The sequence below is a fragment of the Syngnathoides biaculeatus genome, chromosome 3 (genome assembly GCF_019802595.1).
Source record: "Syngnathoides biaculeatus isolate LvHL_M chromosome 3, ASM1980259v1, whole genome shotgun sequence".
Lineage (NCBI taxonomy): Eukaryota > Metazoa > Chordata > Actinopteri > Syngnathiformes > Syngnathidae > Syngnathoides > Syngnathoides biaculeatus.
This window is the reverse complement of record NC_084642.1, coordinates 19,084,738-19,156,826: the sequence shown is the minus strand read 5'-3', so window position 1 is coordinate 19,156,826 and position 72,089 is coordinate 19,084,738. Positions and strand designations below refer to the sequence as shown.

The following is a 72,089-nucleotide window of genomic DNA, read 5'->3' as shown; positions in this document are numbered from 1 at the left end:
ATTGGTTTGACGTGAGTCTACAAGATCGCCATGACTAAGGAATGACACGGGTGGTTTTTAAGGAAGTCTGAAAAAATTAAGGTAAGAAAAAGATTCCGATTGTTTTGGGGAAACCAATAGGAACAGATACAGGGTTTATGCAATGTGAATTTTGAGAAAAAAAAAAATTGATCTCTAATTCGCCGTATCATGATGATTGATGACTAATTGTGTGTTGCGATGGTGCCATTGCTAGTCTCTTTTACTTAATGATTTTCACTAAAATCTGATCAAGAAAGAAAATATTTGTGTGCATGTGTGTTTTTAGATGGCAAAAAAATGCCCTGAAGAGGATTATGGATGGGAATTCAAGTGATATGGAGCAGCTAGGCCACAGGGGTCGCGAACCTTTTCGACTGAGAGAGCCATAAATGCCAAATATTTTAAAACCTAATTTCAAAAGAGCCATGCAATATTTAAAAAAAAACTAAATACAAGTGTATTTGCGCATTTACTGTATGTAGAACCAACACTTTTAGAGTACAATAACGTCTCAGAATTCTTTTAAAAAACATTGTTATGATGTTGCTAACTAATGATGACGAAAGAACTTCTTCCCATTAATGCGACTTCAGATGGTTCCTGGTTTTGCTAATGGCTTGATAGTCTGTTTCAAACATGGTCAGATTAAGCTTCACGCAGGCGTTGAGCTTTCCATCCGTTAATTGGAAACGTAATTCAATTTGATTTTCCATCATGTTGGTACGATGGCGAACAGTTCTTGCCGGCAAAGGCTTGTCTTTTATTCGTTTGACTATCTTGTTTTTTTTGCAAAGTTGGCAAAATGTTGATTGGCAACGTCAAGTACGAATGCTTTGGCATACCCCCCATCTGGGAATTTAAACACACAGCAGAAACCTCCCTCTCCACAAAGGCTGTCCGTTCTTGTTGAAAGCTTTGATACCTCACTAGGACAAACCTCTGTACGACAGAAATCACATGTACAGTGTGTCGTTATGAGGGCTCCGCGAGCCATATGCAACCACCAAAAGAGCCAGGTATGGCTCACAAGCCACAGGTTCCCGACCCCTGAGTTAGGGGAAGATGATAAGGATGAGGGGCAATGGACCCTGACTGCAAGGATTGGGGTGAACCAGAAAGTGGTGATGATGGTGATGAAGGCCCAGAAGTTCCAGATGAGGACGCAATAAAACCAAAGGAGAAAACCCCAAAGCAATTTGGCAAGGGGAAATGTAAACAGGAAGTTTACAGGAAGATTGTGGAATGTGTTGTGGAAGACTGAAGAGAGGCTTGTTAGGAAACCATACAAGTATTTCAAAGATTTTGGCACTGAGGAAATGGATGAGAAAAAAAGGGGAGAGGGTCGTTGGATTTCAGCGTAAACCAGGAAGACATCATCGTGAGATGGTATGACAACAAAGGTGTAAAGCTGCTCTCTTCTTTTTGTGGGCCATGTGAAGCGTTGGGATCGGAAACCCAAAATCCCAAAGCCAATCCCCACCATGGATACCAGACCAGGCATCGTTGACACATACAGTACAACATCCATCCATCCATTTTCTGTGCCACTTATCCTCACGAGGGTCACGGGGAGTGTTGGAGCCTATCCCAGCTATCAGCGGGCAGAAGGCGGGGTACACGCTCAACTGGTTGCCAGCCAATCGCAGGGCACATAAGAGACAAACAGCCGCACTCACAATCACGCCTAGGGGCAATTTAGAGTGTCTGATTAATGTCACATGTTTTGAGAATGTGGAAGGAAACCGGGGTGCCCAGAGAAAACCTACGAAGGCACGGGGAGAACAGGCAAACTCCACACAGCCACCGTACTATAGTTTAAAAAAAAAAAGATTCTGTTATTGATAATCTTGTCCACTGAGTCTTTACTCCAAATCCACGTGCACGCGCCAAAGCGTTTTTATGAAATCAGCGTTTATCTTTAAGATAGTGTTTTATAAGACTGAGGATAACATTTTGTAGTTGAAACTTTTACTGTACGCAGTTATTCCCATTTTTTTTGTTTTTCACGGCAGGGCTTGTTCCATATTGTGTTTGAAATATCCCCAAAGTTCAGCAAGTTCTTGCTGTGCATGTGCGACACCCCTCTACTGCTGTCTGGAATCGTAACTAACACTTGTGTGCCAAGGAAAGAGGGACAATGAATCTCATTGTAGCAAACTTTCCTCTCCTTGCATTTGGTTTCATGTGCACACATCTTAAAGAATAAGGAAGAAGAGAAACCCTTTGGTTGTCGCCCTAGACGGAAAATCGACTTTATAAGTAAAGTGAAATGTGCTATATGCAACATCACATATGATGTCATAATCCAATGAGGGTGCCTTGCTCAAGGACTCCCTCGAGCTCCTTATCTGGGGTCTTTCCAGACCACAATCCATATCCTTAAAGGACTGACCACCCTCATGACCGTGTGAACCCAAACCATATCAGAGGGTGGCCCCATGCTGATTGTAAAAGTGTGCTTTGCTGCCATCTTGTGGCGACTTAGTGCCAAGCAGCAATTTTAAAGTGAGGGGAGGAGCTTGAGTTTTACAGGCCAGAGCGCCGTCTAATGGAAAAGTGGTGGTTTGCCACCATCTTGTTGCATCTATGGGCAATTTTAAAACTTTTATCGAGGGTTAGGGTCAGTTACTCACCCAGTTAGAGTACCGCGCTACTTGGGTGCTAATTTTCACACTCCACCCAGTCAGCAAAGATATGTCTAACGTCTAACGATCATCGGTCAAAAAAAGTTTTCCTAGCTTCATCGCGCGTCTCATCAAAGTCGCTTGGCTGACGAATACTGTATTGTGTGAGTAAGCGCTTTTCAGTTTTAGGAGGAATTGAGTGCAGATATTACTGTTATTGATGTTCATTTATTGTTATTCACTGCATTTTTCTCCTGTTCTTACTGGAGATCTGTGTAAATAGTGTTTCATCTGAATCGTCCTCCAATACAAACAAAAAATTAGGTGGTTATTTAAAAAGTCAGCATTCTTTTTCCCAGTGGATAGTAAAATATCCAGTTTTAATAGTCCAGACCTCGTGTTGTGGTCATTTTTGATAAGATGACAGCACACTGCCAATGACGAAACGCTGTTCAAGCAACATTAGAGGAATGGAATGTTTGATGGCAGGCCGACAACAGTGAAATGTATTTTTTACTTAGTGGGCAGGTTTAATCAGAAACCCAAGCATTTGTACACAAGCATGCAGTACGTATAAAAAAGTCAATTTTCCATGCTATTTCCACTTTCGGTGTGGTTGGTAATGTGAAAATCCCCAGCGTATTTACACGCTCTAAAGCTGCCTTCCAAATGTGTGAGCACAGCTGCTCAGCACTCGTTGCTTTCATGTAGCAGCTTTAGCGGCTTATCTATAGCCGGGCCCACCGCGGTGCGTCCGGCTCCGGGCAACAAGATTGCCCTCCCCCTGCCGCCACAAAGATGGTGAAATATGGAGATTCTTGATGCAAGACCAAACCATTTCACAGGTTTTTTTTTTTTTTTTTTTTTTTTTAAAGCCTTGATACATTTGTTAGCCTGCAAATAAATGAGATAGGCTGTACAACTTCCACTTTAGTGCCAGATTTCTGTGCATTTTCTGGCATAATGTTTCAAGTGACTGGAGAGTATTTAGAGCAATCAAATTGCTGACATTTTTCAATTTCATAGGTCTTGCATGAGTCCAGCTCAATGCCAAGTGCACACAACCCCCCCCCTCCCTCCTCAAAAAGAGTAAAAACATTGTTGAAATGGAAGATAGAAAATGCAAGTCCAGTACTGTGCGTATGGGTGGGGCAAATTTTTATTTTTTATTTTTTGGGACACTGTTCACTCAAACAGTTGCACATTATTCATTTTCCAAGCCGCTTATGCCATGCTACGAATACAGACGATGACAAAGCGACTCCTAGATAGCAACTATGTCTACCGGCGTGTGCTAATGCTAGCTTAACGTTGTATCATTAGCGAGAAATGCTATTTTGCGATATGAGTTAGAGTGTGCTATGGACTGTCGCCGACTGCAACACATAACTGCAGCTGTACAGCATTAATGCTAACAGTTTGAAGCTATATTTGGGGGTAATGTACCTTCTTCTTTTCCTTTCGACGTGTTCCACTAGGGGTCGCCATAGCGTGTCATCTTTTTCCATCTGAGCCTATCTCGTGCATCTTCCTCTCTAACATCCACTGTCCTCATTGACCTTTTCTTTGGTCTTCCTGTTGCTTGTTTGCCTGGCAGCTCCATCCTCAGCACCCTTCTACCAATATCCTCACTCTCTCTCCTCTGAACATGTCCAAACCATCTAAGTCTGCTTTCTCTAACCTTGTCTCCAAAATATCCAACTTTGGCTGTCCCGCTAATGAGGTAATTTCTAATCCTATCCAATCCATTCACTCCAAGCGAGCACCTCAGCATCTTCATTTCTGCTACCTCCAGTTCTGCTTCCTGTTGTTTCTTCAGTGCCACCGTCTCTAAGCCGTACATCATGGCCGGCCTCACCACTATTTTATAGACTTTGCCCTTTATCCTAGCGGAGACTCTTCTGTCACATAGAACATCAGACACCTTCCGCTAACTGTTCCACCCCAGTTGGACCCGTTTGGAGACTTATAATGAAAATTAAATCTGAGGCATTAGATGAGGCCAGAGAGAAATAATTTTTTAAAAGATCCTTACAATATTTTTTTTACTGTCAGGACATGTAGATTGTTTCAAGATTCCACCCATCCATCCATTTTCTGAGCCCCTTATTCTCACAAGGGTCCTGGGAGTGCTGGAGCCTATCCCAACTTTCACCAGGCAGGAGGCGGGGTACAGAGAAACAAACAACCATTCGCACTCACAATCACACCTAATGGCAATCTTGAGTCTTCAATTAATGCATGTTTTTTGGATGTGAGAGGAGACTGAAGTGCCCGGAGAAAACCCACACAAGGCATGGCGAGAACACGCAAACCTCACACAGGCAGGGCTGGAATTTGAACCCCAGTCCTCAGAACAGTGAGATAGACACTCAAGCAAGTCGCACTATCGTGCCGCCTGTTTTATATATGATAAAAACTAACTGCTTTCAGATAAATCTGTTCCTTCTCTGGCTCTACGTGAAACCAGTTCTTGCCTGCTCTAAGCCTGAATGTTATCTGTATGTCTGAAGTGCGTGTGTATGAATGTGTATGTGTGTATTCATGCATTAACAATCAAAAGTTAGTGTGTGTCCTGCATGCAAGAGCATAGAAATAGAGCTCATGCTCGTCATTCATTCAATTAGTTCGATATCTTTGTCTCGTCAGTTACAATGAAGAAAGTAAGTATTTGAACACCCTGCTATATTGCAAGTTCTCCCACTTAGAAATCATGGAGGGGTCTGAAATTTTCATCGTTGGTGCATGTCTACTGTGAGAGAGATGATCTAAAAAGAAAAATCCAGAAATCACAATGTATGATTTTTTTAACGATTTATAACATGGCAGAGACCAAAGTGCTGTCCAAAGACACCAGAGACAAAATTGTACAACTCTATACACAGCTTGAAAGGGCTACAGAGAAATTGCCAAGCAGCTTGGTGAAAAAAGGTCCACTATTGGAGCAATCAGTAGAAAATGGAAGAAGCTAAACAAGATGGTCAATCTCAGTCGGAGTGGAGCCCCATGCAAGATATCACCTCGTGGGGTCTCAATGATCCTTAGAAAGGTGATTAATCAGTCCAGGATTACACGACAGGACTTGGTCAATGACCTGAAAAGAGCTGGGACCACCGTTTCCAACGTGACTGTTGTTAATACACTAAGACGTTATGGTTTGAAGTCATGCATGGCACGGAAGGTTCCCTTGCTTAAACCAGCACATGTCAAGGCCCGTCTTCAGTTCGTCAATGACCATTTTTTATGATAAAGAGGAGTCATGGGAGAAAGGTTTTGTGGTCAGATGAGACCAAAGTGGAACTTTTTGGACATAATTCCACTAACCATGTTTGGAGGAAGATGAATGATGAGTTCCATCCCAAGAACACCATCCCTATTGTGAAGCATGGGGGTGTTTTTGTGCACATGGGACAGGACGACTGCTATGTGTCAAGGAGAGGATGACTGTGACCACGTACTATGAGATTTTGGGGAACAGCCTCTTTCCCTCAGTCAGAGAATTCAAGACGGGTTATGGCTGGGTCTTTCTACATGACAATGACCCCAAGCACACAACCAGGAAAACCAAGGAGTGGCTCCGTAAGAAGCATATCAAGGTTCTGGCGTGGCCTAACCAGTCTCCAGACCTAAACCCAATAGAAAATCTTTGGAGTGAGCTGAAACTCCGTGTTTCTCAGCAAGACTCCAGAAACCTGTCTGATCTAGAGAAGATCTGTGTGGAGGAGTGGGCCAAAATCCCTCCTGCAGTGTGTGCAAACCTGGTGGACAACTACAGGAAAGGTTTGACCTCTGTAATTGCAAACAAAGGCTACTGTACCAAATATTAACATAAGTTTTCTCAGGTGTTCAAATACTTATTTGCAGCTATCACACAAATAAATCGTTAAGACAAAAATCATACATTGTGATTTCTGGATTTTTCTTTTTAGATCATCTCTCTCACAGTGGACACACACCTACGATGAAAATTTCAGACCCTTCATGATTTCCAAGTGGGAGAACTTGCAATATAGCAGGGTGTTCAAATACTTATTTTTTTCACTGTACTCTACCCGGTCAGTATTCCACTTTGTTGGCTAGCTAGTTGACCAGTTGCCGGGGTCGTTAGTCAGAAGTGCTGCTGTTCATTTAAAACTGTGTCCATGTTCATGAGAGTACGTCTCACTCGTTTTCAGCTTTGAAGTGTGAATTGAACTCAGCGGGGTGCAAAATTCACTCCAAAAAAAGCACACAGTCAAGATGCTAAAGTGTTTGCAGCACAGGAGCAATGCTAATGTACATCTGTTCCACTCAATCTATGGCCTTTGAACACTTTTTTTTTTTTTTTCCACGCCGGATAATAAGCGGAGCCTTCTTCTTCCCCCCAATCCTCCCAACTTCAAAGCCGATGTGCCACGGATAATGCAAATGATGGCAGTACGCCGCTTACTCAAGAGCAAGAAACCAAAGCACAGTGTAAGGGGGAGGAATTAATGCTAATTGGCAGCGGCCTGCCTTTTATGTGTGCTGAGATGGGGCAAGAAATAAAAACACTGAACATTGTTGTCGGGTGTGTTCAATTAGGATACTAGAGTTTATGGGGTTAAAACAAATGTTGAGCCCCACACACGCATGCTTTTTTTTTTTTTTTATTTTTTCATTTGACTCATTTTTGTCATATTAAAGGAGACATTCACTTTATTTGCACGTTGAGCTCCTAGGTCCCTTTCATATTATCACAATCAGGGTTAGTGAAAGGTGAGGAAGGCACAGCAAGGCATGGCAAGTGAGGGGAAGCAGGGACGCATGGCAGGTGTAGAGGAACCCCAAAAATCTTTACTTCTAAAAATAAACTTAAAGTAACAACTAAAAATACTCCGAGTAACAAAGTGTGACGGAAACCTCATCTTGAAGCTTGCTATGACTTTCAAAAACGAAATGAGCAACAAGCAACCCGTGACAGAGACAATGGACGAACAAGAACTCAAAGAAAAGAGGGAGATAAAAACACAGAACTTGATGAGACAACAAAAGATACCTGGACAAGACACGAGTGTTTGGAGGGAGCTGATTGGCCAGCACAAGGGAGGGTGCAAACGCTGACAAAATCAGCACACAGGATGTGGAACTCGGGAAAAACAAAATCAACCAAACGCAACCAAAACTGAAATATGACACATGGGGTAAAATTGGCTCATTTTTTGGGGCTGATATATCTCATCCAGGTTGCCACCCTCCATTTTGCCCCACATATTGCTGGGCCACCGGTGAGTCCGGCTTTCATTAGATTGACAGTATGTGAAAACGCTGCAGTTATGCTTAGCCTTTGGTTTGATTTGCTCCCACAGCCCCCTCGTCAAAGTGGTTTTTTAACATCGGAACATCTCACAAGCTAGCTAATCTAGTCTATCAGGTCAGGAAAAACACGTGTTGGTTACCGGTCCTCGAGAGAACACATTCATTCAAGGCTTCCTCAAGGTATGTTCACGTGGTTTCAATACAATACAGCTCACAAACAGACAACGAAACATTACTTAGGCTAGGAAGCCAGTGCTAGCTAATGGTTATACGTAAACATGTCAGCGTTCTGTCGAATCATGATCTAAATCTTCTGTAAACATTAGTTTGAGCGCATAAATAAAACCTGACAACAGTAAGCATGGATGCAATGTGGCAACTCAACTATTGCTTGACGTCCAGGTGCGCTCTTGGAAAGTTGAAAGTCTCTTTCAAATGAATGAAAAAGCTGAACTTAAATTAGCTCGCAAACAAAAATGCCGTGAGCCATCATCTTTGGGCTTTCCTAGCGTGTAGCGGAGCCTTGACGTGGATTTAAAAATACAGTGGGGGGAAAACAGAGCACTATTTCACTGAACAATGAAAATAAATATTGGCAAAATAACTGCCTAAATAATTATTTTCCCTGGTTAATGGGACTGCTGGTCCTGAACCTTTGCACACAGCATCTGCAAATCAGGGCTGTCGGAAGTCACTTTTATCTTTATGCAGGACTGTAAGCTGCCGTCTGTGAGGAGTGAGTGGTGTTTGATTTTAACATAGTACATGGTGGAGATTAGCTGTGCGCATGCATATGTGCATCCAGGACTCCAAATGCATTTCTTCGTTTTCGGTGTCGGGGATGGCATTCCATGTTTCAAACACGCATATTTTGAGCGATGAAAAATAATACTGTATGCATCCATGGATTTTCTGAGCTGCATATCATCGCAAGAGGCGTAGGATGCTGGAGCCTATCCCAACACCCTAACCACTTGCTCCACCATCACAGTTTTGAGGACTGGGGTTCAAACACTGGCCCTGCCTGTGTGGAATTTACATGTCCTCCCCGTCCCTCCGTGGGTCTTCTCCAGGCATTTCAGTTTCCTTCCAAATCTCAAAAAAATCTCTAAATTGCCCATAGGTGTGATTGTGAGTGTGACTGTTGTCTGTCTCCATGTGCCCTGTGTACAAGCCGATGTTAAAGAGCTCGAGCAAATGCCAAAGGAATAATTACCACCTGAGACGTGCAAAAAAACTCGTACTGTAGATTAGGGGTGTCAAACTATTTTATTTATTGTGGACATCAAAATTTTTCCTTGGAGTGGGGGGTTATGACTGTGAAACGTGTCACCTCGTGTTATGACCAAAAGAACAAGGTCCTGGATACAAGCGGCCGAAGTGAGTTTCCTCTGCAGGGTGATTCTTCTCTCCCTTAGAGATGGGGTGATAAGCGTGATCATTCGGGAGGAGCTCAGAGTCCAGCCGCTGGTCCTCGCCATTGAGAGAAACCAGATGATGTGGCTTGGGCATCTGTTTAGGATGCCTCCTGGGCACCTCCCTGATGAGGTGTTCCTGAACATGTCCCACCGGACCTCGGGGACGACCCAGGACATGCTAAATAGATAATGTCTCTCACCTGGCCTGGGAACGCCTTGGGATCCCTTTGCATGACCTGCGGGAAGTGCCTGGGGAGTTGGAAGTCTGGGGTTCCCTTCTGAGGCTCCTGCCCCTGCGACCCGACCTCGCATAAGTGGAGGAAAATGGATTGATGGATATATATACGGGTTATGCAAAAAAAAAGAAGTGATGCCATTAATGGTGAGCAGGACTGTACGTGAGAGAAAATAATTCCGTCATCTATATGACAGCATTTTGGGAGAAAGTGTGAGCGTTTCACGAGAATGTGAGCGAAAAAAAATTCTGTGTGAGACCATTTCAGTAGTGCATGTGAGGACGCACCCCCCCCCCCACACACACGTGCATGTCTGGGGGAAAAAAAAAATTCCATTGTGTTTATGAGAGTGCTTCATTATTCTGTACGAGGTAATCCTGAATTATGTTCCTGGTGGCCCCTCACGTCACGACAAGATCCTCCTTTCCTTGACTCTCTCTCTCTTTTTCGGCAAGACATCAAAGCTGGCGTCGGCGACGCTTTGATGTGGACGTGTGCTGTTGAAGGGATGTCACGCTGCAAGGTGCCCCTGGAGCACAGGGGCCACACTTGAAAGCGGGGCCCGGTCAGTTGCTGAATGTCCGACAAGTAACGGGCCTCAACGCCGTGAAGGTCAGCGGGGTCGCTGGGCCTGATGTTGGAAGAAAGAGCCCGGAGTGGCACTTTGATGATTGCAGTAGTAGTGTAGTAAATGTGTTGGGAGATCATGTGAGTCTTCATCTTATAAAGCAGCCCAAGTACTGTGTTTTATTGTGACTACCATATATGAAAATTGATCACCAAAGAACAGGAAATCAAGTTATGATGGCAAAAACTGTGGAGATACATCTAGAGCTCATGCATGTGACGTCATAGCTTGCGCAGCGCCATATTTCAGGTCAAACCTCGCTGCTCTGCAGTGCAGGAGCCATTAAACCGGCGCAGATTTTTCAAATTGCCCGAGACCTGTTGTGCTGTTGGTTGTCACAAGAGACGAGACAGTTCTTCAAAGACATCATTCTATAGAATACCAGCTGAAAAGACGATTAAAGATTGATGAGTTGCCGGTCAAACAAAGCTGCTCGGCAGTCGCTGAACCGGGGCACATTTTTCCCAATGGCCAAGACCTATTGTGCTGTTGGTTGTCACATTAGACGAGACACTTATTCAAAGAGATCATTCAATGGAATACCAGCTCAAAAGATGAGAAAAAATCGATGGATTTCGGCAATTTAACGGGATGGATGGTGCCCAACGAAATACACATGCCTGTGTAGGGATCATTTAATTTCAGGTAGGAATTATTCTTGTCAATCTCAAATAACCAACAACTATTTATAATGCCAAGTTGACTCATTTGAGAACAACGCATATTTAAAAAAAAAAAAAAAGTCTGTCACAGGTTTACGGAGGTAAACGTGTGGCCTCAATACGCTTCCGTGTACGGAGGAGCCGACTCCCTGTCTTTTTTGTCTCTCCAATCATAGTTAATGAATGTGAGTTTGTGTAAAACCAGGGGTCATTTATTTAAATATTGGTATTTGTATTGAAAAAATCTGAGTGGCTCCATCACTACGTGCGATGTATTCTTGATCGATCCAGCAATGAAGTATTTGTATGTGTCCAGACTTTTCTACACTTTCCAACTTTCCCGTGTAAATCTCGACGACTTACTCACCAGATCCATGTGTAGATCCAGTTGTCTAAGACAAGCGGAGACGAATTAACAAGTCTAATTTCTTATCGGCGAAAACATCGACTTCGGCATTAAATATGGGTCCTCTGTGCCAAGTGTCTCTCATTTTTCCATGTACCTTCATTTATTATTACCTTCTAAATGTTAACGGTATCGGACAAAACTCTGGGTGTCGTGTTATAACACGTATTGGTGTTTCGTCTCAACGGAATTAACTTACAACAATGCTTTGTTTGACCGGCAATATGGCGATGTCACCTGATTGTATGACGTAGATGTATGAGCTCTATTGAAAAAGAAATGTGACCTTTTTTTTTTTAAAGCAACTAAGTTTGATGATAACCGTAGAATAAATTTGTAAAAACGTGTGATTGTGAGTACTCTTATTTTTAACTTATTCAATTTCGTGACTGTTAAAAATGTATATAAAACACTGTAATTTGTATTGTAATACTTAAAAATACTGTATAGTATTGGTGTACACAGAGATACATGACATTTATTCTCACTGAGCTGTAAGGGACAAATCTGCCATTATTGACGAGTAATGCAATTGCTTCACCAAGTGGCCGGAAAACTGAATTGCACTTAACGGAACTTTAGGCCAGTGCTGCACTTACTTCACAGCACACTCAAAAAGAACTGGAATCCACCCATTAGGCAATAGCTTGTCCGGTTTTTGGTTTGGCAACATGTGGGCTAAGCCTAAAAATGCATTTAAACTAATATTTTAGTCAACTACTATAAGCGTGATAGGTCTTATAACATTTAAGTATGTAAGTGCAATTAAATTATTTGACAATCATTTGTAGTACTGTTCGATTTGTGTGTGTATTTTGTACTTCAATATATAGAAACTACATCGACACCATTCAACTGACTGTCAATGTCAAAAAATTTTCAATCAATCAATGTACATCATTGTGTCTTATTACAATTCATGCTCAAATGAATGCATCAAAATCCATTCAAGACCCCCAAATTATTAGGCATACTCGCTTTGCAGTATCAGGCAGGTCACTCTGCTTTTTGGAAGGAGCCCTGGTGCGTCTGCGCTGTCCTGCCTCTGTACATGTTTGAAACTCTGTTACTGGTGTGAAATGTGACCATGTTTTTGGGGAAAACACAATTCAGGAGATCCTCGTGCACTTTAGATGAACTATCACAGGATCTTTTGAAGAAAAAAAAAAATTACAATGGACTTAAGTGCTTTGCAGCTTCAGTCTACTTCCCACCAGGGGGTGGCCGGAAGCCATGGCCACTCTTATGAAATTGTTGGCCAACCCAATGTGAATGGTTGCTTTGTCTGCATGTGCCCTGCGATTGCATGAAGACCAGTTCAGGGGGTGTGGATTGATGGTAGCTGAAGGATAAGAATATGATCCGTGTATTTGTGTATTACACTGTTAAAAGTGCTTCCTGAAGTATTTCCGGAATGCAGAGGACCGTTTGGCCAGAGAGGATCCAGATAGAGGAAGTGGATTTGTGTATGTGTGTGTGTGTGTGTCTGCCACTGTTGGGTGACAGTGTCTGTTTGTGTTATTGCATCTATGTGAGTGCGTGTGTGTGCATATTTGCAGAGTCAGGTATCGTGCATTAGACCTTTGGAACAGTTTCACTTGGAATGAGGAAGAAGATTTTGAAAACAGGCAAGAGGCTTTTTGAAGATGAAGCCGCAATGTGAGCATCAAGCTCAGACCTTCCACCATGACATCTTGCCGAGTACTTGGTGATATCCGTTGGACCGTGCCGTGTATTCCTGGAAGGTGATCATGGCCCAGGACCTGGTCCTGAAGCAACGCAGCGAGATCCTCTACAGTCTATGCGCCAATGGGTCGGCTGAGCCTCTGGAGAGGGTCTTAGATGTCCTACTAGCCCATGGGGATCTTTCGTGGGAGGATTACCATAATGTGCGAGTGCAAGGGAGGCCCCTTTATGCCAACGCCAGGCATCTCCTGGACCTGGTCTATGCCAAGGGGGAAGCCACGTGCCAGGCTTTCACTGAGGCTGTCCAGAAAATTCAACCCGAATCTTGCGAGCCTGAAGTGTCAGGGCCTGTCACCAGGGCGCTTGTGACGCGAAGACCCAGCCTGGTGGGCGAGCTCCAAGGTTGCGTTGACGGAGCTCTTGACGCTCTGCTGGAATCAGGATGCTTCACCCAGGAGGACTGTAGAAACGTACGCTTGCCCGTACACACACCCTCACAGCAGGTACCACACCTCTCACACTGTTAAATGCATGTCTGTCCACATTAGTTCCAGTACACACACTAAGACAATCCAACCGTGTTTGTGCCTATTCTGTCCCTTCCCGACCAAGCGCGTCAAACGCCAGACAATCTTCAGTCTTAGATTATCATCCTAGAAAGTAGTCTTTCAATCTGATGTGTGTGAAGATTGGATTTGTCCTAATTTGAGGGTCCCAAATAAATTGGGCTGACACTTTTAAAGCTACAATCCACTATTGTTAGTGACTACCCCTGCTGGAATTCAGAATCACACGGCTTCGATACGCGTCTCCCCATCTCCCAACCCCTCATAGGTGAATATACACCAACGTAGTGTCTAACAAAGCTGTTGAAACACGTGAGGTAGATAAAAGTGTCGGGAGAAGCTGTTCAGAAAAGCTGTGAATAGTTCAATATCCAGCGTACATACTACATACATCCTCTAACCATTGTGGCGTTACAGTTCCTGGAAACATACACATACATTTCAAGGTTCCCCCTAAACCATTCAAATAACGGATGAAAATAAACTGTTTTACAACAGTGCTTAACTATTTTTATAATGGATAACAAAGTAACGCCTGTAGCTAAAATTTATGCAGATACTTATACGTATGTTGTGCCTATCACTGGCCGTTCAACCCACTTCTTCCAACTGTTAATCTGTTTTTTCATGGTTTCATAAATGTGATTGACTACATCTTACGATTTGTACAGCATCAAATATGCGTACACCGTTCCAATTGCTCAATGTGTGGCGAAGCCCGAGAGGTCGCTTCGCAAACATTAAAGTGCCACTGACACCAAAATATACATTTTAAAATCGGTATTGTTATCAAAACTACATATAATATGAATCACTTTGATGATAATACGAGTCGGAAAAAGTGAGCCGGGAGCCTTTTATTAAAGTGCAAATTTGTGAAAGTAAGACTCAACGTCCCAGTGGTGGCCATATTGTCTGTCATGTCATGTGCCGTCCGTCGCCAGCATTGAAAACACGCTGTGCCGAATGTAATGGCAGATGAACGAGAGCGATTTTTGGATTTTTCTGACGCCCCTTCTAAGACTGAAGCTCTTTTCGAGAAAAGAAAATATCTCAGAAGCGAGTGAAGTGACTGGGGGCATTTCACTATATCGTTTCGAGCCATATTTAAATCATATGCGGATCACTTCTAACTAACAGCAGACAGCCAGAAGAGGAGGACGAGGAACCCGATGACTTGAAAGTGACTTGGCCATAATTGTTCGATTTCCTAACCCTTTTACAAGTCTTGTGTATGTAGCGTACTCCTGAGGACCCATGACGGGTGAAATAATTACATCAGGGTTGCCCAGACACCAGTGGCCGGTGGGGGAGAGCTCCTTTCTCCTCGCCGTCAGCGGTGCGACAGCCCGGGCCAGCCAGCCTCCCAGCCCGACCCGCGGCGGCCGGCGTGCATCGAGACATTGAGCACCCGGAACATTCACTGGAAATAACATTCGCGTCTTTGGAAGATTGACTATGGTGACTATACGTCATTTGGCTAGTTCGCTCGTGTTACACGCGACTAAACTGTCTTTGTACTTCTATTTTGTTATTGTTTTGTGTTGTATTGTATTGTGTGTGATTAAATTGTCTTAACGCAATACAAGTGCTTTGTTATATTTTGCCGGTTTGGCCAAGGGGATTTATTCTAAATTCACTTGTGACATGTGTTATAAACTGTGAGACAAATTCGCCCCCCCTCAAAAAATTTTTTTTTAAATAGCTCTATACACACATACCTGTCATTTGGAACACAAAAAGCTCTGTTTCACGATGCATCAGGTCTTTTGGAAACATGTGAAGAGTGAAACCATCCTCCTGAATGTTTGAGCAAAATCCAGCAATACAACGAGCCGGCATTTTGGCTAACATGATGAAAAAAACAGCTAATTTCTTGCGGCAAAACAGATATAAACACTCAAACCCACCACTGTTGGTGTCTGCAAAAAACGTCACTTCCTGGTTCTTCTTCAACACAAAACCCTCCAGAAACTTTTCATGGCGTGCGTTGAAAAAAATCAAACAAACGAACAAAAGGATGAGTCAATTCTGGATGATTATTTTTTTGGTACACAACATACTAAATTTGATGTTTTAAGTGTCAGTGGCACTTGAAGACTTTTTTTTTTTTTTTTTTGCTAGTTGTCCACTCTGTTCCTCTCTTTCTGTCTCGATCATGCTTTTTGTGTCACATTTCCGGACCTCAAGTGTATGTCACCTGCGATCGATGTCCGGAGGGAGAGTAAGGAGGTTACACAAAACTGCAGAGAGAAACTGCAGTGGTGAATTGGAAGCACCATTACGTCGCTCAAACCAAAAGTCAAGTTGACAAAAGTTCTTGCCAACCATATCGGTGGGTTACGCACTAGTTAACTTACAGACATTAAAAGAAATAAAAACAGACCTTCTGCATCGTGACCACATGAACAACCACACAGTCGGTGGCAGGGAACTGTTCCTTGAAAACAGGTAGATGCTGTCCGTTTGCACCAATTTTTATAATAATTTATATAACCAATTAACCGTTGTTTCCATTTATGCAGCAATTACTGTATGATTAGTTTATGCTAGAGAAACGCAGAATAATATTTTAGTGAGCTTTTACAACCACGCTGCGTGCATATTGCTCAGCAAAAGGTTTCATTTTTGTGTCACTATTTCTGGTTATGTCATTTGCGGTGCGGCATTAACTAAGCAGGTGCGAAAATGTATATGGTTGACAGTAAATTAACAACAACAAAAATCTAATATTGAAAAATACAATAACATTTTAGAGGGGTTGACAGGTTTAATCAGCATTGTGCCATCTCCTCTAGTTATGGATTGGGTAAATATTTCTTTATTTTAAAGAAAAAAATACTTGTGGATTCCAGGTTTGAATAATAACATGGTCATTGCTTACGACTAAAACTCTTCAAGTGTTTGGGGAGCTCCAACTTCTCAGGAGTTATGTCGTCGAGAATGGTGGCATGACACAGAACATAGAAAATCAAAGAAGCACACATTACGAAAGCAACCGTGGATAAAACTAAAATGTCTTAACTGATGTTTTATGTATAAAACTGGGTTCCTCAGACGGCAAGAAGTATTTTCCAAAGGAAGTCATTTTTTGGGGAGGGGCATCAGCATTTTACAAGCAGCAACAGGAAAACTCGGGAAACATCGGCATCAGTCTTCATTTGTGGTCTGTAGCAGATTACATCATATATATATATATATATATATATATATATATATATATTGAGAGTGGAAAATCTTTGTGTACCAGGCATTTGTCAATTTCCAAATAGATGTACACTAGTTCTAGTTTCATTTTGTTACTGTGTGTGTGTGTGTGTGTGGTGTGTGTGTGTGTGTGTGTCACAACAAGTTGAATTTCCCGCTACCGTGTACTAAACAATCGTTTGTCTCACTCAGGCCAGACGCTTGCTGGATCACGTGAGCTCAAAAGGCGAGTCCGCGGCTAATGTGGTCCTATGCTACATTGAGGAAAAGCAGCAGTCTGGGTATAACCTGACAACAGAGAAGACCACACCCAAAGGTTTCTTATTATTTAATGTATATTAGTATTTTGTAATTCCCCTGTTAGTCAGACATGAGTCAGTGTACAGTGATTTCACACACACCTTTCAATTCATCTGAGAGACCTTCTACATATTTCCATTTGTGCTGCTGTTTTGGTTAACGGAATAGTTCAAATGAGCTCAACAACTTATGCACACATTTTAGAATACTACTAAACCATATTTTAATTAGTTTACTACATTGGTTCAGATTCCAGAATGTCATGAGTCGGAGAGACTGGTTGCATACTGTACTTTCACACGTGCTGTTGTTTTAGTTAACAACAAAAAGATGTAATGGTCTCAGCAGTTAATATCTTGATTTCAATGTGTGACCAATATTTTCTTATGATCTGTGATGAATTACATTACTACTTGTTGCTTCCTTTTGTAGGCACTTATTTGGGGTAGGGTTCATATGTGGGGAGGCCCTTATTTGTGCATAACCAGCTTAGATTCTTTTGAGAGTCTATAAACGGACCAGAAAAATGTCTAGTAAGTTTGACAGAATACAGAGAACTGTTTTTAAAAAGCCTGCTCAATTTAAATGAAATAAATAACTAAAACCCATACAATCTCTAAAAACGTGAAAAATAAGGCTAGCACTCAAGCACCTGGACTGTGTGGGGTTGTACGCTGAAGGGTTTTGTAAACATTGGGGGTGGCTCGTAATCATCCAGGGTCTTTGGCTACATATGGTGCCCACTCCGACGGCCATAGAAGCGTGATTTGCTTTGATGGTTGCTGGTGTTTTGGTCCGTAACAAAGTTCAAATGGACTCACCATCCAATGTATATTATTAAACAATATCTTAACATGGTTGCAACATTGATAAGACTCGATACTGTAATTGAGCAACTGCTTATGGTGGTACTGTTGTGCTGAAAAACATTTCAAATGGGCTCAGCAGTTCCGTCACCACATTGATTGTTGTGTGCCCTCTTTATCGTAGAGCTCCTCACGTACCAAAAGAAGTTGCGCAGTTCTGTGTCGGCACAGTCGAGCTTCCTCAGCACCTACGGAGGAACTGACCACATGTCGCTGGATGACATCTATACTGAAGGCCAGCTAGAGCTAGGGTATGATTGCAAGGATCAAGGAGATTTGGGCCTGGAGGATATCGTTGGTACGGCGGGCACTGTGAACGAGGAGGCAGACACGATCCTGGTGTTTGGGAATGCAGGTAGCGGTAAGACTACCTTACTCCAGAGGCTGCACCTTCTCTGGGCTAGACAGGCCGTCCTACCCGAATTCCTCCTCCTATTCCCTTTCAGCTGTCGCAAGCTTAATTCAGAACTCGAGGAGCTGTCAGTCCAAGAGCTGCTCTTCCGCCACTGTTGCTGGCCCGACCGTCAGCGGGATGAGATCTTCAGCTTCATTCTGGACAACCCACACCTTGTGGTCATCACGTTCGACGGCCTTGACGAGCTCAAGCAGAGCTTCTCGGACGACTCCAGGCTGTGCTGCCCCACGCAGTCAGCCCCTGTTCACATAATACTATTTAACCTTCTCCAGGGATCCCTCCTAAAGGGGGTGCGAAAGGTGGTCACCAGTCGGCCGGAGGCTGTGGGTCCAACGTTGAGAAAGCATCTCCGCAAAGAACTCTTCCTCAAAGGGTTCTCCCCTAAAGGCATTCATTTTTTCATCAAGAAACAACACCACGACTTGTCGGTGGCCTCTAAAGTCTTGGCGTCCATTCAGGCCAACACAACTTTATTAGGACTTTGCCACAGTCCTGTTCTGTGCTGGATTGTCTCACAGTGTCACAAGGAGCTGCTGGGCTGTGGAGACGGGACACCGCAGACCATAACGGATGTATACCTTATGATCCTGCAGCACTTTTTGCAGCGGCAAAGCCCCCAGAAATGTTCCGTGGGGGCCGGTTGGTTTCAGAAGCACCTGGTAGGGGTCTTGAATCTGGGCCAGCTCGCTTTTCAGGGTGTAGAAACTTCCTGTTATGTCTTTGGTGAGGCCGAACTGGAGACCTGCTGTGTTACAGACAAGGACATCTGCACAGGCTTCCTCACCCAAAGCAAGGGCATGTCATCCTACCAGAGTCTTCGGTATGAATTCCTTCACGTGACCATGCAGTGTTTCTTTGCTGCACTTTACATCGTTTTGTCCAACAACACGGACTGCTCCACTGTAGTGAAGCTCTTTGAGCTGAAGGAGGGAGACTTCAGCAGCACCTGCTTTGGGTCCTGCTTGCCTGTGGGCCACCATCAGGAACTGGCCGAAACCCCCAATCTACAAACCACAGCCACTTTTGTCTCTGGTCTCCTTTCCCAGAGACACCGACAACACTGGCTGCAGTGTGCCCCACTATCCACTGTGGAAAGGAAAGCTAGACAAGTGGTCCGGTGCCTCCACAAAGGCATGCAGAAGCACTTTAAGTCCATCCCCCAGCCAGTGGAGGGTGAAAAAAAGAGCATGCATGCCATGCCTGGCTTTGTCTGGCTCATCAAATGCATCTATGAGATGCGGGAGAGCAACATGGCCAAGGCGGCACTGAGAAAATTGAAGGTGGACCACCTGAAGTTGACCTACTGCAACATCGGTCCTGTAGAGTGCACAGCTCTGGCCTACGTGCTCCAGCACCTGAGAAATCCTGTTGGAATCCAGTTGGACAACAACTCTGTGGGGGACGTGGGCGTGGAGCAGCTTCTTCCCTGTTTGCATATTTGCAAGTCCCTGTAGTGAGTATAAAAAACATCCACCAACCTCATGAGCTTATTACGCAAATAATGTATTTCCACCCTTTTAACAGCCTCAGAAATAATAACATCACCGATGAAGGGATTCGCAAACTGATCGCAAAGGGAATCCAGTGTGACACCTTCCAGAAAATTGCGTAAGCCTTCTCATAATGACGCTACAATGGTCCCTTGAAGGCCGACCTTGCAATATTACCACGACAATAAGTCGTTGCCATTATTGTCCTCATAAGTGCTTTTTCTTTGTACAGACACAAAATAATGATTAAAAATAAAGTCAATGCAGATGTTTGGGGGAGGCATAAAATCATCACAATTTACCAATACCAATCTGATACCTGCCTACTAGAGGCTTCGAAATGCAGTCATAGTGGTTCTTTTAACCAAATTGGCCATTTGTTCACATTGTGTGTTTTATCGTTTTTTTCGTGTATCCTATTGTGATAAACCACCCAAGTTTGTGTTGATGGGTGAGTTATTATATTTTCATGAATGGATTCTCACACTTTTTTTTTTTAAATTGTGAATATTTGAAATCATTTTTAAACTTTGACACCATATTCCACACACATTAGATGGCAGAGGGCGAAACATATTGGCAATTTAGTATCACCTATCTGTTTAGTACACATGGTCCTTTGGCATTTAGAAATAGCCACCCTATTTTGCCTCAATTGGTGATGTTGGGTAATTTTCAAGAATTAGGATTATTATTTTTTTAAATAACTTTTCAGAGAGTGGAGGGTGCACGAGATAGGCTTAGATGGAAAAAGATGACACGCTGTAGCGACCCCTAACGGGACAAGTCGAAAGAAAAAGAAGATATTGAGTTTTGGAGTGGTGAGATTAAATGACAGTACATTACCATAATATGCCCCAAAACCCACCAATTTAAGCAAGCACATGCATCCTGGTGGTTGCCACTCATATACAAAAAACAGAATCTGCCGACCCCTTTCAGAGCATCACAATTTTAAAGTTCCACTGTATTTATAATATACCATTTTTTTCTTTGTTTTGAATAGAGATCTCTAAACTACTGTGTCTCTTTTCAGACTCTTCAACAACAAGCTAACGGACGCTTGTATACAACATATTTCTCATCTCCTGAAGACAAAGCAGAATTTTCTCTGTTTGAGGTTGGCGCACTGTTTAGAACCATCCCAGAATTGTGGAACTATATGGAAGTAAATATGTGCCACCAGGATGTGAATCTGGAATGCCAGAGAAAACAGGATTTGAATTTGAAATCTAAAGCGATCACATTTTCAAAAGTTGTATTTCAGTGTAACTTTTCAATGTTAACAATTCAACTGGCTACAATTCGCTGTCTGAAATTCACCGTCTGTGCCACCAAGCATGGTTACGTCAGGTAAGAACTGAACACCCCGCCAATCACAGTTACGCTTTCTTAGTGACATGACGTCACATACTACGAAACCGTAACTAGATTGGGTGGTTGTTTGGTTTGAATTGTAGCCGGTTGAATTTCAGACAGCGAATTGTAGCCTGTTGAATTGTTAACATTGAAAAATTACACTGAAATACAACTATTGAAAAGGTGATCACTTTAGATTTCAAATTCAAGTCCTGTTTTCTGTGGCATTTCAAATTCAAATCCTGGTGGCACATATTTACCTCCAGAGAACCATAATATAGATCATTTTCAATCATGTGATTGGGATTTGTTTGTTCATAATGTTGGAGGTGCAGATTGAGAGGATACGAGGTAAAATAAACTAAACAAGAGCTGGGCGACCAGACCAATTTGCATTTGTTTCCATTTTTTAAAAATTCCTCTTCAGTTAATAAGTATGTAAAAAAATTCCCAATTCCTTAGACGTGGTAAGATGAGGGCTCAAGAAAGAAAACTGGATGCAGTGGCAAAGACATGACACTGACAAAATGGCCATCATGAACAATTACAATCCGCTTTTTTGTCATACACGTCTGTATGACCTGACAGTAGAATATTACTTAATGGTCTTTAGAAAAATCCGCTCTCTCAGCCCCCTGTTATGGCTCAGATTTAATTATTTCAAATCATTTATCGCCGTAACATGAAGAGCCTGTCAGAGACACAGACAGAATGCGTGAGTGACTAGTGTCAGTCTCACATATTGTGAAGAAAATAAGTATTTGAACATCCTGCTATATTGCAAGTTCTCCCACTTAGAAATCATGGAGGGGTCTGAAATTTTCATCATAGGTGCATGTCCACTGTGAGAGAGATAGTTTAAAGAAAAACCCAGAAATCACAATGTATGATTTAAAAAAAAAAAAAAAAAACATTTATGTGATAAAGCTGCAAATAAGTATTTGAACACCTGAGAAAAACAGTGTTAATATTTGGTACAGTAGCCTTTGTTTGCAATTACAGAGGTCAAACGTTTCCTGTAGTTGCTCACCAGGTTTGCACACACTGAAGGAGGGATTTTGGCCCACTCCTCCAGATCTTCTCTAGATCAGACAGGTTTCTGGGCTGTCCCTGAGAAACACGGAGTTTCAGCTCACTCCAAAGATTTTCTATTGGGTTTAGGTCTGGAGACTGGCTAGGCCACACCAGAACCTTGATACATACATTGTGATTACTGGATTTTTCTTTTTAAATGATCTCTCTCACAGTGGACATGCACCAACGATGAAAATTTCAGACCCCTCCATGATTTCTAAGTGGGAGAACTTGCAATATAGCGCGTGTTCAAATACTCATTTTATTCACTGTATATATTGTTGGTGCAGCTGGACAGTGTTGGCCTCACAGTTCTGAGTATTCATATCCCAGCCCCGCCTACTGTGGAGTTTGTATGTTCTCCCCGTGCCTGTGTGGGTTTTCTCCGGGTACTGCGGTTTTCTCCAGCATCCCAAAAACATGCAACATGAATTGGACACTGAATTGCCCTTAGGTATGATTATGAGTGTGACCTTTGTCTGTCTCAATGTGCCTCACCATTGGGTCGCAACCAGTTCACGGTATATCCCTCTTTCCCAATGACAGCTGGCATAGGAGGGGAGGGATTTTGGCCCACTCCTCCACACACATCTTTTCTAGATCAGACAGGTTTCTGGGCTGTTGCTGAGGAAAACTGAGTTTCAGCTTATCCAAAGATTTTCTATTGGGTTGAGGTCTGGAGACTGGCGAGGCCACATCAGATCCTTGATATGCTTCTTAGGGAGCCACTCCTTGATTTTGCTGGCTGTGTGCTTCGGGTCATTGTCATGTTGAAAGACCCAGCCACGACCCATCTTCAATGCTCTGACTGAGGGAAAGAGGTTGTTCTCCAAAATCTACAATACATGGCCACGGTCATCCTGTCCTTGATACAGTGCAGTCGTCCCGTCCCATGTGCGGAAAAACACAAATTTCAGACCACTCCATGATTTCTAAGTGGGAGAACTTGCAATATGGCAAGATGTTCAAATACTTATTTTTTTCACTGTATGAAGAGAAGACTATTTACAACAGCCCACTGACTGGTTTAACTGATGTGCCTTTGTGGCAGCCATGTTGGCAAGGGTGACATTCAATCCCTGCTAGCAGTTTGAAAACTGCAAACTCGACCTTAGTACTGAACTAAAATGTAAATGTTAAAAATGTCTATGTGCAATACATACATACAGTAGCTATATCATTACATTTTCTAATGTTGCTAAGTCTTAAAGCTTACCTTGTTGTATTTAGAACAAACACACATTTATGCACTGGGTATGTGACAATAGTGAGGTTAGCTCTGCTGATCTATGAAAGCCACCATCTTGGTCTTTTCCTTGATAAGTCTTCAGTCATCCCAGGGTTCAAAATTCCCTCCTGCCAAACGCCATTGAGTAATTTATTTTTGGACATTGGCTGGCAAATGTATCTATTAAAACACTCCAAAAGCACTATAGACCTAACCAATGTGTCAACCCTCAGCCTGACAGTTTTGATCCTGTCTAGAAGTGCATCATGTGTGGTCTACTTCTTTCCAGAATTGGCAACAACAATATCACATCAGTAGGAGCCAAAGAACTGGCTAATGGGCTGGAGTGCAACCATTCGTTGACGCATTTAGGGTATGTACTGTAAGTTATGAAACACACATCCCTCTATCCATTTTCTGTACATCTTATCCGCACTAGATACTCTATGTTATATGCTGAATTATTCTCTGATAAATATTATTTAAAAAGATGTATCTGTGCAATCTCAAATTTGTTCAGGCTTTGGGGCAATCAGATTGGTGATTCAGGAGCGGAGGCCATTGCTGGTGCCCTGGAAGGCAGTAAAACGCTTGAATGGCTGAGGTAGTATTTTCCGTTGTCAGGTAAAATGCATTGCAAAAAGAATGTCATGCTCACTACTACTGCGCACTAATTGCCAACTGTGTTGGTTTGATAGTCCATACAATAGAAGGCCATTTGCTGGTTTATGTTTGAATACATAAAATGAATACAACTCAAACTTAAATACCGTCTAGGATCGTAGTGCAGGATCAAAAGGCAAATTGTGTTCTTTTGTCTCTCCATTACAATGTCTTGTCATTAAACTCCACAATATTCATATATTGAGATTGCATTTAAATTTGCCTTATTTGCTCCCTGAAAGTTTGCCATATTTTTTACTTAAACATATATAGTGGGTGGCACAGTGGAGCAGCTGTAAAGTGTTGGCCTCAGAGTTCTGAGGTCAATCAAGGTTCAATCCCAGCCTCACCTGTGTGGACTTTGCATGTTCTCCCCGTGCCTGCGTGGGTTTTCTCCGGGCACTCCGGTTTCCTCCCACACCCCAAAAGCATGCAACGATTGGACACTCAAAATTGCCCGAAGGTGTTCATTGTTAGTACGACTGGTTGTCTGTTTCTGTGTGCCGTGCGATTGGCTGGCAACCAGTTTAGGGTGTACCCTGCCTCATGCTCGTTGACAGCTGGGATAGGCTCCAGCACTCCTGTGACCCTCGTGAGGATAAGCGACTAAGAAAATGGATGGATTTAACAGCAAATTGTCGAAAATGTGAAGTGCTGTGAATACTTTCCAGATCAACTGTACCGTACTGTAATAATAGGAGGCCACCTTCATGAAATATATTGTGGTCATCGGCAATCGAAGCCAATGCAACTAATATTTTTTTTTTTCTTTAAATTACAGCTTGGTGGGCAACGGGGTGGGCAGTGCTGGAGCTCATGCCCTGGCCAAAATGCTCAAGAGCGCCACATCGTTGGAGGAGTTATGGTAAGTTTAGCTTTCTTGTGCAAGTGCTCCACCCTTTAACTCATACTTCTTCCTCTTCTATTCTGTACAAGGTTGACTGATAACTGCATCACCCTGGAGGGAGTGGAGTCTTTGGTTCAAGCCCTGGAATGTAACACACATGTCAAGTCAATATGGTGAGCAGTATGGTGTGTTTGGACACTGTTTAGACACTAAAATGGAATTAGAATAATATTAATTAATTCGACTTATATAGTACTTTTCAAGGGACTCATAGATGGTTTACAATTGCATGAATTATTCATTAACTTCATAATTCTTTGTTGGTGAATCAGGCTACTTGTGTCGTCATGGCTGCACTGGGTAGCTCATCCCAAATCATACACGTTGGGTTCATTGAAATGATCCTTTGGTGTGAATGTTGGTATGAAAAGTCGTCTACATGTGCCCTGTGATTGGCTCGCGACGGCTCCACTGTGTATCTTGTCTTTTACCCAAAGTCAGCTGGGACGAGGGCCAGCACACCAGCGGTCATACTGAGGATAAGCGGTATTCAAAATGTATGGATGGCTGCTTTGAGTGTTTTATTTTATTATTCACAACAAAAAAATTCACCAATTATTCAAAACTATCAATAAAGCATGGTAAATGTATATGACTGTTTGTGAGCAATATTTTACATGTTATTATTCATACTAAATCCATTAACCAATTATTTAATTATTTAGATACATAAAAACTAACCTGTAGTTAAGCAATTTTAGGAAAAGGGCAACACTGATTAATTAAATATAACAGCACTTAAAGCGTGTAGATGCTCAGTGGGCTGGATTTAAGAATGGACCGGGCCACACGTGGCCCACCAGCCACACTTTGCCCACCCCTGTCCAATAGTACACAGGTGTGCAACTCAAGGCCCTGGGACCAGATCCAGCCCCCACATGATTTTATGTGGCCCGCGAAGGCAAATCATAGTTTGTCTACTTCCATGATTCTTGTTTAAAATTTGTACCAAAATTTCAATTTCTCATACATCATTTATGATAAAATTGAGATTTAAGTACTTTTGTGGTACCAAACATGAACTATGGTTAAAAACCTGGCATTACTCTTGATTTCCGATCACACAACTACAACGTAAGTTTGGTGTGTAAGTATGATGAGGCGATTAAAGATTTTTGTTTTCAGTCATAATGGTCCTTGAGGAAACAATTTGGCCCGTGACAAAAATTATTTTGACACTTCTGCTGGAGTCAACATGTCTGACTTGCATTGATGATGCATCATGTTTTGCAGGTTGAGGAACAATCACTTGAGCTCCGAGGAGGTGGAGGAGATGACACGACGTGAATCAAGACTCATCTTCTGATGTTTTTTTTGAAAAAAACATTTTTTAAAATGGCAATAAATGTGACAACTTTGCTTGGCCAGTCTTCACATGTTTCTGCATGTGCTGTAAATGGAAGACAGACTACTTCGTTATTTATTAACATAAAATGTGTTGTTTTTCTTTTGCAAGTGTTAAGTGGTGATGTGATTACATAGCACATCTTATCATATACTGTAATTGTCAATATCAACACGATCACTTTTACGTCCAACAGTAAAGACTGACAAATTTTCATCATGTATCGGACTCTTGTAGAAAACAAATCTGAAAATACAACACTGTATACCATTTTTACTCAACTCCAGAGTGCCAGATGTTTTCTTTTAATATGTATTGCATAGTCTTTATGGAAAAAAAAGGGGGCGGGGGTGAGGCATTTGGGGTGTGGTGTTCTGTTCAAAAGGAAAATAAGAATCAGTATTCAAGACATTCAAATATGAGGCCCATTATCATTTATAGCAAAGGTCACCATTTCTGTGCTTTTTTTTCTCTCTGAAATAAGACATTTTCCATGTTCGAATAAAATTTGATCATCCAACCTTCCTTCCTTTTTCACATAAAAAAAATAAGTCAATTAATAAAGACTATTTTCAACTGGGAAAATGATGGGCTAAAAAAACACTTTTTTTACTCAAGCAAAATATAAATTGTTCCATATGTGGCCTTTTATTCAGAATCTACAGCATTTCTATACTTCAGCAGGTATCCATCCAACCATTTTCTGAGCTGCTTATCTTTACAAGGTACATTATCATTATTATAAATTGTTCTTTCAGTTTTGTTTTCTGTGCCAGCTCAGCCCGCCTTGAAGCTACGATGCACCCTAACTACAGTTCAACCCTGATGGGAAATTCCCACCGACTCTTATCGGAAGAATGTCAGCCAATCAGCATCCCTAGAAAAACATTTTCCGCCAATTAGCAAGCTGCGCCTTGATGACGTCACATCACGTTTCATGAAGTCTTCTAATGTAAATATTATAACTCATACGCAGCAACGTAAATGCATTTTGAAATATATATCTTCCCAAATGCCATTCTTCTGCCGTAGTTCGCAACGGTCCCTCGTCGACGTGCTCGCTGTCCAGTTTACCTCACTTTAGCCTGATTACAGTGCATAGCCGGTTAGGGAGCTGCTAGCACATTAGCATTAGCGTCCCGTTTTGGTAAGCAGAGGTGACAACGGTGGCGATCAGGCTTAATTTGGGAGACCTCGCGCTGAATTGAAATATGGACATTGTGACGTGACCCGCCACCTTACAACCTCTCAACTAACTCCGATTGAAAGGTAAGACATGCCATGTTGTGGGCGTTTTCTGTGGCAAGAGTGAGCCGCGGTCGGTGATCGCAGGGTGCCTGGCTGGCTGGGCTAACAGGCTAACGTTGCGAAGCGCGGGGGGCCTGTCTGTCATATCGGCTAACTAACTAGCTCGCATTTCCATAACGTGTGATCATGTCATGAAGCTTTTATGTCACATTTACGGGCTTTGTCGTGTAAAAAGTCTCGAGTCCTTCGTCACCACTCAAGGCGGATATGGTGTGTTGTGAGGGGAAGTCCACGCGACTCACCCTGCGCGGTGTTTATTTTGATTAAAAAAAAAAATCTCATTTAAATGCTCCTATCCAAGGTATTTAACCGAATCTCCATCATTTTGGTTTTGATTTACTCAACCGCAGAGAGCACTAGGCGTCCTAAAGGGGTAAGGCACTCAATGGGGGAACCTTTTTATTTTATTTTTTTTTTTTTTTACCTTCGGTTTACCGTTATTTTGCTCCCCCCACGAATACATAAAATATATGTAATGACACTTACTTGGAGTGGACATTCGCAATTCTTAAGGGTTAGCTACCAAATCCTGCGACTTGATTATATCCCAAATCAGTACAATATCAAACTCCTCTTACCACATAAAATGATTTACTGCCGGTCCGACGTTCAGCCTTTTTGGCAGTGCCACTATGAGGTAAGTTGCGCTGGCCCTGTCAGAACTTGAACTAGTCCCGTATATTGATGACAAAATACGTTAAAATTTAGTGATTACTACGTATTTACTGTCTTGACATTGTATTGTTTCAGCCCCTTAAAAAAATTGTATGTACAATTGCCTTAATGGTGATGTCTCTGCACAGACTACTAAAATCAAGGTAATCGCACAAATGAATAATAATGCTTCAAAGAAGAAATCAATTGCATAATTATTAACATTTTTACTTAGCATTGACATTTCAAGAATGCTTTATCTTGTCTTGATTTTGTACATACAATGTATACTTTGCAGTGTTTTATGCTGCTGATTGTGAAATCTGGCAATCACTTCTGATAGGATTTCTATTAATTCCACCCATCCCGTCTATTATCTGTACCACTTACCCTCACTAGGATTGTGGGTGTGCTGTAGCCCCTGCCAGCTATCTTCGGTTCAGGTACACCCTGAACCAGTCACCATCCAATCACAGGGCCCACATAAGCAAACAACCATTCACACGCATATTCACGCTTGGGGAAAATTTACATTCTACAATCAACCTACGATGTATGTTTTTGGGATGTGGAGGAAACCGGAGTACGAGCCATGAGGAGAATATGCAAACTTCACACAGGTGTTGCCAGGATTTGAACCCCAGTCCTCAGAAATGTGAGGCAAATGCGCTACCCAATTACCATCATGCCGCTCACTGTGAATTTTTCAATTTGTTTGTGGTCACTGCTATCGGCTATATGATAAGACAAGTTTGTTTGGGTTTCCTATGCACCCCTTTGTGGTGCGAAGGGAGAGGGGATGCTATACTATGGCTGTGATTATGGGAAAAAAAATCATTTTGTTCTCAAAATCATGATTGACAGGATTATTCCCTTATTTCAAAAACGTATTTTATTCAACAAACCAAAACGTTCCCATAAATGTTGGACACTTTGCAAAGTGCACTTATATATATATGTATATATCCTTACTTTGATAAATAAGTCTGTTGGCATATACTCAATACTAGCTAAATTGAAATGTTCAAAATAATTGTGGAAATATTTAGTTTTTTAAGAACTTTGAACAGTTTTTAATATCATGCAGCCAGTGGCGAGGTTCCTAGAATCAGTAAGCTGTGCAGTACCTGTTGTATTGTTTAGAAAGAAATAGGTAACAAAACCAATTTGTGTGTTTTTTTTTTTTTCAAATTAGAAAGTTTTTTATGTTATAAACACCACAGGAAAATCTTGGTTGAACTATTTCTGTTATTTAAAATATTAATTTTATATACAGTTCAAACTATTTTTATTTATGCAAATGTGTTTTAACAATTCATACACTGTTAATATAAAACATTATCCAATTGACACAAGGGTTTGGTTTGTGATTAGCATTCCAGATAACTTAAACCATGCATGAGTACTGAGGATCAGATATACATTTTTTGAACAATTCATTATTGTTTAGCCATGATTCCAAAGACAATTATAGACGTGCAGTTAAAGCCAGAAGTTTAGATACTCTGTGCAAAGACATCTTATTTTTGTCTCACAAAATCAGACGATCCCGCGACCCTTGTGAGGATAAGAGGCTAAGAAAATGGATAGATGGATAAATCAGTTAGGTTAGTCAGGATCACCCAAATTATTTTTGTTAATTGCCACAATAATGAGAGAGAATTTCTTAAAGAATTTCATGTAATTTTCTTCTAGGTCAAAAGTTTCCAGACGTTTTCTTAGGATCAAGTAGCATTTCCTTTGAACTGTATGACTAGGGTCAAATGTTTTGGGTAACCTTTCACAAGCTTCTGACAGTACTCTGGTGGAATTCTGGCCCATTCCTCCTAACAGAACTGGTGTAATTGAGTCAGGTTTTTCAGTTGCCTTGCTCGCACAAGCCTTTTCTCATCTGCCCACATTTTTGATGGGATTAGGAGCACTGCTTTGCGATGGCCACTCCAAGACATTGACTTTGTTACCCTCAAGCCACTTTTTAACCATTTTGGAAGTATGCTTAGGGTCACTGACCATTTTGAAGACCCACTTGCACCCAAGTTTTAGCCTAAGCATACTTCCAAAATAGTGAAGAAACGTGGCTTGAGTGTAAAAAAAAAAAAAAATTAAGTCTTGGCGCGGCCATCTCATCGCCCTGATCTGAATCCCATTGAAAATTAGTGTGCTGATCTGAAAGGGCCTGGGCAAGCAAGGAAGCGACAAACCTGACTACACCAGTTTTGTCAGGAGGAATGGGCCAGGATTCCAGCAGAGTACTGTCAGAAGCCTGTGTAAGATTACCCAAAACGTTTGACCAAAGTCATGCAGTTCAAAGGAAATGCTACTCAATGCTAAGAAATTCTATGTAAACTTATGACCTAAAAAAAAAATTGTAGCGTGCCCTTCCCTATTCGTGGTTCACCATTTGCGTCCCCACATATTTGCGGATTTTGGTCTCCCATTTTTTTTTTTTTTTTTTACCGTATTTTCACGTTCGTAAAGGTCTTATATTTGCTTCACATTAGACATGGCAACTTACAATGTGGTGTACTTGATGTGCACATCAAGTTCCAACAATTGCAAATGTTGTTATGTGACTTGTCCAACAAAGTACACTTGAACACACTGGTTACACTGTTAGCATGCATGCCAGCAATTGTTTTAGCATGTATAAATTCCCATATAATGGTGCTCACAAAGTAGTAAGGAACAATGGCATTTCTTATCTGTGAACGTAAAAAGCTTAAATTGCCCCACACACTGCCTGTGTAGGGAGGTCATTACTGATGATGTTGTACAGACTCAAGATGTCACATCGGAACTAAAATTATCACACCACAGCAAACAGAGTAGCATAGCTAGCAAATAAAACAAAAAAAAGAATGGCTAAATAGTTGGGCCAAAACATGCACTTTAAACTAGGTTACCTCCTGCGAGCATGCTTTGCAGGACTCTTTGTCTGGGAATTGCCAATGTGTAGGGTTACAGATGTGAAAACGCAATTGTTCCTCACTGCCTTGTGAGCGTCATCATAAGGTACCTTACAAACATGCTAAAACACGTGCTGGCATGCATGCTGATAGTGTAACAAGTGTATACTTGTTAAATACTGCATCCATTCTTTGCAGATTTTTTTTTATTCATGGGCGTGCAAAGAACGTAACCCCCGTGAATAACGGGGAAACACTTTTCTAATAAATCCTTTCTATTATTTTTAACAAATTTAACAAAATTCAATAATTTTAGTGATCCTGATCCAGGAGAAGGACTGTTTTTTGTTCTGGCTGTGGAACAGTGGACCAGCGCTACACCAATGGGTGGGTCCTCGGGGTTGCATGGGAATTCACCCAACCAGTTAATCAAGCCGTTGTCCTCAAGGGTACCTTAGGAGTATGGGTTACCAAACTCCTCTGATACGGGCTGTTTTGTTCCAGTACAACCAGTGTCAAGAGTTTTGGCTGCTTTGTTGGCAGTAAGTGGCCAGGCTGCCCTTTGTCACCAATTCTGCTCGTAACGTTTATAGACAGAATTTCTAGGTGCAGCCAAGGTGTATTGGGGGTCTGGTTTGGGCGGCTCAGTCTTGCATCTCTGCTCTTTGCAGATTATGTGGTTCTGTTGGCTTCACCAAGCCATGATCTCCGACTCTCACTGGAGCGGTTCATAGCTGAGTGTGAAGTGGCTGGCATGAGAATCAGCACCTCCAAATCTTAGACAATGGTCCTTGGTCGGAAAAGATTGGACTGCCTTCTATAGGTCAGGAATGAGATCCTTCCCCAAGTGGAGGAGTCCAAGTATTTCGGTATCTTGTTCATAAGTAAGGGAAGAATGAAATGGGACCTCGTCATAGTGTAGGTTTTAAGCCGAGCGGTGATGCTATCAGTTTATGTTTCCACCCTCACCTATGGTCATGAGCTGTGGGTCGTTACCAAAAGAAGCTCTTGGATGTAAGAGGCCGAAATGAGTTTCCTCAGCAGGGTGTCTGGGCTCTCCCTTAAGGTCTCCAATGCCATTATTGCTGTGCGGCCCTTTATGGGTCACTTGACTTGCACCCCACAAAAATTATTGCGCGTGGAATGCTGGTCATATGCTAAGAATAGGTACTGCATTCCTCTCAGTTCCACATAAAACCTATGCTGCTGTCGTAATCAATTTTGCAGCATAATTAAATGTATCATCTAGTCATCTTGATCACTTTGTTCTATCAGACAATATGCCATGGTCGCAACTGTTGTATTATTTCTTGTTCCATACAGGAAAGTAAGAACGGCTACCGGAAATGGGCCAAAAAATTCTCAAGATACAGTGAAGAAAATAAGTACATACATAAGTACATGAAAATTTCAGACCCCTCCGTGATTTCTGAGTGGGAGAACTTGTAATATAGCAAGTTGTTCAAATACTTATTTTCTTCACTGTACTCCACCTGGTGGTGTCCTAACCAATACCAGCCCTAGTGACACACTCGAGTTGGAGGACAACTGCAGTACGTTTTCAAAATTGCTTGTGGGTTTCACTCAAGTACAAAGGCAAACTCAGCATGAGATAGCCACTGTGACATCTTTAGCGATAGGGTGACACTCTTTGGTCTTTGGGGACGGGGCTGAGTCAAACCATTGTTCATTTGCATTGAGAAGATGAGTGCATAGGTATCTGATTAGGATGCCTCCCTGGTATGCTGTTCTGGCCAAATTCCATCAGGAGGACACTCCAGGGACAACCCAGGACATGCTTGAGAGTCTCCTGGCTGGGCTGGGAATGTCTCTTATCCGTCAGGAAGAGCTGGATGAAATGGCTGGGGAGGGGGACGTATGGCATGCATGGTGGAGTCAAAAGATGTTGACATTAAAGGGTGTTTGATAAAGGGTAGGATGGTTAGCGGACACCTGGTTTCTATTCCAGACAAAGCCGTTACTTAAGCTTTACATTGTTTTCTGTGTTCCAGACTCCAGTTTCTGTGATGCTGCCCATGTTGCCTACAATGCAGTCATGAGCTCGGCCCTGTGGAGCCAGGAGAAGCCCAGTGGGGGCTTCAGGGAGGACTGGCGCTTCTACATGGTGGTGAAGGAGTGCACGGTGGAGAAGCCTCCCCAGAAGACCCTTTGGATCCCACGTGGCAGCCTGGGCCAAGCGTGCCAGGAGCGCAACAGCCTGGGGCGCACGCTTTCTCCATGCAAGGGCAAGAAGAGCCTCCACATTCTTGACCAGACTGTGGTGGTGAGCCTGGACGAGCGCAACATCCTGGAGGTTGACGAGAAGCTAGCCGAGCTCCTCTTTCCCATCACCAACTGTGAGGAACGTTACACCCTATTGTGCAACAAGTCCCGGCTAGAGCGCGTGCGCGACATTGACTGCGGTTCCAAGGTGCGTGTCCAACTGCGCTCTGGGGATGAGCCTCTGCCTGGCGTAGTGCGCTTCAAGGGCTCACTGATGCCTGACAGAGGCCTCTCTGGAATCCTGTTTGGTGTGGAGTTACTGGTAAGAACCACTTAATCTATTTTCAGCTTTTTTTCCTTTTTTTAAATTCAGTGTTCTGCTTTTACAAAGACTGAAAAGCTTACTTCTATTTGAAACATGTTGCATTGGACAATGTTAGAATGTAATTAAAATTAATTTCAAATATGAGCTTTGTAGATGCCACTCTGGAAAAAATAGGTGCTACGAGGTAGTTTAGGTTTTTTCTTTACACAAGTGGAGTAGGGTTGGTCAATTTTGAATTAGAGTGATTCAGATCCCGATTCCTTATTTCAATACTAGTTCTAAATGATTCTTAAGTCTGATCAATTTAGGCCAATACGGTTTGAATGGTGTCCAAATTATGAATCTCTATGTCCTTAGCAGCCTGCAGCATAGACTATTAATGTTTGACTTGGGATTCTTTATAAATGTCCCCTGCAATTGACTGACAACCAGTTCAGGGTGTAACCCGCCTCCTGCCCAATGATAGCTGGGATAGGTTCCAGCACCCTTGTGAGGATAAGAGGCTCAGAAAATGGATGTACAGAATCGGTTCTTTATAACCAGTATCAAATATCAAACCTATGAGCTAAAAGGTAATGTGTGTAACACTAACCCAAATTAGGTACTCTTCATTATTTAACGTTTCAGCTGAAAGTTAAGTATAGTATAAAATATTGGGGACTCTTTTATCACGTCAAATCCTTTGTACCATGGGGCAAAAAGTATTTAGTCAGCCATCAATTGTGAAAGTTCTCTGACTTAAAAGAATGAGAAGGGCCTATAATTTTCATCGTAGGTATACCTCACTTATGAGACACAAAATGATGAATAAAAAATATATATATATCAGAGAGTCACATCGTCTGATTTTAAAGCATTCATTAACAAATTAGGGTGAAAAATAAGTATTTGGTCAATAAAAAAAAAAGAAAATCTCAATACTTAGTTATATACCTTTTGTTGTCAATGACAGAGGTCCAACATTTTGTGAGAGTCTCCCCAAAGTTTTCAATCACGGTTCCTGGTATTTTGGCCCATTCCTCTATGGAGATCTCGAGATGAGTGTTTTGGGGCTGTCACTGGGCAACTTTCTCCAAAGATATTCTATGGAATTGAGATCTCAAGACTGCCTTGGCAACGGCAGGACTTCTTGCGAAACCACTCCTTCGTTGCCTGGGCGGTGTGTTCGGGATAATTGTCATGTTTAAAGACCCAACAATGTGTTATCTTCAATGTGCTTGCTGATGGAAGCAGGTTTTCACCAGATTTCAGGTTTTGTCACACCTGGATCCAGCACAACTGTGGTGTTTCCCAGTCTGTGTGTCTGCCCCTTTCCCTGTCTGGGATTTGGCTTTTAGGCAGTTGTGCCTGGCACGCCCGCTCACCCACTCCTCACCCCTCAGCTCAATGGCCCTCCAGATTTAAATGCACCGCACCTCTCTTGGGGGCACTGATAGACGGGGTAAGGCCAATGAGGGGCACTTGAGGATCTGGCAGTAGTTGCAAGGAGGGGAGGTGGGTCTTCACTTAGCTGCATGGCATTGCTTCTGAGGCCAGGCTCCCACACTACTGTCACTGGAAGATCTGAGTTCCTGGCGACATAGTGTTACTGATGGTAGCCTTTGTTACTTTGGTCCCAGCTCTGAAGCTCATTCACTAGTTCCTCTGTGGTTCTGGGATTTTTGCTCACTGTTCTTATGATCATTTTTACCTCATGGGGTGAGCTCTTGCCTGGAGACCTAGATCGAGGGAGATTATCAGTGGTGTTGTATGTCTTCCATTTTCTAATAATTGCTCCCACTGTTGATTTCTTGACACCAAGCTGCTTACCTGTTGCTGATTCAGTCTTCCCAGTCTGGTCCAGGTCTTCAATTTTGTTTCTGTGTTCTCTATCTCTTTGGTATTGGCCATAGTAGAGTTTAAAGTTTGACTGTTTGAGGTTGTGGACAGGTGTCTTTTATCTTGAGAATGAGTTCAAACTGGTGCCCTTAATACAATTAGCAAGTGGAGGATAGAGGACTGTCTTAACCCTCTGCTTACCAAGCGGGGTTCCAGGTTATTTGAAATTATGACCACCTTGGCAAATGCCAAGTCGGTAAACTGGAAAAGGGGCCCTAATGTACCATGTGGAAAAAATGCAACATGGGTCAACCTAGGGTTAAAGATGTTACAGGACTGTGAGAACCAGAAATCTTTCTTGTTTGTAGGTGTCAAATTACTTATTTTCCATCATAATTTTGTCCTAAATTCTGTAAAAAATGAGAAAAAAAAATTCTGGATTTTTTTCCCCCTTAATTTTATTTTATAGAAGAGGAATACCGATGATGTAAATTGGAGGCCTTTCTCATCTTTTTTAGGTGAGCAAACTTTCACAATTGGTGGCTGACTCAATACTTTTCCTCACTGTATGTGCAAGTTTTCTCTTGACTTCCTGTTCTAAGCCCGTTTTTTTTTTCTGTCATTAGGTCTTACTTTGGTTTCGAAACTAAAGTAAATGCTAAAATCTATTAGTGAAAAAGTGCAACCAACCGTTTACCTTGGCAGCTGTCTCAATGTTAGCGTCGATGTATTTTAATTGTTTCATTCTGCCAACTGGGTTGAGAGTTGACTTCACTGTCTGCGTCAGACGGTACATATCATGAAAGCCTCCTTTGCACACTATAGTTTTTTTCCAAGTGTTGCACTGAGGGGAAGTAATTAATTTGAACATTTAAGACTCTTTGCTGGGGTTGGCCACCAGCTTGTCTTCGTGCACATTCTTTTTTTGTTGATTTTGGCCACTTCTTTGAGGTCTGTGCACTATGCATCAAAACTGGGAAACAAAATTTTTAGTTGAACGCTTTGGGGAGAATTGGAACATTACATTTACATTATGAACATCACCGTTACAAGTGTTTTTTGATCCCCAACCCTGATCTCAAGTGGTACAGCACTAGAGTTTACCAAAGTATACCACGCATCTGTAAAGTGGCACCCCAAAGAAGATAATTAGGTGGGGACTTAGGACATTTTGACACATAACAAAGGACAGAAACAACAATGTAAATAAACTTACAATTAATACCTTACAGATAAAACAAAACCTGATATTGATCCCACTTAGTAGGTTTGTGCATATTACACATTGATACATGAACGGGAGTTAACTTTTTTTTCCTCATTACCTCTTGAACATTGGACAGTTTTAATTGGTGGGCTGTAGCACACAATACTTGGGATGGTAGTTTTGACCCTTCCCTTTTTCCCACCGATCTCTTTATTTCAGATGTCTGTACATATAGAGAGAAGCTAATAAGCGGGAAAAGAAAACAGAGTTTGCGGTTCACCTTATGAGAGCATTATATAGACCTTTTCCAAAAATTTAGAATATCATGGAAGTTTATTTTTTGCCTAATTCCATTCGAAAAGGTAAACTTTCACATCTTATAGGTTCAAGGCCCATATTTCAAACTATTTCACGTGTTTTATTATCTTTTGTGCTTCTAGCTCATAAAACACACAATCAGGAATCCAAAAATGTGTATACTGTGAAGAAATCAGGCAAAATTTTTCAGGTCATAAATGTTTTAAACTAATCATCTACTAAAAGCAAAGCACCTGCACAGGTTTCCCCAGGTGTCATTAAATTGGTTCAGTTGTCTCAGTTGGGTTCAATATGGGGACGGCTGCAGAAAAAAACTGTCCAGAAAACCATTACTGATATTCTCCATAGGATGGGCAAACCACAAAAGTTCATAGCTAGAGGCTGGCTGTTCTGAGAGTACTGTGTCCAAGAATATCAGTAGAAAGTGGAAGGATAAAATGTGGCAGGAGAGGATGCACCAGCAATAGAGCACAGTGTTGGCTTCATCAAATTATCAAACAGAAAAGATTGAAGAATCTAGTAGAGATCCAAAAAGAGTGGAATGAGGCGTGTGTCACAGCTTCAAAAACTACCACATTCAGACGACTCTCAGGTTCCTCAAGTTAAGCCACTTCTTAGCCGACGTCTCAACTGGGCCAAGGAGAATGTCTGCACTTTTGGCCAGTGATCTGAGGTCCACTTTTCAGATGAAAGTAAAATGTGCCATTCATTTAGGAATCATGTTCCAAGGGTTTTGAGGACGACCAGAGAAGAACAGAACCCAAGCTGCTTGACTTCCACTGTAAAATATCCACAGTCGTGATTTGGGGTGAAATGCCCAGTGCTGGTATTGGTAAACTCATCTTTCTTAAGTCTAAGGTCACTGCAACAGTCTACCAGAATGTTTGAAAATATTTCATGGTCGGTTCTGTTGATGATCTGTTTGGAAATTTGGAAATGCAGATTTCATATTCCAGCAGGACATTGTCTCTGCCCATACCGCCAGAAGTATCAAAACCTGGTTTGATGCCCATGCCATCACATTGCTTGACTGGGGAGCCAACCTGCTGGATCCAAACAATGGGGTATCATCAAGAGGAAAAGGAAGGCAAAACCTTTTAATTTTTATGTGACTGGCTGGCGACCGGTTCAGGGTGTACCCCAGCTCTCGCCAAAAGATCTTGAGATCTTAGTGAGGATAAGCAGGAAGGAAAATGAATGAATCGATGGATTGATGTAGGTTGTGAGAGCTTCTTAAATGCAAATAAAAGGTTAAGTTTTACGTGCTGCAGATTAGACTTTACACGATCAGGGTTTTTGGGGCTGATCACCGAAAACAATCTTGGATCTGATCACAAGATGGAGCAATGAGTCTATTTAAATGATCTGTTCATTTACTGTATATACTGAGTATATAGTATAAGACAGGGGTGCCCAGATGTTTTTACCCCAAGATCTACTTTTCAAGCAGCCAGCCTCTCGTGATCTACCGATCTGAAAGATTAGAAGCAGGGGTGCGGGGGGTCACGCGTTTATCACCGCGACTGCCATGGAGAAAGCAAAAGACAGACCATAAATAGGAGGTCATCTTGCTATAACGTATCTATGGATGCAATTGTAACGAAGTGAAGAAACGGGTCCAAGCAGGTTGGAACAGCTGGCGGAAAACAGAACAGCTGTGTTATGTGACAGAAGAGTCTCTGCTAGGATGAATGGCAAAGTCTATAAAGCAGTGGTGAGGCCAGCCATGATGGCCGGATTAGAGACTGTGGCACTGAAGAAACCACAGGAAGCAGAACTGGAGGTAGCAGAAATGAGGATGTTGAGGTACTCGCTCAGAATGAGCAGGTTGGATAAGATTAGAAATGAGCTCATTAGAGGGACAGCCAAAGTTGGATGTTTTGGAGACAAGATTCGAGAGAGCAGACTTAGATGGTTTGGACATGTTCAGAGGTGAGAGAGTGAGTATATTGGTATAAGGGTGCTGAGGATGGAGCTGCCAGGCAAAAGAGCGAGAGGAAGACCAAAGAGAAGGTTTATGGATGTGGTGAGGGAAGACATGAGGGCAGTTGGGGTTAGAGAGGAAGATGCAGGAGATAGGCTAAGATGCAAAAAGATGACACACTGTGGCGACCCCTAACGGGACAAGCCGAAAGGAAAAGAAGAAGATGATCTTGCTAGAACGTGCCTTTATGTCCATGCGATAGACATATCTGCCACACCTGATTCAAGTGACAAGATGGATGATAGGCTGACGTCTTTTTTTTTTCCACGGCATCACGCGATTTACCAAAAATGCCTATCGCGATCGAGACTCTGAATACCCCTGGTATAAGACATATTTTTGAGCACAATTCTTGCAACATTACTTTATCAGCACCAAAATTATTGTACATTATGTACACAGGTTTATTAATTCATATCTATATCATAATGAATATAGTGTCTGCTTTTTTTTATATCTTAGCCATGATATATTGTATTTTATTGATTATATTGTGAGGCAGTAGCTACTTGGGTCAAACATTTTCCTTCCACAAGCTGCTGACAGTATTCTGTTGGAATTCTGTCCCTCCTGACAGTACTGGTGTCACTGAGTCAGGCTTGTCTGTTCAATTTCGTGCACACGCCTTTTCACAGCTGTCCACAAATTTTCAATGCAATTCGGATCGTAGCTTTGTTAACGGCCACTCAAAGACATTGACTTTATCTTCAAGCCAAATTTTAACCATTTTGAGAAAGGTGAATCAACAAAACTCAGTTTTATTATTTCATTACACAAAGTAGTTTTGACTGACAGCAGTGAGAACATTTCTATGACACCAATGTAACTCGCTGTCAAACATAACCACTCCCACATGTCCGCAGAGGCGACACGCGCTCACAAAGGCTTGCTTATTGCAGCACAAAGTTGTTTCTGTTCTACGGGACACAGCTGAGTGGGTCGACGGGCGTGCAGGACAGCTGAAGCCACAGCACAATATACGAGAAAATAAACACCTCGATTAAATTGGATTCAGATTATAAGCCTGTTGCCAAATACTGACTTACTGAATGTGAATTCCTAAAATTAAATATTTTGAGTTTTACTGTGTTTTTTCTTTTTGGGATCCACTTTTAACCATTTTATTGTGATGTTACGAGTGCACCTTGCTACTAGGTTTGAATAAGTAGAGGTAGAGATGTCTATCTATTTTGGTGACATGGCTTACAGTTTTGTGACATTAAGAAATGTTGAGCTTTTTCTATATGAGGATGAGGAGCATGTGATTAAAGTGAACCAATGATGAGAGATAAGCTCCGCAGCTTTCTCCAGGCAGGAACTTTTTTTAACATGTGTACAGAGGTGCTGTGCGGGGCAGTGCGTCGGACACTTGATGCAATGTGGGTGTTGTCGACTGCGGGAGTATAAAGAAGGCTTAACAATGAGTCACAAATGCAGAATGTCTTGCTCAGACCCGTTTTCAGAAATAGCTTGCATACTACTGACTTTGTTGTTAAATTTCATACTTGATGCGGCCCAGACAACAAGCCATTTGTATACAAGCTATTCAAATGTAAATTTTACCCCACTTACTTGAATTATAGGTTGTATCACGGCTACAGTTCCAAGTTTTCTCGCTCAGCACTTAGGGTGCTCCTCTTGACTTTTCTTTCTCTTTCAGGAGGAGGGCAGAGGCCAGGGGTTCACAGAGGGCTCATTCCAGGGCCGTCAACTGTTCCGCTGTGAGGACGAATGCGGTGTGTTTGTGGCCCTGGACAAGCTGGAGCTGTGGGATGACGATGATGACGACGACATGGGCGAGCTTGAGGTGGACCACATCAACATGGTGGAGGAGGACCAGGACTACCCTCCACTGGAGATCAACTCAAGGGTCCTGGTGCAGACCCGAGAGGGACCTGAGAGAGGCACCATCATTTTTTGTGACGTGCTTCCGGGTAACAAGAGCCCGGGCTACTATGTGGGTGTTGACATGGTAAATACCTATGGCAAATGTAACTATTTGCTTCTGACAATGTGGTAACACAAGTTACCGTAAATGATACTCTGTTTTCTTAAACCTCCACTTAATTGCAGGGCGAATCATTCACTTGAATAAATGCAATTTAACCATAGAGAGCCGAAGACATCCAATCCTCTTAAAATTTTATGTCCAAACTAAATTAATCAATCAGCATCAAAGGAACACAAAAACATCACATTTGGAAAAATGTACTAATTTACTTCTGGTTTAGATAAAGAAGCACATCAAAAAGCACTTCTTAATGTTCATGTGAATTGTCAAACTCTCAAGTGACAATCACAGCACATAGAGGTGTATATGTGCTGGTTAAATGTTTACCATACAGTTTGTAATTGTATCGTTATATTTCCCTCTCTCCACTACTGAGAGGGAGTTAGTTTACTTGAGATTTTCCTCTGAATGACGAAAGCAGCGCCGCTTGCTGCAGGCTAGGCAGATGGGCCCACCGGCTTTCACATGTGGGGGGAGAAACAGACACGAGTCTCACAATTGATCGGTAAAGACAAGCCTGGACAACCCACAATGGCCAACCAGGTCAACTTTTGGTGCCAAAGTTAAGGATGTAAGCATGAATGACATTTGAAGTGCAATGCAGCTAGTGGACAAAGCTGCCTTTAAAATCAAAGCTCAAGCAAATTGTCTACCTTCCTGTCCTTTTGTGGTGTGGCTGTCACGGGCTAAACACAGTGCCATAGTCCAAGGCAAACCGTGTTGAATTGGACCTTTCACATCCATGACTCAAGTATTGTACTTCAGTTTTGGCAACCAAAGGGTGAGTAATACTTTTTAATTTAGGCGATTTTTTTTCCCCAGGTTTTTAAATCTCACAGTATAAAGAATTTGTAGATTTATGTTACTTGTACCAGATGAAGAAGATCTGGACATTTAAAATATAACCACTTTAACACAGTGTCCTGACTTCATTGAAAATCGGGCTTGTACAAATGACCATCTTTCCATGATATATCTAAAATATGTCCCTTTGAGCACTGTTTGCACACCACCGGATCAGGAGGGGCCAGTGTTTTGTTTTAGAATTGTAAGATTACTGATTGAGTTACATATGTTTTTGTGTTTGGCTGATTATTTGTGAGTTTAGCGAATATGTTCTTGTTTTAAGGATCAGCATAGCTGGTAGGTATGACTACTGTCCTCATGTTGGGAGGGATGCTGTGAACATAGGGATATTGGAGTATGTCATGGTGGCATTTGACTGCTGATTGTTAGCGGCAGCGTTGAGCCCACGTGCATAGCATCCTCTGCCCACACCAAGAAAAGGAGGGAGTCACGCTTGGGCCAAAAGTCTGCAAGTGGTATGACCCGATAGGGTGGCGAGGGGGCAAGCAGGCAAGCATATAGCTAATTGGAAGACCACTGCTCTTGCCTACCCTCACCCTGCCTTCTCTCTTTAACGCTGCTGAGACGTTGTGCTGGATTGGAACTGCAAGGGGAAGAATAGCTTGATTGTACTAGCAAGAGGGATTAGAGCTCTAAGTAGGATCTGAATCATAGGGGGCTGCTTTTGTAGAGAGGCTGAAAAATTAAGCAATCACAATGGAAGTGTGTTGGAGAACGCGATAAGCCCTGGAGGGATTACACAGTTCCCATTGCTCCAACTCTTACAGGACAATCCAGTTGGCGAGTGGGACGAAATGATTGGCGGGAAACTGCTGTGTAACTTTCCCAGTTTGGAGCACGCTCGACTTGTCCCCATTTGTGACGTGATGCCAGGTGAGGTGCTTTTTGTGAGAAATATCTCAACAGTCTTTATTTTCTTGATGCAGCTACATAAGGTCTTTTGTTTTCATGCCTCACTTGTTTGTCAAGGCTAAGGAGTCAAACTCTTCGTTTCCTACATTGTTATATTCTCATGTATATGTACACTAAAAAGCTGCTTTAACTGTTTTGCATCTCTTCCCTTCAATCAACAAGTAGACAGGTTTAAAAAAAATAAGTCTTCACACATATATATTTACTTTTAAAAGAATAAATGTGCTACTCTTTTGACACAAAAACTTTGAGCTTGTTTGTAAACACATAGCACCTCCATTGTGCATATGTGACGGTTCAACATTAGACAAAGAGCCTTCTGTAAGTGTGTCAAAAAAAGTCTTAAAGGAGACGTAGAAAATGAATTGGTGCTGTGAAAAAGTATTGGACTCTGTGCATATTCTTATTTTCTCATAGTTTCCCCAGTGTAAGATAATAAAAAAAAAATGTAAATCCATCCATTTTCCAAGCCACTTATACTCACAAGGTTCACATGAGTGTTGGAGGCTGCATGTCAAATTTCACGAGTGAACTTAAAATGCCAATATTAAATTGTCATTTCATGCATTAAGGCACAACAACTATTCAAACTTACCTGACCCTATGTGAAAAAGTAATGGCGTTCTAAACTTATTAACTGGCTGGGCCATCCTCTGCAGCAACAACTGAGATCAAGCATTTTCTATAAGGCTGATTTCCCAACTGACCCTAAAAAATCATGCTGACCCTAACATTTTTACATCATGTAATAAATATGTCGGGGCATGGCTCTCAATGGCCATGCATGGCTGCGGAAGCACGGCGTCAAGTCGGGTGTTTGACAGCAGCCGCGGCAGGCGGCAGCGTGGCCCATGTGCCGCATCCTGCGTGCTGGTGGACAGAGGAAGCGCCCTTAATTACATTGTGTATTTAAGCCCAGCAATAAATTGGACTTGTTTCCAGTGAGAGTTGGACTCCGCCAAGACTGACTTTTGTCTCCGATTCTGTTCATAACTTTTGTGGACAGAAGTTCTTCGTGCTGCCGAGGGATCGAGGATCCATGCTCCTTGCAGATGATGTGGTTCTGTTGGCTTCATCAAGCCGTGATCTCCAATGCTCACTGTAGCGGTTCGCAGCCGAGTGTGAAGCGGCTGGGACTCAGCACCTCCAAATCTGAGAAAACGGTCCTCAGTTGTAAAAGTGTGGTGTGCTCTGCCTCAATCCCAAATCCTGCCCCAAGTGGAGGAGTTCAAGTATCTTGGGGACTTGTTCACAAGTGAGCGAAAAATGGCGCGGGAGATCGACGGGCGGATCGGTGCAGCTTCTGCATTGATGTGGACTTTGTATCGGTCCGTTGTGGTGAAAAGGGAGATATGTCGAAAGGCGAAGCTCTCAATTTACCAGTCGATCTACGTTCCTACCCTCACCTCACCACAACCCACAGTTCGTGATCGAAAGAACAGGATCCCAGATACAAGCGGCCGAAATGAGTTTCTTCCGCCCGGTGTCCAAGCTCTCCCTTAGAGATGGCGTGAGAAGCTCAGTCATCTGAGAGTGGCTCAGTGTCGAGCCGCAGATGAGGTGACTGGGGCATCTAATCTGGGTGCCTCCTGGACTCCTCCTTGGTGAGGTGTTCAGGGCATGTCCCACCGCATAGAGACCCCAGGGAGGACCTAGGACACGGTGGAGACTCTATGTCTCTCGGCTGGCCTGGGGACATCTCTGGATCCCTCTGGATGGATGAAGTTGCTATGGAAAGGGAGGTCTGTGTATCCGTGCTAAAGCTTCTGCCCCAGCGACCCGACAGGAAAAGCGGTAGAAGATGGATGAATTGTTGAAAGATTTTATCGTACTTTTGTCACCAAGAAACCCAAAACTCGAATTAGAGGTTTCAATACGTAATGGAGTAGAAGATGGATGAGTTGTTTTTCAAATTGTGAAAAAATGAAAACGTCAAAATCCTTTTGTGTAGTTTGGCTGGATGTTGAGGAAGCTATTTGGTCGAACAGTTGCTCTAAAACCACTGCTTGAATTTGCAAACAATACATTTTAATATGACACTGTATAATGTGGGCACACAGATGTTGTACAGCTTATTGTGCTCATGAGCTGAATGTCACAAGTGCCTCAAATATTGGATATTTTGGTCCATGCAGAATATTCCATGCAGGACCAAAGGCTGCAAAAGCACACGTTTGCTTCCAGGGGCAGCAACAACGACAAGTCGTCCTCTGGCCAAAGCAAACTGAAGACCAAAGGTACTCAATTTTTTTTTTCCTCAAAAAGGGCTTTTCACCTGGTCAAAGTTGGTTGCATTTAATTTCTGCAAGGGTGGGTATTACTTGAGCAATATATACATTTTAGGCAGTAAAACCTCTGTTTCAGGAGAAACCACCTTTATAAAACAGTGTTATGATACCAAGGTATCCTTAAGGGGTTTAAAAAAAAAGCTTGTGGTTCCGATTTCTCCACGAATTCTAACATTTTTACACCGCGTAATAAATATGTCAGGGGCAGTGGTTCTTCACGGGCATGTGCGCAATTGCTCTGCTCGCCGCTGCCAAAGCACAGGGGTTAAATCGGGTGTTTGATAAGGTGTCAAGTCGCTATCAAAACAACAAGAGCTCAAACTACATAGAAACAAATGCAATGGGCACGTTAAAAAAACGGGAGGGCGGACACAATTAAAATGCTCGACGCCATAGTTTGACAGCAGCCGCTGCGGGTGGAGGTGTGGCACTTCGTTATGTGCGCTGCTGCTCCCTAATTACGTTGTGTATTCAAGCCTTGGTTTTCATGCCACTTGTTGCCGGATTGTTGTGTGTACATGTACGTGTGTTCACGAGCATCAACCAGCGTTACTGCCTCGCCCCATGTCATAGTTACTAAGCCATATCAAGTCAAGTTATGTTTTCATGTTTCACCATATCCAGTTTTTGACATTGTTTCATGTTTTTTGGACCAAGCCTTCTGGCTTGTGATTTTTGTACCTTTGGACTGCCTTCCTGTGTATGACCTGTGCCTGGGAATAAACCTTCCTAAAATCCACGTTTATTTATCATCACTGCTAATGCTCCGGTGTTTCACGATGCGAGACGCCATCATGAAGTATGATCTTATTTACGAGAGAATGTGAATTATTGAGAACTGACAAGAAAATGGCTTCACCATGTGCTGGAGAAAAATATTTTGTAAAAAATAAAGAAAAGAACAAAAAAAACTCCCAATCTTAGTTCTGCAATGTAGGAAATCGGAACCACAACTGGAATTTTTTTAGGCCCAAGTATTAAGTCAAAATGCAGGGGAATGTCGGAGAATTAAAAGTCAGAAGCAAAAAAAAATCATCCTGAAATAATATACATTGTCAGTTCCATTGTCAAGTAGTTACTTTCAACCTTTTTGAACTATGCAAGGACTTAAAAAATAGGTCTTTACGATTAATAGATTTCTTGGACCTGTTCTGTCTACTGTCACATTATTGTTTCTCTTAATTCTGTGAAATTAGATGCAAATTAATACTGAAGGGTGGGGTTGTAATGTAGAGAGAGGAGAAATAAAGGAAATCCCTATAAAGGGGTAGGGGGGTAAAATATTTTTTGGATTGCCATTGTCATTTGCTTTTTCTATAAGCAAAGGGAAAAACTCAGAAATTTGATTTTGGTGAAAAATTTCTTTTTGTGAAAGTTATTTTAACATCACATTTCTGTCTTACAATACAAAATAAATTTACAGCTGTTAATAAGACTTGTTTGAATGTCAGAAGAATACATCAATTGAAAGCTTACTTCATGTAATATTTGTATAATTATCTCATTAGTATTCTCTCCTTTTATGCTCCTTGGTTTGGAATATGTCACCAAAAACACCACACAAAGCCAGACTTGCCAAAAATCCTGTGGTAGTCACTGAACTGAGATGTGTTACGTTGACAGTCACGTGACAGCACAGAGTGTGTAACTGGAAAGCACTTCAGAGGTTCCACCTGCTGCATATACCAGTTCAATTCTATAAATGTGCATTTTCTTTTATATTTTCTTTGCTCATTAATGATCATGGCATTGTTCTGATAATCTACTGTCTCAAACACAATGTCACAATACAGACACACATTCCATGTGCATGCGTGCAATTGACACGCAAACACACATACGCCTTCTTTTCTATTTATTATCCACCTGTGCTGTGTTGTGGTGTACTTTTGTTATTTCCAGGCTTAGCTCATCAGTGTGGCAGTAGGAGCAAGTCTGACTTTTACTATACTTTAAATGGCAGCTCTGTTGACCCCCCAGTGCAGTCCAAATCCAAAAGCACATGGTACATTGACGAAGGTAACACGCGGTCACTCGTGGAACGTCCTCCGTCTTGCTGGCAAGCTCCTGTTTCAGAAGAAGCATCTGTTAAGCTATAATCTATGTAATGTTTCAGGAAAAAATTCTGGTCAACTCGCAGCTGAAATTACACCTTCTTAAGTACTTTGTTTCCTTAAACAGTGGCAGGCGGCATTTATTTACACAACTGCAAATAGGGGCCGGCGTCGGGTAAAAATGTTCTTAAATCATGAACAATGCTACTTATATTTCTGTCCTATATTATAAATGTTGCAGATACATTCTTAGGGTGGCCACCTTAAGTATCTACCTTGGTTTTAAGGTGGCACTTTGGTTCACGTTGAGTCCATTAAGGAACAAAATGTGAAACAAAATTCTTGTTTTGCAAAGAACAACATTTTTAATAATTTTCAAAATAAAACACAAAAGTCTGAAAACTCCAAGCAGGTACTTCTCCCAAAGAGGAAGTATTCATAAAAAAACGATTTTAATAATTTAATAAATTTAGATTTTTTAAAATATTTTGTAAACAAATATTTTCTTAAGAAAATGCAAAACTGAATAGAGGAGTCAGAATAATGCAACCGTAACAGTTTGAGCATACAAATTTTTCATGTTTTAAAAATACATCATACTCTCGCCCACAGGTATCAAACTCAGGGCCGGCGACCGAATCCGTTCCGCCGCCTGATTTTATGTGGCCGGCGAAGTAAAATCGTGTGTCAGGTTCCATGATTAATCTGGACAAAAATTTCAAATTGTCATATATTGTAAATGACAACATTGAGATATTGCAAGTATTTCTGTGTTAGCAAACAATGATAGTTACCATTACCCTTGATTTCGGATTACAAAACTAGTTCATAAATTTGATGTGCAAATATGATGAGGTGAGGAAATATTTTCATGGTTTTGGTCATCACAAACTGAGGGAAGTCATAATGGACCTTTCCGATGGCGATCTTAAGCTCCGCCCCTTTTGCTATGTCCCACAAGCTTTCAAAATGGTGATTTGAACATAAAATGTTTGAAGTGGATTCTCTCGCGTATTCCAGATAATATTGCGGTATATTTTTTGCCAAATGCGTCAGACTTATGCAAGAGAGTTCTACAGAGACGTCTCAACTATTTCACGAAAGGATATGTATACGTAATTTAAGATTTTGGACAGAGCAGGGCGCAATGTCAGAGTTACAGCGAAATGTTGGCGATCGATGCAAAAAAGTTCGACACCTCACAAACTTCATATTGAAATCCAACCAGATAAAATAGTTGAATCGCACTGCGCATGTAAAGCAGAGTGAGTACTTTTTACCTGGAAAGATCACAAGTAATATCATTGTAGTCTTTATATTCATGTATTCATTTGACTTTGCTCGTAATCAAACCCAGTGCTCTGTCTTGAAAATCCGATGCTATACAAATAGGCAAATAGAGATTTCTCTTGCATGACATCACGCTTTAGGTATCACTAACCCGACGCTTCAGCATAAATTATTACACACTTCATTCAGCAGGTCAAGGATACAATGACAAAGTGAAAGTTGTTCTCCTGCAATGTATAAGGCACTGATAATAATTCAATCAAACTCAGAGAAGATACTTCTCCGTCACTTCCCTTCAAACATACAGCCTTGTGGTTTTTGATATTCTCCACATTTAATTGTACGCGCGGTCTTCCGCAAGCCTTAATCCATCGTAGACACTTCCCCAATTGTTTTAGGCTTTGGAAAATTAATCAACCGGGCCCTTTGCAACCTAACAGGATATCTTTCATCAGAATTGCACGTTCCCCAAGCGCATCTGAGGACCATTTTCTTCGTAACATTAACTTTTCCAACCACACGTGACCGATAACCAGCATTGCTTGTGGGACAATATGGCCAGAGGGGCGTGTCAAGCCTGGGGTTAAGACAATGCGGCTATCAGATGGGCTATTATTGTATGACTAATTGACAGGTCAAAAGGTCCATTACAACATGGCCCGCGACAAAAATGAGTTTGACACCCTTGCTGTAGTCACAATGTATTGTGGTTGAGCTGCTTTGTGTTTTTATGCAGTAGGCTTATGGCTACATTGTAAGGCAGTTACATTAGTTGTCCTTTACTGATTATATTCCTTCTTTGGATTGGAAAATTCAGACATCGTTGCACAGCTCCCTAGGACATAAACGTGTCGGCATTTACTGGAATGTTAATTGGCAATGAAAATGTTGTCATGAAAATTGCATCTTTAATACCCAGGTAAAATATGGTAAGTCACTTCCTTAAATGAATCTAAAATTGTTCTTGATGGCTGCTGCTGCTGCTTTGCAACAAAATTATAAAAGGTTTAGCAGTTAGCTGTTCCATATGTGCAAACAAATGCATCTGACAGTTAAGTTACAGCACTTTTACCCCTATGGGAAATTAGATTTGTTTATTTTAGGGAGACTTATTTTGTCACATGCCCTTGTTGGACTATACAAGAAGGGAATACTCTATCTGAACAAATACGCTATTTTCAATTGTGGTTGGACACTGATTTTCATTCTTCATTCATGTGAAGGATATTGTGAGGTGGAGCATCTAAATAATTTTTTAAAAAGTTTGACCAACCTTTAAATGTTGGGAACTCCACTTTATATCTGTTCCAACATGAAATACTTTTCCAGTCACATGGCCTACGAAATGCTCAGTCAGTCGCAGTAGCTTGCCACAAAGACCTTTCCAGCAGTCTACAACAATTTTTGGCGTCACATCCCACTTGCATGATGCAACCAGTGTTGGTGAAAAGGCTTTTATGAATGCTTTGTGGTGAAAATTAAACTACAACTGGAAAAATAGTTAAAATTTGAAACTATTGTGTGCCCAAAGCATTTTTAAAACTCTGTCAGAACTGCAGTCTTGTTTCTGTTTTTTCCATCAGTGTTGGATTCTGTCTTTCTTGAGTTTATCAAACTTTCACTCCTTAAGTGTTGATATCATGCATCCATTTGATGAAATGTTTCATTTCAGTAAATGCTGTCTCATTGTAAAAACATTTTTGCATTGATAGTGACCTCAAAAGTCTAATGATATGAGTGTCAGCAGAGACTCACAAATAGGTTGTGACCTCCTTGTGTTGACCTGATTATTTTTAACTTTGACTTATTGGCATGTTTATTATCACATTAGGTACGGAAAGTACTCAGACACCCTTAAATCTTTTGGTTATATTGTAGCCATTTGCCAAAATCTTTTTTTTTTTTCCTTTCGCACACAGCACCCTATATTGGCGGGGAAAAACATTGTTGAAATTCCTGCATAATTATTAAAAAGAGAAACTTAAATATCAGAGTGATAAGTAGTCAAACCCTTTGCTCAGTATTTAGTAGAAGAACCCATTTGAGCTAAAATTACCATGGGTTTTTGGGGGAATGATGCAACAAGTTTTTGACACCTTGTTTTGGGGATACTCTGTCAATCCCTCTTTCCAGATCCTTTCCAGTTTTGTCAGGTTGGTTGGTGAACGTTGGTGGACAGACACTCATATATTTAACTTGGGTGCTGTCCATTTCTTCTGGTCATCCTTGAGATGGTTCTACACTTTCATTGGAGTCCAGCTGTTTAATCATACTCATTGGACTTGATTAGGAAAGCCACACCTATCTCTAGAAGAAGAATCATCATTATTGTCATGAACATGTATGCATGGACACAAAATTTGTTCTCAAGAGCTTACAGCTCACAGTGCATATCAGAGCAAATGAGAATCACGAGATCAAAGGAACTGCCTGAACAACTCAGAGACAGAACCGTGGCAAGGCTCAGATCTGGCTAAGGTTACAAAAAAACGTTTCTGCTCCACTTAATGTTCCTAAGAGCAGAATGGGCTCCATAAATGGAAGACGTTTGCAATCACCAGAACCCTCCCTAGAGCTGCCCATTCAGGCAAACTGAGCTATCCAGGGAGAAGAGCCTTGGTCAGAGAGAGAAAGAAGAACCAAAAGATCATACTGGCTGTCGCCAGAGATAGTCAGGAGATAGAAGAACGTTCTAGGGAGTCAACAATCACTGCAACCCTCCGCCAGTCGAGGACAGAGTGGCTCGAAGGAATCCTTTCCTATGTGCAATACACATGAAAGCCTGCATGAAGTTAGCTATAAAAAAAAACCACTTGGCAGACTCCCAGATGGTAAGAATTAAAGGATCTTCGGTCTGATTAGACCAAAATATGTCTTTTCGACCTTAATTCAAATAAGTATGTGTAGAGAAAACCAAGCACTGCTCATCACCTGTGCAATGCTGTTCCAACAGTAGAGCTTGCTGTGCGTGTGTTTTATAACTGCAGTAACAGGATGATTGGTTGCAATCAAGGGAAAGATGAATGTGGCCGAGTACGGGGATATCCTGGTTGAAAGCTTTCTCCAGAGTGCTCAGGATGTCAGACTTGACCAAAGTGTCACCTTCCAACAATAGAATGACAATGACCCTAAGCACACAGCAAAATAATGGAGGGCCTTCAGAACAACTCCGTGACTATTCTTAGATGGTCCAGCCAGAGAGCTGACTTAAACCCAATTGAGTGAGCATCACTGGAGGGACCTGAAAATGATTGTTCACCAATGTTCACCTTCCAACCTGACAAAACTAGAGAGGATCTCCAAGGAGGAATTACTGAGGATCCCCAAATCCAGGAGTGAAACGCTTGTTGCATCATTCCCCAAAAGACCCATGGCTGTATGAGCTCAAAAGAGGGCTTCTACTAAATACTAATCAAAGGCTTAAATACTTACGACCCATACCCATATCGTACCCACTGTTATCTCAACAATATATGAAGAAGAGTGCTGGTCTCTTTTTAATTTTGATTAAAAAAATATATATATATTTTAATTTTGAATCGGGTGGTATACTTTTAGAAATATGTTGTTACATCCCACATATTTTTTTGTACTTTTCTCCAAACAACACACGTAAGTGGCCAAAGACTGCCCAAATTTATGTCAGTAATTCATTGAGAGCATTAGGTATAATCGGGATTAGTCAGCAGCCAGTTTTATTTGTAATTCACACCTATATTCCCTATTTTGAGTCATTTAGACAACGTTCTTGTTTTTGTAATTTGCGAGGAAGCTAGACTACCTGGAAAAAAAAAACAATCCAAGTAAAGGGAAAACATGCAAACCCTACACAGGAAAGGCTGGAGCCCAGTGTTGAGCTGCAACACTCTGCAAGGCTGACATGCTAGTCACTCATCCCTATACTGCCCCGTGATGGAGTTATTCACTAAACATACACAATTGTTATTTTTACATGATCAAAATAATTCATATCCCCAATTTTAACGAGTGACCTTGAGGAAGCTCAATCTGAAATATATGTAAATATAGAATTTTTATAAAAATATATATATATTTTTCCCAACTGTCAATCTGTTTTCCCCATGTAATTTCTGGACACCTGTTCAAAAACTTTCAAAGTTTCGCTATGGTATGATGTAGGCTTAGCCAGATCTGTGAATTATCAAAATTTGAAGAAAAAAGTCCGATTATAAAACATACAAACCAGCTAGTAGCAAGTGTACATGCCATTCTCCAGTCATCCTTTGTGTTCCATTTATCTATTTGTCTATTGTAAAATGTAAATATAATGTTGTTTTGATGACTCTAAATACAGTTGATGCCAGAAGTACACTCAGCAAAAACTCTTTACACTTCATCTTTTGCCTCACTGTCTGAAGTCAAATCAGACTTAACCTCTCCTGTTCCAGGTCAGTCAGGATCACCAACATTTTTTAAATTGTTAAATCAGAATCATCTTTATTGGTCGAGTGTGTAACAACACAAGGAATTTGTGTCCAGCAGTCGGTGCGGCCCTGGTACGACATTCAGAACAAAGAACAAACAAACTAACAAGAACAAAGAACAAGAGACATTCAGTTGATAGGAACAATTCCTGATAAGAGTCAGGGAGTTTTATTCATTTAGAACAGTTAAGAGTGCGTCAACGCCCCATTATGTTAAGCTAGTACAGAGTGCCTTTCCCTGTTCGTGGTTCCAGTTATAGTGCAATAACAGTTGTGCAAAGGATCAGGTTATACTAGTACTTTCATAAGTTTGTGGAAGGATACCCAAATGGTTGGACCCAAATCATGCAGTTCAAAGGAAATGCTACTTGACACTAAGGAAATGTATGTAAATGTTTGACTTTGATAAAAATAATACAATATTGGTGATCCTGACTGACCTGAAACAGGAGGGGTTTAGTCTGATTTGACTTCAGGCAGTGAGAAAAAACGTGAAATGTATGTTTTTGCACAGTGTATGTAAACCTCTGGCTTCAACTGTACATTTCATGTCGTCTTTCTATCCTTCAGTTGGGGAGGACCCAGCAAAGTCTCTCACCGAAACGCCGCCTGACTTCAACCGGTCCTCCCCGCCCAGTAGGGCACCGTCGGCCGCTTCATTGGCTAGTGACAACAAGTTCCACTCGCTGCCCTTCAGCCTGAACCGCAAGAGCGGACCCATCGACAACATGAATCACGGCCCGCTCTCCCTGTCCGTCCAGTCTGTAATGGGGGAGCAGGCCGAGGCACCATTGGCCACCGCCCCCTCTTCATCGCGGCCTGCAACACCTACCAGAGGACAGCCTGGCCTTGAGGTGGGCTCCCTGGTGGAGGTGAAAGAGAACCCCCCTCTGTGTGGCGTCATCCGTTGGGTGGGTCTTCCTCCAGGCTTGTTGGAGCCTCTGGCTGGGCTGGAGCTGGTGAGAACACATACAGCAACACTGTTGGGATAGACCAGGGGTGGTGGGCATTTTGGCCTTGTTTGTATTATTATCATAAGTCCTGTAATATTTCTTATATCAATTTAGCTCTTTTACTAAAATGTGTATGTTAAAATGCATTCATTTTATATATATATATATATATATATATATATATATATTGTTCATGTATTTGTTATAATTAACGAAATTGAAATATTAGTAAATTAATTCATTCATTCATTCATACATTTTCTATTCTGCTTATCCTTACTAATATCGTGGGCTTTCTAGAGCCTGTCCAAGCTATCTTCATGCAAAATGATATGATATAACTTTAGTATACATAGTACAAGTAATCAGTAAATTAAGCAGAAATAATACATTTACATAAAACCATTGTATGAATTGCTTTGTTACTGATGAAATTCCAAGATTTTCATCAAATGAACTTATTAAATGTTCCAGAATTTTCTGAAATTTTAAATACAATTATGAAGTCATGAATTATCTTGATTTAAGAAATACTTTATTTTTCTGTTGATGGAAAAATCAAATGTGGCCCACGAGCACACAAATACCCAAATACTCATTGGTGTGGCTATGCTTTTTTTTTTTTTTTCCTAAACATCAAATTCCAGGAAGAGGAGTGCCCAGGTTGCACCGACGGCACCTTCAAAGGGACTCGCTATTTCAACTGCCCACCGAAGAAGGCCCTTTTCGTGAAGCTGAAGTGTTGTAGACCTGACTCCCGCTTCCCGTCGCTACACCACTCAGCCAATCCCATCGAACGCTGCAACTCTATCGGTAAGTCATCCGTCTTAGATACCGCTTTAAACTTATTTCCAGCCGATGTAGGAGCCCATTACTAAGGTAGAGATGCATATAACAAGTAGGGCTGCACAATATTTTGATAATCATCATCGTGATGTACACAATAGTCACATTGCAAAGTCTGCTACAAAAAATACTCACTATATTTCGTATGACAATGGTAAATATTTCTCTTCTTTCTTGGTCCAGCTGCCATGTTAATTTTTCCTTAACTTTAAGAGGAAAAAAACAAGAGATAAAAATTGGAGGTAACTCACTAACTAGTTTATTAGCTCTTATATACGTAACGCCGTTTACACAACTGCAGTTACATTTTAGCTCGGTTTGCGCATGTTCGTGACCTAAGGGTCCGAAAAATTCAGATATAAAAGATTATATTTGGATATCAATCAAGTGACGGGGTGGATGATAGGCTGATGTCTTTTTTTTTTCTAATATCACGAGATGTCATGCAATCTACCAATACGACCAGTCGATCACAGTTGATGCCTTGAGCAGTTCTGGGTTAGGACATTTGCCTCACAGCCTTGACTGTGTGGAGTTTGCATGTTCTCCCTGTACCTGCATGGGTTTTCTCTGGCTATTCCAATTTCCTCCCACATTCCAAATTTTAAAGTTATTCACTTTAAGTTAATTTAATATGGTCGCATGTTCCATTACTCTTGCTTACTTAAAGTGGGTTGGTTCAAACAACAGGTGCTGTGTCCTTAGTTGTTTAACACATCTAGATGTAAATACTAGGCTTTAAACAATCAGGATTTTTGGGGCAATTTAAATGACCTGTTCATTTATTGGATATAATTGTGTACTTAATTATTCCAAAAAATATATGTTTACAGCACAATAAATATTCTTTGTTCATGTATTTATGCCTGACTAGCATAAATACAGAATAAATGAATGGTCTTATATGAGATGGTAGTGAGTACCATATTTTCACGGCGATAAGGCGCCCCGTATTAAAAGGCACAGTCTCAGATGCGGGTGCTATTCCAGTATTTAACAAGCGTACAAGGCGCTCCATATTATTAGGCGCAAGCAGGGTGGCGCTCGCGAGACGATGAGGCACAATTATTTTTGTAACCAAAAGAATAAGTTTACACCCCCCCCCCCCACTACGAGCGGTGGAAGCGAATCATTAGTCAACAAAATCTTTACACCACAGCAAACAGAATAGCACAACCAGCAGACAATGACAATTGACAATGAGCGAAGAAATAATTGACACAAAATATGAAGAGTGGTTGTTTTCAAAACGAGACATAGGCATTTTTTTCAGATTTATAAAACTCGCGCCAAAATTATCCATTCGAAGCTGGATAATTTTGGCGCGAGTTTCGTAAATCTGAAAAAAATGCCTATGTCTCGTTTTGAAAACAAACTCTTCATCTGCACTTCAAACGTTATTTACATACACATTTAGCGTCGCAAAAGATTGAGCTATATAGTAACATTAGCTTAAAGCATACAGGAGCATCCATGCACGCTATTTAAAAAGGTACCAGATAGGAAACCGAGTTCAGTGGTATGTGCTTTACTGACATATTTAACAGTGTAAATCGTGAGTTCAGGTGTACTTTATTTAAGTATTTAACTATGTACCTATACAGTTTACCTGTATAGAGATACTTGCCGAAACCATACGGTAGCGTGTATGCACGCTTTTTAAATACTTCAATAAAGTACAACCAAGTTCACCGTTTACAATGTTAAATACTAGTATTATTGTATAGTTGAGCTACATTATTAAATACGTTAATAAAGTAAAGCCGAACTCACTGTGTATATGGTATATCCCACGCCGCTAGCAACTTCACTTTGCTCACCCTGTTCACGTCGAAGTCTTGCAAATTAAGTTGCTTTGTTGTTTTTCTTTCATGGTGATTGTTTGTTCTTTGTTAATTAATCCATTGCTTGTGTTATTCTTCCAACTTGGGCCACCACAGTTTGTTTCGACGGAAATTCAGCTTGGTCTTCTCGACTCGGCAAAGCTCGTTTTCCTACTTCCTCAAGTGGAAGTAGACACGTGAGCCCAAGCATCCACAATCCTTTCAGAAATTGTGGCGTAACTCGCCAAGGACTGCCGCTTAATAACGTCATGTTCGCCATTTGTCATCCATCACTCACACATCGCTCGCAACTTCACTTTATTTGGTCCACGGCGATGTCCAGTGAATGAAGTTGCTTTGTTGTTTTTTTTTTTCATAGCGATCATTTGTTCTTTGTTAATTAATCCATTGCTCGTGTTGTTCTTCCAAGTCGGGCCACCTCGCCTTGTGGGCTCCTAGTATAACAGCAAGCTCCGAGTTCATCAGCTACGGTTGTTTATTCACGCCAGTTGTTTGTTCTTTGTGAGCATATCTCTTTTTTTGTGCCATTTTGGGGGGACCTTAGCCAAAGCTATGTTGTTTAGCACAAAACACATACCGCATTATGTACCTTCTGGGGGGCGTGCCTTTAGCGTCCTCACCACGCCCACATGTTCTTCTGTACCTTCCACATGCTGTCCTCTCACAGGTCCGCTTTTATTTATATAACTAGTGTGTCAGCAGGAAATGCTTCTAGTCGGTTACAAATTTTGGACAATGGGTCACGTATAAGGCGCTCCGTATTATAAGGCGCACTGTCCGTTTTGAAGAAAATTCAAGACATTTATGTGCGCCTTATAGCCGTGAAAATACGGTACATGCAGCAATGATTGTATCTACTTTGTGTGACATTTTTGTTTTTAGGTGTGCTGTGAGATTTTTCAGTTGTAAAGTATGTGCCTTGGCTCCAAAAATGTTCGAATTCACTACTCTGGGCAGATCCTGCATTACAATCAGGCAGGTCAAATCATCATTACAACAAGACAATTAATTTTATTAAATTACTTCCCCAAAACAAAACTTTAGAGCATGACTTGACAGAACAGCAGCATGCACAACTGCTAGCAAGATTGCTAACAAGAGCTTCCTATCATACGCAACGTTTTCTGTCCTGCTTGCAAGCTGTATGATATTACAAGTACATGAACATACCTCAAGCAAGGCCTGCATGAACGTCTTTCCCTGTCCTGAACACTGGTGACTGCCAACATATCCTCCTCCCCCCTTATTTTTTCTTATAATACACTCTACGCGATCCACCCATGTTGTCATCCCTACACTAACAAGTGTATCCCGTCGCATTTGATTTGACCAGATAAAAGTACGCTGATTGTAAAAAATGGAATGTCGTGGTATCGGAATAAAAGATTTGATTGTGGTAGTCTGAAATAGTGTGGATTCAGGTATACTGTACACGACGGTGACGTGGCGTAAATGTCTTTCTCGTAGCGGAGCAATCAAATCGGTGTAAAGTCGGGGAAAAACCATGGGGAAAAAAAGCTGGAATTCTGAACTTATGTCTCATATTCATCTTTTGATTTAAAACCCAACATATTCAGTATTCAACAAAAACACTAATACGACAACAGACAGCCATTATGACGAAAAATACTTTTGAGCCATAAAAACAGGTTATGAGTAATGTGCGAAGGTTGATGTACAAATTGGCTTGCGTTACTGCTGTAATAACTGTCGTAAACCACGGTATTTTGGACTGGCAGAGAAGCAATACCGGTTAAGTTTATGTTAAACATGTTTTATAACTGTCTGTCCTCACACAGCTTTCGGGGGCTACTTGAGTGAGATAGTACACGAGAACACCCCACCCCGTAGCGAGACTGATGGCCTGGACATCATGGTGGGCAAGAAGAAAGGCATCCAGGGTCACTACAACTCCTGCTACTTAGATTCAACTCTCTTTTGGTCAGCATTCCTTTTTGTGTTTCAAACCAACTTTTCATTTATTTCGGGTTTCTGTTGTATTGATCTAACCCTATTGTTGAACAGTTCTGTCATGATCACACAAGCTTTCATGAACAACAGTCAGTTGTTTTGATAATCTACCATTGAAACATTGAAACAGAACTTTGCTTTTTCTGCAGTCTTTTTTCCTTCAGCTCCGTACTGGACACAGTGTTGCTGAGGCCGCGCTCAAAGACTGACGTGGAGTATTACCGAGAGACCCAAGAACTGTTACGCACTGAGATAGTCAACCCCTTGCGCATGTGAGTGTAGTACACAATGGTTTATTTTCGTCCATGATTGTTAACTCAGTCAATCAAATCCAGCTAGCCACAGACAGTGGGGCTGAACACACTTATAATTTCAAGGTGCTTCTGATTCTCATTCAGACATGGGTATGTATGTGCCACCAAAGTGATGAAACTCAGGAGGATCCTGGAGAAAGTTGAAGCTGCCTCTGGCTTCACCTCTGAAGAAAAAGGTTAGGCCTTTTACCGTAGCATCCTGTACATCCATTTGCCCTTCTGATTGTCTTGTACCTTACTGAGTCACATTGTGCTACAGATCCTGAAGAGTTCCTCAATATACTGTTCCATCACATACTGCGAGTGGATCCTTTGCTCAAACTACGGTAAGTGATGCTAAGGTTTTTGGTTCCTCTTAGTGACCCAAAGTCAATTTCTGCATCTTCATCGACACCGCTGAAATACAGGCTCATAGCAGAAGTAATTTAAGCACAAAAGGAGTTTTTATTGTCTTTCGGCCATGACCCCAATGATGCTATACACAAGTGGATTCAAGTTTCCCTAGCCTGGACGTGAGTCACCTCCAACCTGAAGCGAGGTCTGGAGGTGGAGCTCGAAGGCGAGCGCCTGGTGGCCAGGCCTGCACCCTTTGGGCTCGGCTGGGCACAGCCCGAAAGGGTAACATGGGTCGCCCCTTCCCTTGGGCTCACCACCTGAGAGAGGGGCCATAGGTGTCGGGTGCAATGTGAGCTGGGTGGTAGCCGAAGGTGGGGACCTTGGTGATTCCTTCCCCGTCTCCAGAAACTGGCTCTGGAGACATGGAATGTTAGCTCTCTGGCAGGGAAGGAGCCCCTCCCGATTGATTCATTTTCATTTCAATTTCATTTTCAGAATGATCAAAATATGTAAATAATATTTATACTTTACATATTTGAGACTAAGATTAAAGCAGTACACGTATTTACTTAAAGCTTTAATTATAAAACCTCTGTTAATCTTTTCTGCAATAGACGCCTTGGGAATCTCTCTCTCTCTCTCTCTCTCTCTCTCTCTCTCTCTCTCTCTCTCTTTCTCTTTCTCTCTCACACAGCTCGTAGAAGCTTTAAGTTCAGTCCTTGAAGAAGTACGCGTAGCCGTCCTGCCAAAAAAGGCCCTTTTCATCCATGTTAAAAACGTGCGGCCGCCATGTAGGAAACTCTTTCTCCACATACTGGTGAGCAGCACCATAGAGAGGCACGTTTCTGAGGCTGTATATTTTAAAAAAAATTTCGAACCAGCCTTTGCTGGTCAAAAAGCCTCATCCTTGTGGGGGGGGAATCGGAATGCAGGGGTCCAACAAGGAGAAAAGTGCCTTGTCCGGAGTCCTGGTGGACATCCCAGTCGGTCCCACGGTCCCCGCAAAAAAAAAAAAAAAAAGCGATTCACTGAATCTGCAATACGTGAATAGCGAAGTAGAGAGGGATTACTGTATATTCATGTGTGTCCACCGGCGTCAGCTCGCGTAACTGCCTCGTCCCATGTCAAAGTGTTACTGAGCCATATCAAGTCAAGTTACCTTTTCGTGTTTTGCCATGTCCGATTTTTGACATTGTTTCATGTTTTCCTTGAGATTTTTGTACCGTCGCCCTATTGGACTGCCTTCCTTTGTATGACCTCTGTCTGACAATAAACTTTCCTAAAATCCATGCTTACATCTCAGTTTCCTGCCTCTGGGTCCTTCCCTTTGCCTCGTTGATGACAAAATCAAGTTTATTTTTATCACCTCTGCAATGCGAGACGCCATCACAAATTTCGATCTCGTTATGCACGCGAGAGCGTGAAATCACGAGAACTGACAAGAAAATGGTGGCACCATGTGCTGGAGACGGAGTAAAAATATTTAGGAAAAAAAAAAAAAACCTACCTACCGACCATAGTTTTGAAATGTAGGAAATCGGAACAACCACATTTTCTTTGGGCCTCATGGTTTCTCTCAGGCCCGTTATGACTGCGAAACCATAAAAATCTCCCACCGCCCATCATATTTACACATGAAACTTATGAACTAGTTTTGGAATAAAAAAATCAAGGCTAATGGGTTTTTCAACTACTGATGATGTTTGGTAACACAAAAATGCTTGAAATAGCTCAACACTATCATGTATGATATGACAATTTGAAATTTTGGTACAGATTTGAACAAAAATTACGGAAGTTGATACACGTGATTTGTCTTCATTAACCCTAACCCTATGTAAAATCATGCTCCGGCCTTTGAGTTTGACGCCTCTGGAGTGAACAGGTTTTCAATGGTCCTATGATCAGGGAACAATGGTAGCTAAACAATTAATTTTCCACACTTTACACCCATAGCAGCCACAGCTTGATTGGTATTTTCTGCAGCATGGCTTGGTGTGTAGTCTTGAATGAAAATTATAATACTCCAGAAGGAACTTAAAAATGACATGGACTTTCTTTAAATAAGTCACATGGGTAGCAAATTGTCATACTCATTCATTTTTAAATTGATATCAGTAATTCTCAGTAAACAAGACAAAGAACTTGCAAAAATGTCTCCAGAAAAACTACAGTTGAAATGTTTATTGAACATAAATCCTAGATATTTAATTTAGTTTTATATTAACGTGCAGGTCAGTGGGGCAGAAAGTGCAGGACTGCTACTTTTACCAGATCTTCATGGACAAAAAAGACAAGGTTGGTGTTCCCACAATCCAGCAGCTACTGGAATGGTCTTTCATCAACAGTGACCTCAAGTTTGCCGAGGTGAGTCTTCCAAAATTTTGGGCTGAGTCACCTTAGTGTGACCCAACCTTTTAAAATTATTCAACCATCTATGTTTGAGTGGGAAGAATCTGTGGCAGAAAGGCCTTGGAACAGATTGATCATTACATCCCTTAGCACCAACAACCATAAGTAAACCCAGTGCAGACAGCGGGAGGAAAAAGTCTTCTATCTTAAATTTATACATGAATTTGTCTTAAAATGTGGTCTGATCTTCATCTAAATCATGAGTCTGCTAAAATGAATACAACCCAAACAATTAGATGTTTTCATATTTTTAGTGACTGTAATAAATGGCTGATCATCATTTGACAGCAATAACCTCAACCAAGCATTTTTTTATAGTTGCAGATCACAATGATCAGGATTAGTTTTGGACCAATCTTCTTTATAAAACGATTGCAATTCAGCAAAAACCCTGGAATGTCTGGCATGAATAGTGCACTTTAAGTCATGCCACAGCATCTTGATTGGGTTGTGGTCATGGCTTTACATATTAAGCTGGAAAATGTACATGAATATCTTTAAGAGTCTTGAACTTCCATCAGTCCATGGCGAGACAAATTCTCAATGTTGCTTCTCTTCCAAGAAGTGGTCAAGCTATAAAATTGACTGCAAGAGCACAGAGGAGAATGGTTAATGAGGCAAAAATAAGAACCCTTGAGTGTCAACTGAAAACTTATAGAAATGACTGGCACATGTCAACATCTTGCTTTGGTTGATAAACCTACCATATGTAGACGTAGAACAAGAGCAGAGTTGATAGAAGAACAGCAAGGAAGAAAACATGGTCTTGAAAAAAACATTACTGCAAATTTGCCAATTTCCTCAGCAATACTGGCAAGATTCACTGGACAGATGAATCCCACATTGATTTTTTTTGGGGAGGAATATACAATTCCATGTTTTGAGGAAAACTGGCACAGGGCAGCAATATAAAAACCTAATCCCAAATGTGAAGCATGGAGTAGGGCGCATCATAGTATGGGAATGCTTGGCGACCTCAGGTCATGGACACCTTGTTATCATCAGCGGGAAAAAGGAATTCTTAAAAAGTTCATCAAGATATTTTGCAAAAGCACTTTAGGCCACCTGTCCAATAGTTACGCTCAAAAGAGGATTAGTGTTGGAACATAGAGACAAACAGTCACACCTAGGGGCAATTTAGTGTGTCGAATTAATGTTGCATGTCTTTTGGGGATGTGGGAGGAAACCGGAGTGCGTGGTGAAAACCCACGCAAGCACAGGGAGAACATGCTAACTCCACACAGACGGCCGAGATTGAACCCGGGTCCTCAGAACTGTGAGGCCAACGCTTGACCAGCTGAGCCACCTTGCTGCCACAGAATAGCTTGAGAAGAAGAAATGCTCCGTTCTGGTGGCCCAGTCAAAGCCTTGACCTCAGCCCGATTGACATGCTGTGGCATAACCTAAATAGAGCTATTGACACCAGACCTCCCAAGAATCTTTATGAATTATTTTCCATAGGCTTTACACTGTTAGGATTTTCAGGAGCAATCAGTGAGTTAAAAAAATGGTAACAATCACCGATCCGATCAGAAGAGTGTATATACTTGTGTACTTAATTGCTCAATAGATATAGCATAGTGGGAGATGCAAATAGCATTTAAACTGAATGTTTATGTTTTGTGTCAATTATTTCTCGAATCATTCTTTTATTTATTTATTTTCTTATTTGCTAGTCACGCTATTTAGCTTTCTGGGGTGTAATAATTTTAGTTTCGATGTGACACCGGAAGTGCGTACATCATCATCAGTAATGACTTGCCTACACAGGCAGCATGTGGGGCAATGTAAGCTTCTTATGCTTACAGATGTGAAATGCAATTGTTCCTCACTGCCTCGTGAGCGCCGTCATATGGTAGCTTACATCCACCCTAAAAAACGTGCTAGCATGCATGCTAACAGTGTAGTGTGTTTAAGTGTACTTTGTCAGACAAGTCACAAAACAACATTTGCAAATGTTGGAACTCAGTGTGCACATACAGTGCCGTCATAATTATTGGCACCCCCGGTTAAGATGTGTTAAAAGCCTTAAAATAAATAGTTTTTTGCAGAAGAATACTGTCACACTGAAACTTTTAGGAAAATGTAACCTTCAACTCAAATGAATTATAAGAAAATAAATAATCCCTGACTAAAAAACAATTATTTTTCATTAAATCACCTGTTCCACAATTATTGGCACCCTTAACGATTCCCAGGAAATAAATATAATTGAAGCGTTTCTGTTATTTCTACAGTAGTTTACAAAGTTTACCAGAGTATGTAGGAACATTTAATTAGTAATTCATCACTTGCTGTTTCCCTGGGGTATAAATATGACGTGACACAGAGGCTATTTCTCTTATCCACTCTTAAACATGGGAAAGACAAAGGAACACAGCATACAAGTGAGGCAGATGTGCGTCGACCTTCACAGGTCAGGCAGAGGCTACAAGAAGATTGGCACTAAACTGCAGCTGCCCATATCCACTGTGAGAGGAATAATTAAGAAGTTCAAAACAACTGGAACAGTGGTAAACAAGCCTGGACGAGGACCCAAGTTTATTTTGCCGCCACGCACAGTGAGGAGGATGGTAAGAGAAATCAAAAGATCTCCAAAGCTCACTGTTACAGAATTACAACAAATGGTAGCATCCTGGGGTCACAAAGTCTCCAAATCAACCATCAGGTGCTGTCTACACGCCAACAAGCTGTTTGGGAGGCATGCACGGAGAAAACCTTTCCTCACTCACAATCATAAATGCAAACGTCTGGAGTTCACCAAGCGGTATTGGGGCTTCAACTGGGACAGTGTGCTTTGGTCAGATGAGACCAAGATTGAGCTTTTTGGCAACAAACACTCTTAAGTGGGTCTGGCGTGCCACGAAAGATGCGCATGCTGAAAAGCACCTCATGGCCACTGTGAAGTATGGGGGTGATTCAGTGATGCTGTGGGCCTGTTTTGCTTCCAAAGGCCCTGGGAACCTTGTTAGGGTGCATGGCATCATGAATGCTTTGAAATACCAGGATATTTTAAATCAAAATCTGTTGCCCTCTGCCTGAAAGCTGAAGATGGGTCGTCACTAGGTCTTTCAGCAATACAATCACACTAAACATATGGCCAAATCTACACAGAAATAGTTCTCCAGACACAAAATCAAGCTCCTCCCATGGCCATCTCAGTCCCCACTTGTATTGAAGGTTTGATTTTTCTCTTTTTTTCCCCATTAAGGTCCCATATTATTTAGAAAAAAATTATTAGAAGCTTCAAAACATCTTAACCACGGGTGCCAATAAATATGGAGGGCACTGTATGGTGCACCACATCCTAAGGCGAAAGTCTAATGTGTCGCACCGTCTATTTAAAAGAGAATTTAATTTATTTAACTTAGCTTAAACAACTCAATTTGACTTGGAGTGCAAAATCTGCGAATTTGCGGAGCCATGAATGAGCAAGGCCACACTGTGTGTGTGTGTGTGTGTGTGTGTGTGTGTGTGTGTGTGTGTGTGTGTGTATAAAGGTAGAGGTCTCACACCACTTTCGATCTCAACATGGAATACATCATAGTCATTTTGAGCATGTATTTCTAGTTGTTTTCCTTTTATGCAATGAACAGTCATGGTGGTAATGCTGCTGAGTAGCGAGTGGAAATGTTTTCCAACTGATAAAGTCATCTATGTCCGGATCCTGTTTTCCCACCAATGGATCTCACCCCTGTGTGGTCTTAAACAGACCACAATACTACATGACACATCCCAGATGTAAAACAGGCTCCCCTAGAGATTGGATACCTGCTTTGAACAAGAAACGCACCATCCGAGACTGATCCGTCATGCGTGTTTTAATTGTCAACACCCCTCTGCTCCTGTCGGTGTTGCTTTTGAGCTGGACGATAATAAACTCTCACTCTCTTCTCTTTTGCCTGCCCCTCAGGCTCCCTCCTGCCTTATCATACAGATGCCACGCTTTGGCAAGGACTTCAAAATGTTCAACAAGATTTTCCCCTCACTGGAGTTGGACATCACAGATCTTCTGGAAGACAGTGAGTCAGAGCCGACTGCATTTTTCTTTGTGCATGCGCACATGTAGTTGACAGTCAATGCCTCGTTCCGCCCAATTCATTTATTCATCCATCTTTTTATTTGTTGATTCATTCATTCTTCAACGTTATTGTCCAGCTCCCAGGGAATGTCGCATCTGCGGAGGCCTGGCTCTCTTCGAGTGCAGAGACTGCTACGATGATGGTGACATCACGGCGGGCAAGATTAAGCAGTTCTGCGAAAAGTGCAATACGCAGGTAAACGACATGCCTTGTAATACACGCATGGCCACTCAATCTTATTCAGCTGGGTTTACACTGCATGGTTAAAGTTCCCCAATTCTCATTTTATTTGTTCTCAATTGGCACATTTGCAAGATGTGTTAGGGTAGTGTAAATAATGGGAAAATACGCTTCAGGGTCTGATGACTTCAGATCGGAATTAAAGATGTATAAAAATCTAATCTCGACAAATGCGAGTGCTGGATACAGATCAGATATACCCTGTCAACGAGAGCCTGATGTCATCTGCGTGTAGCAATTGGTGAGGTATACATGCCCCAGCAACAGAAATGAACATTAAATAACCCACTGTAAGTAAGGACAGAAAGTGAGTATTTGCGACAACAGTATGGTTTCATGCCTAGAAAGACAGATGCATTATTAGCCTTGAGGATGTTAATATTAATGTAACTAGCGACAAACATTTTCCGGGGAGGCTTTTTGTAACCTCAATCTTTCGTTAGTAGAGACTTTTGTAAGTAGAGGTACCACTGCACCTCATAATCGGTATACAATGCACAAGTATACACAATACATTAACAAGTCATGTAAATAACACATTACTCCATTTTGTGATCAGATCGTCTATTTTTTCAAAACTTGGGGATCGCCCTGTAAAAATCCTGATTGCGTGCAGCCAAATGTCCACATACATTTTGATGATGATTGATTGTAGTTTTGTGAGAATAAGCAATGTTAATTTTTTTTTCTCTGTAAGTGGGCTTATAGAGTGGCCCAAGGTATCCATTTAAATTGAACTTGTTGTGTTCACTGTGACTCCCAAATGCACTTGGTTGTCTCCAAGAGCCGTTACGAAAAGGTGTGTGAACCAGTGGTAGCCAGCAGTTTGCTAACTAATGGTCTCCAGGCTAGTGAGATAAGGGTCCGACAGATAATTGCAGATGGCCTCCAGTGGAGTACAGTGGAGGTTATCCTTATGTAAATCAATGGGGGGGACGAGTCATCTGAGGCCGCCCAATGCTGCTGTTTATGAACTATTTGTTATGATTGTTACCGTCAAGTGTTGACGTTGTGGCGTTGATTTAATGCTGTTAGGCCAACTGTGTGCACGGGCTGCTTGTGTTCTGTCACTGTAAACAAATCTACATGGAAATAGACTTTATGTTGGGATTGAATCGATAATGGGAATTTAGACCTGCAGTTTAAATTCAATGTATGTTGCGCTTGGAGCAGGATTGGCCACGCGATGGCGCCAAATCCAAAGAAATGAGAGAACGGTCTAGAAGTCATTGCAGTGTTTTATTTGACTGCATACAATTTGTCACACTTTAACAGTATTTTCATTTTATACTTTATAAATATGAAAATCAGTTAAATAACTTCATTACTTTTATCGTTTTTTAATGTTGTATTCAGATCTTTTTAATTCTCTAATTAGCTTTTATAAATGAAGTCCCTGATTATCTTTAAAAATGACAATCATCCATTTTCATATATTATACCATTGGTCCAATTTTATTTGGAAATCTTTGTCAGTTATTTGACAAATACACGACTTGGGTTTGGAAGTTCAGAAAAACAAAGACTTGTCACAGGAACTGTAAACAGTCATTTGTAGCAATGGGGAAAATGTATCATTTACACACATATTTGTGTGTATGGCATGTTTTATATTGAGTCTAATAGCAGCTATACTGTTGATGTAAATTTGTTTCTTTATCATCCTCACACACCATTCAGGTTCACCTTCACCCGAAGAGAAAAATTCATCGGCACGGGAAGTTGAGCGTCCCCAAAGAACTACAAGAAGGCGGCGGGCGCCAGGGCACGTTCCCACGCCAGACGATGGAGCTGTTCGCCGTGCTGTGCATTGAGACCAGTCACTACGTGGCCTTCGTCAAGTATGGCAGCGCTGCCTCTGCCTGGGTCTTTTTCGACAGCATGGCTGACCGAGACGGTAAGTTGCAGTTTTGATGCTCTTTTGTTCCGGTTCTGCAATTTTCTTTCTTTCTTTTTTTTTTTTTTTTTAATATTGTTGGGAGAATAGTTACTGTAAAACAACAAACAATAACAAAATCTGTATATTTTTTTAATGAATGACTAATGTCTTACAATATTTTTATTATTACAGATAATTACAATTTACAATAATTTCATTTGTATATGAGTCTTTACAGGTACATTTAAATTTGTTCCCTTCTTGTTGGAAAATATTGGATTGTATTTAAAAAAAAACAATAGAATAACCACAATTATGTTGGTCTTAAACTATAAATTCTGTTCATCATTGATTTAAATAATTGTTACTTGTTAATGTTATTTGTCATTCCCCCCCAATCAATTAAAAACATGTTTTGTAAAAGCATTCAAATATGACCTGGCCAAGTATGATATTAGATTAATATTATATAAAATAAAATCAATAAAAATGGTTACAAAGATCACTTGAATTAAATGATTACGATGAACAATGCAATAAATAAATTGAGTCATGGTGTGACACATTTAATTTAAAAATAGCATGTTACAAATCTGTCGAAAGAAAATGAAAATAGATTCAATATAAAAGTAGTAAAATTATTGTAAATATATTTTGTTCTTTAACTTCCCAATTTTTGGAACACAGATTACGATTGTCCCATCCCATTTAGAGGCAAGCGTCTGAGACAGGAAACTAGATGATGTAAAAACGTCCACATTTCAAAATGTGTTGCTCATTACATCATTTGCGCTTGTGCTTCGGCAGGAGGCCAAAATGGCTTCAACATTCCGCAGGTGTCACCGTGCCCCGAGGTTGAGGCCTACCTGAAGATGACGCCCGAGGAGCTGCATACGCTCGACCCCAAGAGCATCCAAGGCCAAGCCCGGCGGCTGCTGTGTGATGCCTACATGTGCATGTACCAGAGCCCCACCATGAGCCTGTACAAGTAGCCCCCACCTCGACACACAAATACACTCCGTCCCCTTCATCGTCATCCTCCTCCTTCTCCAGCCCCGCGGCAATTACACCGCGCCCCTCCCTCCCCTAGGGCTGTAGACTTCCCAGAAAGACCCACGTTGACAAAAATAAACTAAGCAGAAGAAAGGCTTGCCGGGCCTTGTTTGGAGTTAACCCATCTCCACTCCAATTAATTGGGGGGTGGAGGGGAAAGAGTCCGTCGGTAGGTTTTATTTGCACTGTGCTTTCATTGAAGTGTTGTGTTCTTCGCGTCATTCTACGTCGCTTCTCCGTATCTCAGTCAAGCCTTTGAAAAACTCAAGAAAAAGGAAAAGATCTAGGTGGAGGTGCGGGGGGCAGAGTTGGAGAATCAAGTGGGAGGACCCTTTAAAAGAAGAGGAATCCCACCCGTCTTAATCATTGGCAAAGACGGTCGGTAGCACTTCATAACACCTCATTAGGGAAAGCGACGTGGTACGCACAACACGTCTCGCTCTCTTGTGTTGTCGGTTTTGTATTGGCCTCGGTCACAGCTTGTGTGTTGCAGAAACCAATGTAGCCATTAGAACCGTCTGACTGCACATTTACACCCCTAACCTTGTCCCACTCCCTCCACCCTGGGAAAAACTGCACTTTGGCTCTTAGTCCTCTTAAGGTGGAAGTTACAGGGAGAGCTAATTTATTGGTTGGGAGGTGTGTGTGCGTGTATTGTGTGTATGTGTGTTACAGAATACAAATCTGTGCTACCGGGGGGACGCTTCTAACGTGTACAGGATTTGTCCCGAGCATCTGTTAGTTTTACGAAACCTTTTTGGGAGTCCGCCCGCCTCACTCGCCGCCTTTCTCCAAGATGTGACACGCTGCAGATTAACACAACAAAAGAGATGTGATCAAGTATGATATTATTTATTTTAATCAATGTTTGTCCTTTTTTAAGGAAATAAAACAGGGTTGGTTGTGATGATGATGTCAGGTTTTCAACTACTGACACACAAGGCTGGTAACCTTGAAGCTATTGAACAGGAAGCGATGTATATATTAATTTTAAGTTAAAAAAAAAAACTCAGTTGCTTTTGAAGGAGATGCAGATTCATGTGTATTCCAGAATGTTTTCTTGATGAGGCTCTTTTTTGGTGGTTTGCACTGTTCCAGGGACTCTTACTGCACTGCTGAGTCCTGCCACTGATGCCCTTCATGAGACATCTTGGGAGCCAGATGTTTGGTTTTTTTTTTTTCCTCTGTCCAGTGTTCACAAATGTAACAGGTGAAATTTGAGGTTGCTGTATATTTCATTAAATAAATGCCATTTTGGAAAGCCGCAACATGGCTGCGTGTATTGTGACTCTTTTGCCATCTGGTCAGGGAAAATTCTGGAGTTAGGTGAGATTTTACTTTTTTCTTTCTATTTATAAAGTTTATATATACACACACACACTGCTCTTTTATTGGATGGCTCGTGCACCAAATGAGGTTTGTTTAGTATATTTTGGTCAAGGTTTTCAGATGGGCCCCTTCCAGCCATCTTCATATGAGGTGGTGAACACTACAGGTAAGTTTGTTGCTTTGTGAGGAAAAAGAAAATTGACACTCCCTGTTTATAGTTGAAGCAAGAGATTTACATCCACTGAGCAAAAAAAACGCTTGATTTTTTGTCTCAGTCTTAAGTCAAATCAGACTAAACAGTTTCAGGTCTGTCATGATCATCAAAATTATTTAATTTTGTTTAATGCCACAATAATGATAATATTTCCTTATTTTTCTTTGAGGTTAGGTTTGCATACACAAAGTATTATTATTATGTCTTAAAAGAACAAAGCCCTAGATGATGTCATAGCTTTGGAAGCTCCTGATAGGTTAACTGACAACATGACAGTTAATTGATGGGACAGTTGGGGATGTATTGCAGGCCACACAAACACTCTGCTTCCTTGTTTGAAATCATGAGAAAATCAAAAGAAATTGGCCAGGAAGCGACAAGTCTGGCTCATGTCACTTTTATCTGTACAAAAATCACGGGAATGTCCAGCCATCACACCGCTCAGGAAGGAGACTGGGTCTGTGTCTAAGAGATGAATGTGTCTTTGTCCAAAATGTGGAAATCAACCCCAGAATAAAAGTTAAAGGCCTTGGAAGATCCTGGATGAAGCTGGTAAACCTGTCTATTATCCACAGTGAAATGAGTCCTGCACCGACGTGTACTGAAAGACCACTCTGTGAGAATTAAGCTATTAGTCCAAAAATATTTAAAAAAAAAGACAGATTACAGTTTGCAAAAAAAAAAAAAACACCAAGACATGTATCAACTTCTGGAGATACAGTATGTGGAAAGTAAAGTGGAGCCATTAGGCCATAACAACCAATGTTACAGCTTGAGGAAAAAGTTGGAAGCTTGTAGGCCTGACCAACTAGCCAGAAGTGGCAGCATCATATTGTGTCGCTGTTTTGGTGCAGCAGGAACTGGGGCTCTTCATAAAATAGATGGGATCATATAGAACTTTACGTGGAGATACAGAGGCAAGATCTTAAGACATCAGACAGGCAACCGATAAACCTGACTCAGTTACATTAGTTTTGTCAGGAGAAATGGGCGAGCATTAAAGCAGAATACTGTCAGAACCTTGTGGAAGGTTACCCTAAAAGTTTTACCCAAGGCAGTTCAAGGGAAATGCTACTTGAAACTAAGGAAACGTAGGTCAACTTTTGCCCTCGAAGAAATATAAAATTCTCCAAGAGTCTCAAATGAAGCATCTGCAGTGAGACAGACTTTGAACGGTCCATTGTGGGGAAGAGGGAGCCAAGTCGAAGACCGGAGCTCTCAATTTGCCATGGCATCTATGCTCCTACCCTCACCTATGGTCACGAACGGTGGGTCAGGACCGAAAGAACAAAATCCTGGATACAAGCAGTCAAAAGAAATTTCCTCCGCAGTATTTCTGGGCTACCCCTAAGATATCTTCTGGGAGGGGCTCAGAGTAGCGCCACTGCTCCACTGCATTGAGAGGAGCCAGATGAGGTGGCTGGGACATCTGATCCAGATGCCTCCCGCACGCCTCCCTGGTGAGGTGTTCCAGGCACATCCCAACCGAAAGAGACCCCAGGGACGACCCACGACATTGTAAAGAGACTGTCTTCTGGCTGGCCTGGGGAACCCCCCCAGAAGAGGTGGATGAAGTGGCAGGGGAAAGGGAAGTCTAGGTGTCCCTGCTAAAGCTACTTCCTCCGTGA

At 41.6% G+C, this 72,089-nt stretch overlaps 2 protein-coding genes across 9 annotated transcripts; both read left to right on the top strand.

Moving 5' to 3' along the window:
* The first annotated feature begins 12,729 nt into the window (after positions 1-12,729).
* Positions 12,730-26,897, top strand: nod2 (nucleotide-binding oligomerization domain containing 2). 4 transcript variants are annotated; one of them, XM_061815018.1, is made up of 10 exons: positions 12,730-13,428; positions 16,924-17,047; positions 18,022-19,765; positions 19,837-19,920; positions 20,839-20,922; positions 23,753-23,845; positions 23,984-24,067; positions 24,908-24,991; positions 25,063-25,146; positions 26,267-26,897. In XM_061815018.1, the coding sequence occupies exons 1-10, from the start codon at positions 13,024-13,026 to the stop codon at positions 26,337-26,339; spliced, it is 2,859 nt and encodes a 952-aa protein (XP_061671002.1). In that variant the 5' UTR covers positions 12,730-13,023; the 3' UTR covers positions 26,340-26,897. The 4 variants fall into 4 exon arrangements, 3 of the variants coding, with proteins under 3 accessions (XP_061671002.1, XP_061671001.1, XP_061671000.1); XM_061815017.1 differs by having other exon boundaries at positions 12,730-13,461; positions 23,753-23,836; XM_061815016.1 differs by having other exon boundaries at positions 12,730-13,461.
* A 377-nt stretch (positions 26,898-27,274) lies between these two features.
* On the top strand, positions 27,275-70,186 carry cylda (cylindromatosis (turban tumor syndrome), a). 5 transcript variants are annotated; one of them, XR_009794220.1, is made up of 18 exons: positions 27,275-27,647; positions 33,259-33,791; positions 40,782-41,093; positions 42,767-42,872; positions 45,047-45,148; positions 47,102-47,218; positions 53,559-53,947; positions 54,589-54,754; positions 58,431-58,572; positions 58,752-58,874; positions 59,001-59,092; positions 59,176-59,242; positions 61,487-61,619; positions 65,578-65,686; positions 65,823-65,941; positions 67,667-67,883; positions 68,673-69,087; positions 69,166-70,186. XR_009794220.1 is itself a non-coding variant. In XM_061814669.1 (17 exons), the coding sequence occupies exons 2-17, from the start codon at positions 33,303-33,305 to the stop codon at positions 68,855-68,857; spliced, it is 2,868 nt and encodes a 955-aa protein (XP_061670653.1). In that variant the 5' UTR covers positions 27,275-27,647; positions 33,259-33,302; the 3' UTR covers positions 68,858-70,186. The 5 variants fall into 5 exon arrangements, 3 of the variants coding, with proteins under 3 accessions (XP_061670653.1, XP_061670655.1, XP_061670654.1); XR_009794219.1 differs by having other exon boundaries at positions 68,673-69,758; positions 70,017-70,186; XM_061814669.1 differs by having other exon boundaries at positions 68,673-70,186.
* The last annotated feature ends 1,903 nt before the right edge of the window (positions 70,187-72,089 follow it).

What these genes read in the sequence shown, in the direction of transcription:
- nod2 (XM_061815016.1), top strand. Translation starts at nt 13,024, where the DNA reads ATGGCCCAGGACCTGGTCCTGAAGCAACGCAGCGAGATCCTCTACAGT. An exon ending in TACACACACCCTCACAGCAG is followed by an intron (nt 13,462 to 16,923) that starts GTACCACACCTC and finishes TGTCTCACTCAG; the next exon opens with GCCAGACGCTTGCTGGATCA. An exon ending in ACACATGTCAAGTCAATATG is followed by an intron (nt 25,147 to 26,266) that starts GTGAGCAGTATG and finishes CATGTTTTGCAG; the next exon opens with GTTGAGGAACAATCACTTGA.
- cylda (XM_061814669.1), top strand. Translation starts at nt 33,303, where the DNA reads ATGAGCTCGGCCCTGTGGAGCCAGGAGAAGCCCAGTGGGGGCTTCAGG. An exon ending in CACAGATCTTCTGGAAGACA is followed by an intron (nt 65,687 to 65,822) that starts GTGAGTCAGAGC and finishes GTTATTGTCCAG; the next exon opens with CTCCCAGGGAATGTCGCATC. An exon ending in CAGCATGGCTGACCGAGACG is followed by an intron (nt 67,884 to 68,672) that starts GTAAGTTGCAGT and finishes GTGCTTCGGCAG; the next exon opens with GAGGCCAAAATGGCTTCAAC.